Below are 72,089 nucleotides of genomic sequence, written 5' to 3'. Positions count from 1 at the left end.
AAACGAAATACAATGTAATAATTTGTAACTGTATACTCTACAGTAAAAATTTCCCTTTTTCCAGGGAAGGCTGTTGTCTTGCTGCACTTTTTGGCACAACTGATGAATGCTTGCTTTTTATTTTTAACACACAACACTTTTTCTCCTAACAGAAGCTTGACTTCTAAGAACACGATCAGGGTCAAGCTCAAGTTCAAACCAGGTGAGAGCTCAGCTCGACCACAAGAAATGTGTCCAATTAATCGTTAGCACTAAGCACTTTTCCATTTTCAGTTAAACGGTTACTTTTATGACAAAGTTGATTTTAATAAATGTGTTTAGTTTTAATAAAGCTTTTACACTTAAATAGACTCTGTGGTTTTTGGTCCTCCAGACTAGAGTGGATGAGCTAAAGGTTTTGGAATTTTTGCAAGCATGAGTGCCTCTGACACTTCTTGACTGTGACTCCGTACTCTTGCCCTGCGTAGGATAATCTAATGATCATTGGGGATCAATCATCTCTGTCACACTATCTAGTCAGTAAGGAGATTGGGGGTTCTTCAAAGTCTGATATCACTGAGGTATGTGGAAAGAAAGTCTACCTGCGCCTATTATAATTGATAAACAATGCACTATTTAGTGTTCATAGTTCGGTTTGTGCAGATTTGTCACTGCAACAGTAGTAGAATGGATTGTCCTCCTATCCAAAACAAAAGTAAAGTAGTATCTTATTCTTTCTTGGTGGTCATTCACCTTTTTATTGTTGGCAATTGTCAAAGCATAAACATTTAGAAGACTTGAAAAGACATTATGGACAATCCCAGAGGACTGCACTCAGTGCATAGAGCTATTGCTGACTAGAATGGGAGTCCAATGGAATTGCCAAATGTGCAATCTTAGTTAGCTACACACACAGACTAATAAGAATAATCTAGTAATACCACAGGGAGTCATAGTCGAGGCAGAATAAGAATTTAGATCCAGTCTACAAGAAGATCAAAGACGATTTAGAAAAAATCGAATGAGGAACGCTAGGAAAAAATAGGTACTCTTTATTAAAATTAAAACTTACTGGGGCCAGCAAAGGAGCCCTCGCCTGCCCGATCCTGGCCTGCATCCTCCTGAACAGCACCCTCCTCCTGTGTCCTCTTGCCCTTGGGGGGAGCTGATGTACAACATGAAAGAAAGAAAGACCAGAAAACATGGATGAGATTTGTCAACCAAATCAAACATTTCAAAAGAACTATAACAAAATATTTTTGAGAAATAGCAAATAGATAGACAACTATTCCACGGGATATATTGACCTATCTCATGTGGTATACTACGTTATTCGTATTGCCTGATTTGCGGACCGTTGACTTTCAAAGTTCCTATGTAACTCAATAAACAGACTACTAAAAAGGTTTGCCTAGGCCTGGCAGGCAGCAGTCCGCAGCACGCAAAGTGACAGACAAAGTCCATCCTGCTTGCAGATCAGTGAATACTCAAACTATCAATCCACCGACCACCACCACTATTTCTTCTTATAGCCATGTGTCTAAAGGAAGGACTGGACTTCAGTCTGTTGGGGCTGATTTAGAAGTCCCTTGCGGCTCATTTTCCTCCATTGTTGCGTGACTTTTGTGACGTAGCGGCAGAACAAAAGTCGCCATGGTGCGACGTATATATTAAAAAAAACGCATATGGGAGATGCATCACGTTGTAAAGCCCTGCACCATCAGGGGGCGTTCCGGCGCAAGGGAGGGCGTTCCTGCGCAGGAACGAATCCTAAAAGTGGGTGAGGGAAATCTACAAGATGTCAATCAGTCACTTTTAGGACAATGATGCGTGACTCAAACCCTGCGCCTGCTTGAAGCCGACGTACGGCTTGATGCAGCATTGCGGAGATAGGGCCCCCCAGAGCATTGCTGGAGCTGCGCCATTGTTGGCACGCAACTCCAGCAATGCGTCGCCTTTACGCCACAGATGCGTAAGGCTTCTGTGAAGTTTTGGGCCAATGTGTGGTGGTGGCATGGCGCACAATTACTGCCGCATCCCTGCTACTTTGCAGGGATGCGCCGGTAATTGAAAATATGACCCTTAGTGTCTAGCATTACGCAGTTCTTTACACTACACTCATACATAATTTCTCAGGCCAATGAAATGAACACAAAATACAAAACAAATAGGCATAGTAGCAAGCAAGGCTACTGAGAAGGAGAGCAGTGCACCTGAAATGCATAGAAGATTTTGAAATATAATTTACCTAATGTAATCGGCAGCATTATTGCTCTTGGTAAAGAACAAAGATTTGCAAATAACAGAGCCGGATAAAACAGATTAGTGATGAAATAGCTAGAAATGGCTACTACTACTCACCAAGCCCGGGGACCTCTACGCCGAGCGCGTCCAGCAAGTCCCGTTCCCGGTCCATGACATCCGTCCAGCGGTGGGTGGCCTGGTTATAGGTGCGCCGGACCCCAGAGAGCTTAAACATGGCCCGGCACACCTTCTCCCACCGCTTCCGGCGCTCCCGGATGCCATAGCCGGTTGCGATCTTGCCGCCTCCCAGGATCGTCTTGGGGAGGCGGCGCTGGACGTGGAAGATGAGTGCGGCCACCTCCTCCGTGCTAAAGATCTCCCGTGGCATCACTTGCTCCCCCCTCAAACGCCCGCACGGGAGCCGGGCACAGGGTGCGGGACCCTTCCCCTTCTCAGGGTGCTTCCCGGCTCCCTTTACCATGGTCTGGGCAGAAATGAGTTAAATAATAAAGAAGAAATAGAATAGGGAAGAAGAAAATAAAAGAGTTTAAAAAAGTAGTTTAAAATTAACAAAAAGTAGCAGAAAACACAAAAATATAGAGCTAGAAAAATAGAGGGATAGATAATAAGTAAAATAGATCAAATAAACTTCAAAAAAAGCAAAGGATGGCAGAGATTCAGAGAGGATACAGAAAGCATGCCCAGAACCATAGCAATGAATGAGAAACAAAATGGCCGCGCCCATTCACGACCGCGTGGGTAAGTTCGCCCGAGATTTTCCTCGCGATCACGCGCGATATTGTACTAGCGAGCAGCACACTTTGCGAGATTACACATAGCGGCCAGAAACGGAATTACGTCACGCAAACAAGATGGCCGCGCCCGTGTACGACCACTAGGGTAACTTCGCAAACGTATAGCTACAAGCGCCTTGCGAACACGCAAAAAATCACGCGAACATACACGCCGCAAAAAAAAATTGTATTCGCACGCATTCGCGGCTTCCGAAATCGATCTCGCACGGATTTGCGCCCCGCAAATCGCGCGAAATTGCAGAAAAACGATTTTTGCTAAACTGAAAGCAATCAGCAGGTGCAAAAGTTCAAACTTAACATTAGTAACCATTCACTCTAGTGCTTCCTGAGGGGCCCCTCCAGAGTTCAGTTGCCTATTTGCAACTATTCCATGACCCTGCTATGACCCAAACAGCAGGCTCATAGAATAGCTACAAGTAGACCATAAAGGTCCTGTGAAAAAAAATTGCACTGCAACAGAAAGCAAATTACAGATAAGGAAGGAAGCAGGTGCCAGCCAGACTGGAAGTTTCAAAATTACTGACACATTAATCACCCCCAAATTAATTCATGGCAGTTGAAGAAGGGCAGGTGTGCTTGCTTTAACTGCAACAGAAAGCAAATTACAGATAAGGAAGGAAGCAGGTGCCAGCCAGACCAGAATTTTCAAAATCACTGACACATTAATCAACCCAAAATTAATTCATGGCAGTTGAAGCAGGGCAGGTGTGCTTGCTTTTTTTCACCCCCATAATCTACAGTGATAAACAAACCTAATGGGTGGCAGTGAGGATGTACCAGAGGGTGGCATGGGTGTACCAGAGGGTGGCAGTGGTGAAACAGAGGGTGCTGTGAACCTGTGATCATAAACCAGACGTAGAAACAACATAGTTGCGGCCGTTGCGAGCCGAAAAGTAAGTTCGCAATTGCGAAATGGTCCACAAATCCTCGCGAACGCTCGACAACACAAAAAACGTAAAAATCCGCAAATCCGCGAGAGTTCGCGGATCTTGCGTATTGCGAATCCGTAAATATGCAAATTCGCGTACGCGAGATCCGCTAGATCCGCCCATGCTTAGAAGAAACAAAGCAATGCGTCACGCTACCATCATGTACTGTGCAATGAAGAAATAATGCACTGTGCCACGTTATAATCAGATATTGTGCAATGAAGAAATAATGCAATGCACCATGTTACAGGTTATCTGCAAGAGAAAATAACGCAGTGTGTAGCACACCAAGCATGTAGTTCATCAGGCACAAATGATATCAGGCGTCATACAACAGTTCGATAGTTCGTTAGCAGCAATAATGCAAAGTGTAATACGACAGTTTAGGTGCCCCCAGTATGGATTAATGATGACACTGCTTCTCACTCCGGCCCCAATACTGCAACTCCTTGGGTCAGCACGGGCCAAAATCCAAGCCGAAGCAACATGCCTGCGCAGCTGACAGAAGCGAGAGGCCGAAAGAGTGTCCCTCCGGGCCTGCACCCCACCCAAGGTGGTGATCCACGTTACCTGGGGGGGCGTGACCTCACTCTCCCCTCCGACTTCTCTGACTTGGGCATTGATCCAGAACTCCATCATGGGGTGCGGCAAGCTCAGGCCGGCGGCTCAGCTCCTCCGGGGCTGCTGTCCGGGCTGCTGCTGTTGCACTCCGAGGGCCCAATAACCTAGCCCTCCTTCTGGCAGTTTTAGTGAACACCGAAACCCGCCGTCAGCACTGTGGAGACTTTACTTCAAATTCGGTGCACACCCTACCCAGGCACTCCTCACCAGCGCCTCTGCTTGCACCTCAACACGCACCATGCGCGTCCGGGACTCGCCTCTTCTCTGGTGCTCACGATGTCCAGGCACTCTTCACCAAAGCCCTGGCTGCACCACGACACGCACTCTGCACGTCCAAGTCTCACCTCTTCTCCCGTTACACACGATGACCAGGCGTTCCTCACCAACACCCTGGCTGCACCACAACATGCACTCTGCGCGTCTGAGTCTCACCTCTTCTCCTGGTGCAAACGATGACCAGGCACTCCTCACCAATGCCCTGGCCTGCACCACGACACGCACCCTGCTCTTCCAATACTCAGCTTACTCCTGCATGCCCACGATCACAAGGCACAACTTCAGAGTGTCTCAAGCTTCCCGTGCACACAACGACCAGGCACTCCTCACCAACGCCTAGGCCTGCACCACGACACGCACCCTGCTCTTCCGATACTCAGCTTACTCCTGCATGCCCACGATCACAAGGCACAACTTCCGAGTGTCTCAAGCTGCAAAAGCACGTGCACACCGCGTTGCCTGAAACAGGGAGCCAGCTCTCCTCGGACCCTTGCGGTTACAAGACACAGCACAAAGCACAGTCTTCTTCAAGCAGGGGGACCCAGCGCCTCCAAGCACAGTCCCAACACCCTCCCAACAGCAAACTGCAGACCAGCCCCAGATCACGAAGCAAGGATTGGTCTTTCCACAGCAGTCTCTTCAGTTGCTCCTTCTTTAGCAGAGGTTCCTCTTGACCACAGAATGGGTCCAAGCCTTTTCAGTCTCAATCCATTTCTGTTTCATTCCAATGTTCAGGGGTTTAAGCTCTCATAGTTCTACCCCTTACTGTGTTTGAAGTTCATTTGTGCTCAGGGGTCCCTGGCCCCTCCCTAAATCAGTTCTGGGTGTCTCCCTCCCAGTGTCACCTCTCCCTGGGTCAAGACCTCTCCCAGCTCCTCTTACCTTTCAGAACCAGAAAGACAATCCACATTTCAGCAGAAACATACAGAAATGCTTAAAGCATAAAACTCAGACACTTTCTAAAAGAGTGGTTTCTGAACGCAGTGACAAATCGACCTTCACAGAAAGATGTGTTATGATACTGTGAGTTCATACATACTAAACTAAACCTCTCCATTATAAACTGACAGGAAACTAGGCTAACAAACACAATACCCAGTCTCTGTCCTATGGGCAGGATGGCCTTTCAGCAGTGAAAAACGAAACGGAGTGTTTTTCACTGTCAGGACATAACACACCTTAGTATGGGGCATATTCTCAAGGACTTATCGCCGTGTTAGCGGCACTTCATCGCAGCCAAAGTTGCGATAAATATATCGCCCCATTCACAAGCTGGTGCTAACAGCCCATATCACCAGTTTACCTGCGATAGCAGCCCTAAAAAACATTGCCACAGATGAGCCCGGCAACTAACGCTAATGATATGCAGAGTAGGCGTTCCCGTGCAAAAAGCTGTGACAACATCACATCACAACATTCTCAACAACCAGCCAGATCTGCGATGAGATCACAAAACAGGCAATAAGGCATGTTAGCAGCAGGATTTTAACACCTGCTCCTACCTGGTGTAAAGTCGGACGACAACCTGCACCATAAAAGGGAGCCCAGCCCAGAGCCTCACCTGAAAAACAACAGATGCCTTGGAGACAACAATCATGCAGCTTGGACACCTAAGAGGGCCCCAACAATTGCAGCATGAATGCCACATCACATTTAAAAAATGCAAGCAGTAGTCAGACTAACATTAGGTATGAAAGCTCCTTTGTCTCAATCCACAAGGCGGAAGGATATCTGAACCTCCGACCTTCATCTTTAATGCGGCTGGCACCCCCTGAGTGAGATACCATACCAGATTTTAACGACTCCCACACCACAAACTGCGCTAATGAAAGACCAACGTGTCCACACCTCACACAAAGTTGTCTCTGCCTGAGGTACAACCCCGAGTGGGACGGGTATGCCCAGACGTGTGTCCCTTGCTCTCCATGCCACTGGAATCAAGCTATCCTGACTGATGAGGGCTGAAAGCCCGAAACCGGTCCTAGGATGCTTGTTTCCAGTCCAGGGAGGACCTGGCCTGGCAGTACGGGCAGGACTGTTCCCATTGGGTGCAGGGTCAAGACTGATTTGCATATGGCTGGGTCCAAACTGGAATGGCATGGTGAGCAAAAAAACAATGGATTTAGGCCCAGATCTCTGTACTGGGGTAAATGTATGACATTGTTCTGCATTCTGTCCATCAATTGTTCTTTTTGCATTTGTCACCCAGAGTGGGACGGGTACGCCCAGACGTGGGTCCCTGCTCTCCATGCCACTCGAATCAAGCTATCCTGGCTGATGAGGGCCGAAAGCCCGAAACCGGTCCTAGGATGCTTGTTTCCTGTCCAGGGAGGACCTGGCCTGGCAGTTTGGGCTGGACTGTTCCCATTGGGAGCAGGGTCAAGACTGATTTGCATATGGCTGGGTCCAAACTGGAATGGCATGGTGAGCAAAAAAACTATGGATTTAGGCCCAGACTGGTGTGAATGTATGACATTGTTCTGCATTCTGTCCATCAATTGTTCGTTTTGCACCTCCCTGAGGTGCACCTGCATGGGATGCCCTTGTACCATAAGTAAAAAAACAACCCATACGCCCAAACAATGCACAGACATACGACTTAATGCTCCGAGCTGTGGCATATCATCCACATAACTGCCGCCGGTCTGAGGAGTGCCGGTGCTATGAGCCCAACAAACACATTGGCTGGCCATCCCAGGCACATGCACAATCCCTGTCACGTGGAACTGTACCGTACACGAATGCTGCATCTGTTGGGATCACTGCCACTGGCAGTGTTGCGCATCAGTTACCGTCTGAGTTTCCCTCTTACGTACGTCACCTGCATCGAGCACTGGTTCCACTGTCGATCATGCACATTCGAGTGGCTCATGGAGGTCTGCCTATCCAACACAATGGTAGCTGAATTGGATTATGACTTGTGTGTACGCCCCCTCTTGGCCTATGAACAGGAGTGTGACCGTGATGTCCGCGCATGGGATGCCTTGATATTTGGCATATGTGCTGGAAGTAGTATGACAAATCTTGTGCCTCAATGAGCATTGTCCGTACAAAGGGAGGGACTGACTGCCGCATGTACATTGGGGGTGAGTCCCTATTGACAGCTCCACCTCTGTCAGCCAGACATTGTGGTTGGGATAGTTGCTAGTAGACCTGTGCTCTTGCGTGTCTTCAGCAATGTGAGTATGGTGTCCAACTTCTTACCATGTGGATCAATGTGATCCATCATTACAGGCTGTGTCCACACAGATGTGTGTGTGTAGGTATGCAAAGAGATGTTCTGTTGCCACATGTGATGGGGACACTACTTCAGGCATGCTACCGATTTTTATAGTTCTACAAACAGCCCTATTTAATACATGGGTGTGGGGCTGTGTTGGGGGGTTGCGAGATTGTTGTTCATGTGCAATGAGCCCAGAGCTAGTTCACACCTTCACACTCATCTAATTTGCTATGTGGGTCAGGGTCAAACATGCGCATTGATGTCATTTACCAAGGTGTACCTTGAAGTACAATCAATGTCCCTACATTCATCCATACTTTTATACTTGACACATCTGTGTGATTTCGAATGTTTCATTCACATTCTGTGGAGTGCCGGAGCTGGAGCAGTACATGGCCATGCCAAGACCACATTACCTGGTTGCCCAGTGGTGGGCCAACCAGAGCCCTTGGGGGAATGAAAAGTTAATCGGAAGAGGAAGAGTTCAGTCTGCAGCCAGATTGCTGTGTCACTGGTAACCAGAGCAGATATGGCAGTCCATGTCGGGCACCCGTTGAAGGTCGCAGAGTGTTTTGGGGGACAGTGGGAGGTATTGTTCCAGGGCATGATGCATAGGGCTGTACCAGGCAGGGATAGGCCATATGGCGGGGATGGATGCTACTACCTCCTTCCTCACACAGTCATTGCCATCCATATCAAACTCCTCTTACTCCTACGAATTTCGTAGCTTGGGCTGCATCGCATTTTGCGATACAGGGCGCGCTACAAAATTCATTTTATTAATTAAATTGTTTACTTACCTCCAATTATCCATACTCCAGTTTTTTGCATCCCCACCCTGCCCCTCCCCCGCCCCGCCTTTCGCCCACCGCAGCTCCCTCCATGGGCCGCGCCTGCTGATTAGACAGTTCTTGGATCCGGGTAATGGCCCCAGCGATGTCAGCCAAGGATTGTTGGACAGCATGGGGCAGACAGTGGGTGTCCGTTAGGGACTGTAAGTGTCCCTGATGGGACTCAGACACCCACGTATGGCATCTAGTTTGGCTGCCATGAGGTCAAACCCCACCCGCAGCTGACCAGCCATCTTCTCCTGGCACCCTAACACACGGCATTGGAATGTTATGTGTTGGTTGTGGGGATCCTGAGAGACAGCCGTGGAGGTGTGTGCTTCCTGCTGTGCTGTCTGTGCAGGGGGTGGGGTCACCTCGATGCAGCGGGGCTGACCTGCTCCTGGAGGTGGGGTGCAGAGGCTGTCTATGATCCGTTGGAGTGTGTCGGAGTAGATGACCAGGAGGACCTCTTCACCCTCACTGAAGATATGTCTGGTCTGCTCTGCAGGAGTTGTTGATTGTCCATCTGCAATGTAAAGGGGAGATGCAGGTTAACAGTGTGTCCCATGTATGTTTATGCATTGTACATGTTTCCAGACAGACAGCATGACAATGTACATTGTGACTGATTCGGAGAACCTGGCTATTTGATGGGAGGTAGTGGACATTTCGACTACATGACGGCTATGCGGTTGTACTCGTACATTGTCATCTAACGGTTTCATGCAATGCCAGATGTGATTGCCCTGTTTCTACACACAAGCTGCACCATTTGTGTCCTCTGTCCTGTGGTGTAAGTGTTGCACTTTGTACCACATTGTCGTCAATGTTGATGTGCTGTGATTTCTATGTGTGTGTGCTGCTTCATGGGAGAATCGCCCCTGCAGTTCTGATGTAGCGGCCCCTTATCCCTTTGTGGCAGTGTGCCTTTGACTTGTGTGTTTTTCGTGTGCTGAGGTGTGGACGACTTGGATCATTTGTGCTCTCGGACGGTTTTTGTACTCTTGTGCATTGTTTGTCTGCAGATGTGTTGTTGATGTCAGGGGTTGTATGTGGATGTGTCAGAGTGTGACCTGCTACTTTGAGGTTGTGATCCACACCTGGCCACCTCAGAGTTATGTCGTGCATCATGTTATGTATTTTGGCTGCAGCCAAGCTATTGGTCATGCAGTGCCACTTGCATTGTCAGTGTGGCTCACAGAGCCGCAGCTTTGCTGGATTCAGCACATGTGCATGGGTAGGTTGTGGGATTGGTGATATGGAGGGGGGTTCTTTTGTGCACATAGTGGATGGGGACCTACTTGGTGTTTGTATGTGTGCTGCAGTGTGCCAAGTGTATCAGGTACTTGTTCCACAATAATTGTGGGTGTGCAGTGTGCTACACATGATTGTCCATGTGTGCCATTGTGCCTATCTCCCTCCCCCCGAGCACTGGTCGTTACTCACCCTGTTTCTGTTGAGTCATGTCATATCGAACTGTGTCTGGGCTCCAGACTCCTTGCACCGTCTCTACACTGATGACTGTGGCCACCATTTCCTCCATTTCATCCAGCTCCTCCTGTGGTGCAGGACTCCCACCTCCAGTCGCCTTTGCTGTCTTCCTGTTGGCAGCTAGTTTCTGTTTGGTTTGGCTTGGCACATCATACCAGCGCCTCTTGACCTCCTCCATTGACCTCCTTGATACTCCGACTGCATTCACGTTGTTAGCTATGGACTGTCATATTTCCATTTGTGTTGCCAATAACGCAGTGTAGGTGACGAACAGTTGTTGGTAGTGTTCTGTCACCTCCGTGACGATGTTGTCGTCTTCCTGCGGACTAAACTCCGTCTTCCTCTTCCTCTTCTCCTTGTCCTTCTCCGAACAAGGGGTTCCTGGTTGGTCCTCCGTGGGGCGTGTGGGGTTTGGGCTGTCCTCTGCACTCGGTTCGGGTGCATCCATGGTGCTACGCAGTTTGATTTGGTTTTGGTGTGGTTTTATTGTTGCTTTTATAGTACATTTCCCCACATGACGCGTGGGAATTGCAGGCCTGTCACTGGTTGTCGATGATTTTTGTATCGCGATTTGGGGCATCGCAACTTTTTTCGCATTCGTCTTTCGCATTTTTTCGGCATCGTGTTGATTTTTCTGCAGGCATTTGGTGCGGTATCCTGCTACTATCGCATGGTGCCGCTGGGTCAGGAATACAACATTAACATAGTGTTATTTTGTTGCGATAGACTGCGATGTACAATGTTGCATTAAGCTAATTTTGCGATGATTATCACACGTTCTTGAGAATATCCCCCTATATGTCCTGCCTTTTACCTACACTGAACCCTGCACAGGGATTACCCGGGACCTACCACAGGGGAGCCCAATGTGTATGCAAAAGGCAAAGTCAGGCCTGACAAGTAGTTGCACTTGTCAGGACAACATGCTAACTTAGCAAACTGCGCACAGGCCCTAAACTGCAGGCCTGAGTTCCCTTCTCCGCGCGCATTTGCATTACTAGCCCTGACACACAGAGTGCACATCACCAGGGACTACCAATCATGGCCAACCAATTACCATTACATTTTACATAGGGAACACTTGTACTTTGACACTGATCAGCAGTGGCAAAGTACACAAAGCATCTAAATTGGCAACTCTATGTCAGGAAAACAGTCTAGGGGGGAAGCAAAAAGTTTAGGGAACTTTAGGCAAAAAGTCCAAGTCCTTCAAGTACCATGTACTCTGGTCTTATAGGTAAATTAAATATGCCAGGATGCATTAAGTATTACCTACTTAATTCATACTGTACTCATTTGTATCTCTCATGTATGACATGTTTGGTTTTACTTGCTTTTTCTAGAATTTAAAACATTAAAAGTCTTTGGAAAAATATTAAATAAGCAAACCAAGGATTAACCAACTGTACACATTTTCAGGGGTCAGAGTACATATACTGGGCGCTGGACAGCAGCACCGTAGTGTTCAAAGTCAGTCAACCAGCACTAAATCAAGCAAAAAGTTGTAGTAAAAAGTGGGGATGATCCTGCCAAAAGGGCATTTTCCTCACAGCCCTAATGACAAATTATGGTAGCTGAAAAAAGGTTTTCACAAAATGGCCCATAAAGAATTAATCTACCCAGCTGCATGTCTAGGCTGTACTGAATAGTAGAGATTGATTCTAAGCTTCAAGATTCATTTTCTGTAGAATTGCTGGTAGCCAACCTTGTGGGCCACATCCCAATATCAAAATGTGTCATCTAAAAGGATTCCACTGACAATAATGTTGATGTAGCATTGAAGAGAGTAGGCTCAGATCCCCTTCTGGCACTGAGGGAAGGGGTTTCTGGAGCCTACAGTGCACAATCCTTGATTTCTGACTTGAAGGCACTGTTCAAACCTGCAAGAAAGTATAGAAATGTTCTGAAATCTTGTAAGGAACGGATCATCAGAATGTAGTATTATCAGACATTTCCTTTGAAGTGGTCTTTGCTTCTGGTCTGGAATGAGGGGGGCTCCAGTAGCTGTTAAAAGGAATCTTCCCTTGAAGAACAAGTATAACGATTATTCGCAAAGCTGTTGCCCTATGTTCGCCATTTGACCCCATTTGCCTTGACCTTGGTTCTGGACTAGAAAAGAAGTTACATGGTATTTTTTTTAATAGAAGGAGCACTCTTCATCATTTAGATAGCATCAACAATCATCTTTTTGTCACCATGCCATTCAAATGTCATTAATGTCCTTTAACTGGCATCTCAGAAAAACAAATTCGTTTTTTTTAAAGAACTCTCACCCACCAAATTAGTTGGTGGCATGCTTTATCATCGAGTTCCCACCTAAGGTGCATCTTAGGTGTGCTCCGACGCCTGATTACAGAAGAACTGATTTATTTTTTGTGATGTGGTGAACTAATGCATTTTCTGAGACATTAGTTAAATGACATGAATGACAGTTAAATGGTAGCAAGCTCTTTCTTTTTGTTGGATACATTAAATATGGGTAGAAGGACAGACTTTCCTGTCTCTTCTCACTCTCTCTTTTGTTTAGAGTCATATTTTTGTCAGCCATCCAGAAGAGAAATGATCCCACTACCGCAGACATAAGGAGAGAAGTTCCTTGGGCCATTAGAATAAAAAAAGTCAATCTCACTCAAGCAACAACAAAGATCCTGACTATACTGGATCCTGTGTTTGACCTCCTATTCTATCGAAGGTCACATCCATCACTTCCAGGAGTATGAAAAAAATCTATTTCAGATTCAAGGGTGCTCCAGATAGAGAAGGTTGGCGGATCAACTTGTAATCTGTATCTCTGAATTCAGGAGTTTATCTGATGCCTTTTCCAAGGTGTCCAGCAAAGAGGGAAGCCCTCTCTGAATGTCTACAGTTGTTTCTAGAGAAGAAGCCAGTGATTCTAGTCCTATCTTCATATAGGGATTATGAGTCAATCATTGTGCTGCTACCCAGCTGATAAGGGGTGTCAGGTTTTTACCAGCTTAAAAATGGTGAATCGCTGCTTCAATTTGGGAAAAAGTTGAAGACACAATTTTTAAAAGCTATACATCACAATGCAATTACCCGAAACGTCTCCTCCCAGAAACCAGCTATCTCTCGTATCACTCATTGACAATATGCTTGCCTTTGACTCTAAATCTCTCTGTTGCCTTTTGGGTAAGTACAGGTACATCTCTCTGGTTCCTTTTTGCTAGGTACACTCTGTACAAATAACACATACATACCTGGCTCCATTTGCATGTTGGAAAAGGTTATCAGTTTGTTTAGGGCTCAGTTCACATTTAACCTGTAGACATTCCTTTTTACATTCGACAAACATAGCCTATATTCCAAAATACTTATATATCAAGTTAATACAACAGAACCCATTTGCAATGCCCTTTTTTCTAGTCACTCTTTCCAGCAACTCAAACAACGCTTCACTTTAAACATCAATAGTTGACGATTTTGTCATTCTAGGTCACGTTCACAGTAAAGCATCACTTAACATGCCTGATGCTAGTGATTAACTCTAACGAAAGCCCTCGCCTTGGTTATTGCATCTGGGTTGTGCCCTTGATTCCCATGGAGAGACTGTCTCTCTTAATCTTGCGTATCCAAGTGAGTCATGGGCATGCGACAGATTACTACAATGGAGGGCCTGTTTCTCTGCAAACTCACAGCATTGACTCTGCCTCCATTCCTGATGCCCATGCAAACAGCGGACTCTGCTCCATGGGCCTGATTTGGAGTGCAGTGGTATTGGGAAACGCTCAGTTTCTGGGGGAAAATGTAAAATCAGAATCCACCAGCGGAATTTCTTACACCATCCTATGCCTATAGGGAAGAAAAATCCACCAGTCGTTTTAGTATTTTCAGATAGTAAACAGAAGATTTTCCATTATCACTCAAGTTAATGATTCTCATTCATGTTCCCATCCAAGCAAAGTTTTAATTAATTCATCTTATTGACAGTAGCTTCCTACTCAATTCCTTTGAGTTCCCACAAGAAGGCAGAACGGAAATGGCAGCGATTGCTTTGTAGGTGGTGCTGACAAGGAGTGGCTGCAGGACTCTATACCCTGGAATGAAGCCCAATCTCTTCCCTTCTTTGTCACATTCCCTAGTTGAGAATGAGAGGTTGGAATGCAGAGGAGCAGGACTCCACACTGGTATTCATGGAAAGCAGATCCTTTATTCATAAAGGGGGTGTGCACTCTGGAAATGTGAAATTGCTGTATAATTCCTGATTCCTGCCATGTGAAAATGTATTTTTTTACATTATTTCACGATTGACAGAAAAATTACAGATCTGAAAAGAGTAATTGCTCAGAACCCCTGGCACTATTTCCAGACTGTGAAGCTGCTGATGAGTCTACACCTAACTGATCACTGGGAGTGGGCAAAGCACCGGTTATCATGCCTAAAGTCGATAAAGGATTGATTGGGGAAGAATTAAGCTCGGACTCACTGTAAGGAGTGCAAAAGGCCGCTTTATTTGGGAGCAGGTTGGGCTACCAATGACATAAACCTTCTTCTTCGCCGTACATGCTAATTATGTCCTTACAATGACATTATACTGCTTAACTATCCCGTCCACCCTCACCTAAAAAAAATCCAACTCCCCCCTCCGAAACATACCCCCATTGTCCCCAAGCCTTTAACATTTGTAAATTCCAGGTTTCCCATACTGTGTTCTGGACCATAAAGCCACCAGCTTATCTCAAACTGTTTTGTCAAAAATACCAGGCCTCCCCATTCCTGGTCTAAGCCGACCTTCCAGTTCCTTTCTTTTTCATTCTCCCCCTACATGTGACATGGTTCTCTTGCCCCAAACTCTCCTTAGAGCCCACAAACCGCTTGCTCCCAGCAACAACCCTATAAATCCCCAAAACTGTTATGCCTTACACAAGGGCAGCTGATCGGCTTGGCGAGCAACATGGGGAAAGTGACGCCTGTGCTCTGACCTGTGCAACGATGCAAAGCATGATGGTCGAGTGGCCGCTGCGTCATCACGTCTGTGCTCCTTCTTCCTTCGTCCCAACGTTACCTGGGCCTGGGCAAAGAGGACGTTCCCGGCTCTCCGCCCAAGACCCATCTTCGAAAAAGAATTACACTCAGACTCGCTGTGAGGTGCGCAAATGGCCACTTTAACTCGGAGCAAGTTAAGCTACTAATAACACAAACCTTCAGACTCTTATTATGCCCTCACAATGAACTAACTTTCCCTTCCCTTAACAATTCGAATCTCTCTTTTTACATAACGTTTAAGATTAATACATTTCCGTTTTCCCATTTTGTTTTGCTGCCTATTGACAATTCATGCCTGTCTCAAACCTTTCTTTTCAACAATATCAGGCCTGACCACTCCATGACCAATGCCCACCTTACAGTTCCTTTCTCCTTTATTCTCCCCTATCACCACCAGCTCTAGTGCTGGTGACGCCCAGGTGCGACAATGTTTGTTGGGCCCTCAAGTGACCACAACCGTCACGGATTCCCTCATTACCCCCCTTTGACAGTGCCCCTCAAGTCCCCATAACCACTCTGTCTCAGATGCATTTCATTAGTTTTATAGCGCCACTCATACCAGTATAGGGTGTCAGAGCACTTTATATCACACACACATTCCACAGAAACAGTCAATCATAGGTGTGTAAATCAGTGTAAATGAAATGTTACATAAGACAGAGTTCTACAAGGTGTAGGAGTCACATATCATCCATACTCGTAGGCAGTATAGTTTAGGAGTCCTTTGTCAGGAAAAGCACAATCTCAGAATTTGAAACATAACAGCATGGTTGGGGGTCTCAAAAATCATAAGAATGAATTTCTACCCAAATAAACCCTTCTTGCAACTTTAGGACAATGGAAGACATTTAAAAAAAATCATAGCAATATAATCTATCCCTTGTAGTTTGCATGCATCTCTTTGATGACTGTTAATAGCTCACTGTTCTATATTTGGATTTTAACTTATAAACTGCAAGCACCAAATTGATCTCTCTGACAAAAACTATAATCCAGCGCCCTGTTTAATTACATGCAATTTGTGATCTGCGTAGTGCATGTTCTTTGCAGCAGGCTTATCAACCCTCGGTGCTATCCTACACCGATCTCTCTCAAGGTAGAACATTAATTACCAGAGCTACATTGACATTTTTATTGTTGTCTAATAAATTGCTGGACGCCAGAAACTGGCAGCAGCAGGTGGTTTTAAAATATAATATACTTGCATACATGGCGCTCCCACCTGAAGTCAGTAACCAGTGTGGTGGAACTAGTCGCACCACCCTAGAACCGGCCATGATCACCACCTCCAAATATAACCAGTCTCCCATATACAATGTCTGGTCACTTGAGCACTTTCATGCCATGAGCCTTGAAAAAACCCTAAACCTCCCTGTTTACCTCTTATCTTGCTCTGTCTATAGCAGCTAGTTTCCTTGCTTCCTGCCAAAGCTTTCTGGGCATCAACTATGTCCAAAATAGCACAGTCTCTTCCCAACCGTCAGTCACCTCCTCCAACTCCCTCTTTATCCTTTTTATCAGTTGCAAACCGTTTCTTCAACCAAATCATTCCCTCCCCCCCAGGTGGTTCAAATGGCATCGAGCCTGGTCCATTTATCCATTAGCTCCCATAATGTTGGCATCAACTTCTCCCATTGCTTTCACCATTGGCTCTAACACCACACCGTCACCTCAATAAAATCAAGTCTCAGTTGAAGCCCAGACATTTGCCTCTAAACTTGCATTCTTGCCCACTTTACAATGGAGGTGCCACACACCCAGTCCTCCTTATGTCTGCTACTATTACTGTCCCTGATGAAGAAATCAGTCATATCAATGCTCTGACCATCCTTGGCTTTTGTGGACAAACATATCTCCACACACCATTACTCTTCCATCTCTTCAACGTTTTCAATTCCCTTCCTTCAAGCCTTTCCTAAACCCTTCCTTGTCCATGCTTCCTGGAAGAGTGTGTACCAAACTGTTTACCGTCCCATCCCTGCACTTCAGTCACCTGCCCCACTGATACCTTCCTGCCAACCACATGCAAAAAAATAAAGATCTGCCCGCACCCCTCTGTTTCTGACACCTCAGTCATTTTGCATTGCCATGCCTGGGCATAGAGCCTTACCCTTGATGCTCTCTGCTTCACCATGCAATCTGCTGCCCTTTGATCCATTTTGATCTTTCTTACCCCTATCCACATCACCCCTTCTTTCATCAACACATTTTCACTCAGCAACTCCTCATAGCTGTTCAGCTCCATCACCTCTGACACACTAAACGCAAAAAAACTTCAGTAGAAATCTCACCCTGTACAAATGAAACTCCCATGTGGACGTGCACACAGCTCTCACCTGTGCTACTATGCTCTCCAGTATGGCCATCGAAATCAGAATCCACAAATCGCTTCTCCTCCCCTTTTCTTATTCCATCCTTCCAGTATCCTCCATACCAGTTCCACTTTACCAGGCTTGTTGCCCCAATAACTTTTCTCATAGAATGCGATAACTGCTAGTTTTCTGATTATCGCCACTGGGAATAGGGCTTTATCACTTTAGCTCATCATAAACCTCACAAATGATCATTCCTCACCCTTAAACCCCTTCCTTGTCATGTTTCCCGGTCCTTTACTCCAAAAACTACTTTCAAGCTTACCGGTGTGACTTCTTTTTCAAGGCTGCCAGCCACTCTTTAGTTACCGGCTGGTCACTGTTCTAGTGTTTCTTGTACCGGCCACTTCCAGAGAGCTGGCTTACATTATCACCCTACACCCATCCATCACAGGTGTCACTGGACATGTGACCCTGTCAATAACAGGTGCCAGATACACCTGCCCAGGACCAGTTCTAGTTACCAACTCGTTGTGACTATGTGTTCATTCCTAGTGCATGGGGGCCTAGGGCCCGACACATTACGCACTCCACCATCAGCTACAAAGTCCTTATTCACCAAAGCCCCATACTTTGGGCAGCCCTGCCATCGCTGCATCTTGCACCTACTGAATCAAACCACAGCGAACGAAACAGTGCATCAGCCACCTGATTTTCAAGGCCGGGAATGTGTTGTGCCCTAAACATAATGTTCTATTGTGAACACCACGTGGCCAGTTCTCTCAGCAATCAAAGCACATGTACATCCTTTGAGTAGTGCCTGTTAAACAAGTGCACTGTCCCCAGGTTGTCCACCCTGAATGTCACCTTTCTGTCCTGCAACTCCTCGCTCCGAAACATCACTGCCAACACCAATGGAAAACATTCCAGACATTCAAATCTGTACTTCCTCTGCTTCCATGCTGCTGGCCATGCTTCTGTGCATCACCTCCCTTCCAGTATAGTCCACAGTTCCCTGCCCTGGACCCACTGGAAAGAATTCCCAGGGTCAATGTCACTGAGTCTCATGTTGCCAAACTGCACTCCATTGCAGTCACTCATAAATCGCACCCATACCACCAGGTCTCTTAATTCTGTTAGTGAATAAAATTTGGTGATGGGGCTTAGCCACTCGCCTCATGGAGAATGCTAGCTGCCCGCACACTGCTCTCCCATGGGCCACCACTCTGCAAGCAAAATTCAAATGTCAAGATAATTGCTGAAGAATCCTCAGCTCACATTTATTATTGCTAATGGGTACATCCTTTAGCTGTCTTAAGTTCTGCAATTTGTCAGCTGACAAGCGTGACACCATCACCACTGAATCCAGCGCTCTCACCAAAAATGTCCCCTGTCTGCTAACAATAGCTCACTCACCTCAGGGTCTCTGCCCTATCTTATCTGAGGGCCTGCTGTCTCCCTTGGTAACAGTACTCCTGGGGTCAGTGACACTGTCACAGGAGCAAATATGCAACAGAACTTCCCCTCTGCGAGGGGAGCTACATGCCAAGACTGAAGCTCTTACACCCACAGACACTGCACTTTTTGGCCTCTGCTGTGAATGACAGGAATATTATGTGAAAAATATTGGCAAGTCAATATTGAGGAACAGAATATAGAACGTAAGAATATTATTATTTAATCTTTATATAGTTTTCGAAAATATTGTTGTATATAATAATGTTTACGTTATTACTGTTGTATTAAATATTGTTTTTGTATTTATTTGATATATATTCATTATTATACAAATGTTAGATGTTTGTTATTATTGTAATAATTATTTTAATGTGCTCAATTGGTAAGTTATAATTTAGTAGAAGGTTATTGCATCTGTTTCAATGAGACATTGTTTAAATGATAAATAATTGTTTTGTTCTTTATTTACATTTTTTATGTTAATCAAATGTATAATTGGAAATTAATTATGTAAATTAAATTATTGGTTAGTTGCCATTTTAGTTAAGTGAATTTTGTGATTGTGATGTTGCTAATTTAGCTAATTACTAATTAGCTGTTGCGGTTGTTGGAATGGTAAGGAATAGAGTGAGTAATTACTTCATTTATAAATGTTTGTTTTATTATAATAAATACATTTTTAATGTTGAGTAAATAATGACTTTATAACGAATTATGTAAATTATGTAATTGATTAATTATCATGTTTATAATGAAGTGTGTTTTGTTGTTTTAATGTGTAATTTTAATTTTCTAAAGTTTAATTACCAATTTATAGTTCCTCTGGGGCCCCTTGGTTTTGTTGGGGACTTTGCATTTTAATTTAAATAATTATAAATTAAATTATGTTATTAAAACCTAAGTATTTTAATCAATTCCCAAGTTTTAATACACTTCCCCACCCATTACCCATGGATCCCCATGCATCCCAGTCCTTAAAAAATATTTTGCATATTTAAAAAATATATGCATTTCAATTTTAATAATCTTAAATTACATTATATTTGATCATTATTTATCCCATGGCATGTTAAAAAATACTAATAATTCACTTCCACGTGCATTATCCTTCGATCCCTTACTTCCCACCAATAAAAAATATTTTACATATTTTAAAAGGATATGCATTTTAATTAAATATTTATTTAAATAATTTATACCTGGCTGTTTTATTTAATACCTGAGTTTTAATACTCTACCCCTCTCATTGCTCCTAGATCTTTTACAGCATACCCCAGAAAATGATTGTGCATATTTTAAGTAAAACTAATTAAAATAATTATAAATTAAATTAAACGCATTGATATCCATGTTTTTTAATTAACACCTCAGTATTAATTCACTTGGTCCCTTACATCCAGTCTCTAAAAATATTTTTCATATTTTAAACAAACATACAGTTTAATTGAAAAGTATTCATTAATTAAATTAAAGTATTTATACCCAGGTATTTAAATTAATACCTTAGTATTAATACAATTTCCCACCCATTACACCTAGATGCCTTATGCTCCCTGGAAATTATTTTGAATATTTCAAACAAATATGCCTAAATAAAATATTACATTGAACAAACATTTAGATTCCCAAAAACTGAGTGAAAATTAATTTACTCCAAAATATAACTCAAAAACACAATATCTGCGTAGTAAAAACATTTATGGTAAAGACATGCATGATACCATGCCATGCGTGGTAAAGGCTTTGTTGTAAAGGTAGTTTCTTGTAAAGACTGTTTCCAGTGCAGGGACTGTGTTTTTGATTAGGCTCAGCAGCAGGCTTTAGCATGCTATTGCTGAAGTCAAGCAATGTTATTGTGTACACAAACACTTTAAATCCATCATGAACTAATACAAAACTTTCACAATATGATTTTATAACTCGATAGAAATGTCATGTTCATATATCAACAGACAGATACCACAGGTCCGAGATTAGAAATCATGATAACTGGTGATATTTACAACACAATGGCCTTCTTGCTAGTTTCTTCTCTTCTTTATTGGAGCCTTCCTTTTTTTTTTTTCTCAATGCGATTTTCTATAGCGCGAACTTTACCCGAAGGTGTCAGAGCGCTTTACATAACACCCAGTTGCAAAACATAAGGACTTAGAATTACATGCGTTACATAAAAGATACAAACAGAAAAAATTGCAAATGTACAAGATGTAAAGTCACACAAGGAGGAGATACAAACAGAAAGGAATATTGCAAATGTACAAGTAGTAAAGTCACTCAAGGAAGAGATACGAATGGATATACTCTGAGTCACATAGGAATGGTAGATAGTACAAAGGTCTACTGCATATACTAGTGATTAGAGTTATCTCTATATACATAGGGAAGGGATACAAATGGATATACTCTAAGAGTCACATAAGAATGGTAGAGAGTACAAAGGTCTACTGCATATACTACTAGTGACATCCAGCAACCCTCCTGCCCATATTTTTTTATTACCAGTAAGTGTGCGCCTAATGAATTGGTGAATTCCATAAATTAGAACTTCTTGTTTGCCACCCTGTAGACTACTGTCATTCATTTCGTCCCCATTCTTAACAGGCTCTGACTGTGGCATTGTGCCTCATACATCTGCCGATGGTCTCCCAGCTTTCTCTGCTGTCACCAATAAAAGCTCCTGACCAGTTACTGTCTTGCTGCTCTCTATGTTACTTTGTTGTTGCGTGCCTGTTGCATTCTTTTCTTCTGTGTCCCCACTTTCTTCAGGTCATTTCTCCTTAACTTTGCCTTTCAGATATCTATCCGACAAGAACGTGTGGCATTTATCTAGCGAGTCAGTGGCCTCCTTCTCATTTACAGTAACTTTGCTAGCAAGTTTCTGTGTCTTCCACTACTTGCCACCCTCCCAGACCTTGCCTCTCCTCAACATATCTTCCAGAATCCCTCATTATGACATTTTGGGGCATATTTACAAGTTACGTGGCGGAGCGTGGCGTTAACCTTCTTGGCTTATCGCCTCACTCTGTCACTTTAGAAACGCAGGGCTGCACCATGTTCACAAGAATATGGTGCAGCCCTGCATTTCTTCCTGCGCTGGGGCTAAATTTAGCAGCCTAGCGCCAATGCAGGCACCCTTGCGCCATAGTGCAAGGGTGCCTGTATTGAGAGGATGATTTTTCATGTTCAATAAGGTCCCGATTCCTGCACATAAACAATCTTTTAAATGCGTTTTGTAACTTCTATGTATGCTGCTTAATGCAGCACACCTAGAAGTTGCAAAACTGCATTTTTTTTAATGATTGTTTACGTACAGGAAGGGGGGACTTCCTGTACATAAACAATTTTTGCGTTTTGCTGCATCCATGTATGCTGTACAACGCATTGCCCTCCCCTTTCACGCTAAGAACAGCGTGAAAGGGGGCCTTATTTACAAGGTAGCGTTAAGCCACATTAAGTGGCTTAACGCTGCCTTGTAAATAAGGCGAAGCCTCTATCGCCATCACAACATCACAAAAAGTGGCTATACTGGCTTGTAAATATGTCCCTATGTGTGAACCTCTCTCTCTCCTGTGTTCTCAAAGGGCCAGCTTGTACTCCTTTAAGCCAATGTTCCAGTCAATACACCTATTTTCTCCTTAACTCCCCTTCCCAGGTCATTCAGTACTTCATTTTTCCTTCTCAAGCCCTAGCTTACACCTCCCTTGTCCTGTTCCCCCACCTTAGGGGGAGGTGCCAAAAAAACTATTCCCTATTTGTCCCCTCCTGTGATCAGACTTGCAAGCCGGGTCGTTGCTAACCCCTTTGCTAAAGCTGCCCCTACATGCTTGCCGCCTGGACTGTTTTGCATCATGAGACGTTCAGTAATAAAACTGGTAATGCTTGCACAATCATATCACTTGCAAGACCTTTTTGCCCTTTATCACCAACAGATCTCTCTCTAGTGTGGCCAACATGCACACCGCACAAGGTGCACACACCTTAATTGTTTTATGCCGCTGTCCCTTGAAGCAAGCAAGGAACTTGGCACCTTTCTCCTCCATTTGGGTGTCACAAGACGGGCACAATTAGGGGCTCTTGACAGCTATGGCCAGGGACCTCTCCAGAATTTCTGAGGCCCCGGGCAACATATATGTTTTGGGACCTCCTGTTTGTAACAACTTAAATTTTATAACCCCTTTTTAACTCATTGAAGTCCTGAACAATATGGAATTATACGGTAAAGGGCAGATTTACAAGAAAGTGCTGCTGCGTGGCACCGCAAGCCCTTTGACTGCGCCATACTGAGGCACTTTCAAAGTACAGGAATGCGACATATTTACAATAATATGTCTCATTCCTGTGCTCTCCCCTGCGCTGGCACACAAACAGCTGCCATGCGCCGGCGCTGACACTCTTGCACCAAGGTGCAAGGATGCCTGCGTCATGGGGAGATCGTTTTTGTGCAGGAAAGAGGCACCTTCCCGCACAAAAAAAATCACTACAGGCATTTTTTCTCTTTCAACATTGGAATATTTCTCCTTGTTGCGCCTCGCTATGCCACTCCTAGGGTGGCGTAGCATTCTAACGCATTTCCAGGTTTACGATTCCTCGGTTTATTTTATTTATTTATTTTCAAAGTTTTATATAGCACGAACAAGATCTTCGCAGATATCAGAGCGCTTTACATAGAGGGGTACATGAGGGAACATATTCAACAAATAAATCAGTAGATCACACAGTACAGATATGTGGCTACAGAGCCCATCACGTGAGTAATAAGACAACTCATACAAATAAGTAAATGGGTCAAACAAGTAGTACAGATCGGTGCAGGGTGTTAACAGAGTTCGAGATAATAGTTCAAGTGTATTTAGCCATGAGGATAGCTTTTACTTCTTTTTTAAAGAGTGTAGTGGAAGAGATAAGCCTGGTTTCGGGAGGGAGTGAGTTCCAAATCCTAGGCGCCATTCCTGAGAAGGAGCGCTTGTATGTTTTTTCCTTCCGGAATCTTCGAGGTTTCAGCAGAAGATTGTTTGTGCCTCTCGTGTTTCTAATTCCCCCAGAGATTGTCAGTTTCTGAGCGAGGTAGCCGGGTGAGTTTAGGTGTACCGCCTTGTGTGTCATGCAGGCGATTTTCAGATGTATTCTGGCTTCAAAAGGCAGCCAATTCAGGGATTTCAGGTCAGGGGTAATATGGGAGTGCTTTTTTGACCCCGTGATGAGTCTCGCTGCAGCATTCAATGAAGCTTTTAGTGGTGCGGTTGTAGTTAGGGGGAGTCTGCAGAGGGCGGTGCTGCCGTATTCAATTCGTGGGATGACTAGCGCTTGTACTGCGGTTTGGAAGTCATTGGCTGGGAGGTAGGGTTTAAGTTTCCTCAGAGTATTGATCTGGAAGTTCGCTCCCTTTGTTGCCTTGCTGATATGTTGCTGCATGTTGAGATTGGTGTCGAGTGTTATGCCTAAAGATTTTGCTGAGTCCACGATGGTGGGTTGGACATTGAGTGCGGTTAGGAGTTTAAGCCAAATTTGAGTGGTGAATATCTTCGCTGGAGGTGAGATCAGAAGGAACTGTTTTCAGGGCATTGAGTTTGAGGTGATTATCGGCAAGCCAGGATTGGGTGCATCTGATCGTTGAGTTCAGGAGCAAGATGTCATTGGGGGATTGTAGTTTGAGGTAAAGTTGGGTGTCATCGGCGTACATGTGAAAGTGTACATTGGATGCTTGTAGCAAGGTGGTGAGAGGTTCCATGACTAGGTTGAACAAAGTTGGGGATAGAGAGGATCCTTGGGGGACGCCTAGCGTTACCGGTATTGGCGAGGACATCAGGTTGTTACTCTTGAATTTCTGCGACCTGTTGTGAAGAAAGGAAGTGAACCACTTGAGAACAGTTCCAGATAAACCCATTCTTGTGTTTAGTAGTTCTAGAAGATTATCATGTTTAACGGTGTCGAATGCTGAAGAGAGATCAAGAAGGATGAGGAGGCAGGTGTCGTTTTGGTCTAGCATTTGAAGTGCGTCGTCAATTATGTGAGTCATAGCAGTTTCTGTGCTGTGTCTTGCTCGGAAGCCTGACTGGTGAGGGTTGAGGAGATCAAATTGCTCAATGTGTTTAGTCAATTGTAGTTGTGCGCATTTTTCCAGCAGTTTGGCGAGAGTGGGAATATTGGTGATGGGACGGTAATTGTTGAGATCAGAGGGGTCGGCTGTAGGTTTCTTTAGTAGAGGTGTGACCTGACCAACTTTGAGGGAGTCAGGTATGCTTCCTTGTTGGAGAGAGCTGTTGATAATTTTAGTCCAGAGAGGGAGAAGCAAAGGGGTGAAGTCTTTTACTGCGGAGGCAGGGAGGGGGGCCGTGAGGTGATTGGATGGTTTCAGGGTGCTGAGCAGTTTGCCAATTTCTTCTTCCGAGTATGTGCCGAAGGTTGACCATGTAGCATTGTTTTTTGGTTCAGTGGGTGCTAGGCATTGGGGTTTGGAGTAGAGGCTTGCGTCAATGAGGAGATCGCTTTTTATTTTGTCAGTTTTTTGGATAAAGAAAGCAGCGACGTCTTCACAGGAGGGTGCCTCACGCCTAGTGCTGAGTGGTTGGGGTTGCTCCTTGGATTGTGAATTGATTAGCTCAAATAGTTTTCTCGGGCGGTTTTTTGCTTGGTCGAGTTGGAGGCTGAAGAAGTCTGATTTTGAGCGTTTTATTTTCCTGAAGTAGGCGTTTCTCTTTTTCTTCAGATCTTTTAGGTGCATTGCAGAGGGAGCTGATCTCCAGGTATGCTCTGCCATTCGCATGTCTCGTCTGTCCTCATTGAGACTCCCGTTGTACCATGGTTTGGAGATTTTAGTAGAGACTCTTTTCAGCTCCATAGGTGCAGCCTCATTAATTATAGAGGTCATAGCGTTGAGATAGTGGTCAGTCAGAGTTTGGACGTCCGTAGCGCCTGTCGATGGGAGTAGGAGATTGCAACTGTTAGGGGGCAAAGAGCCTGGGTTGAGCTTTTTCGAGTCTCTTTTCCAGACTTTGGGCTTGGGGAGTTGAGCCGGGTTAACTTTGACTTTTTCATTGATAAAGAATGTGACAATATGATGATCTGACCAGTCACAGGGTTGGATGGACTCGAGTTGGATAGAGTCCTCTTTGGAGATGATCAGGTCGAGGGTAGAACCTTTCTCGTGGGTCGGGCTGTTGCATATTTGGGTGAGGTTAAGGGCATCGAGGAAATTTTTAAGACTATTTACCACTGCGTCGTTGCGATCGTTCCAGTGGAGGTTGAAGTCCCCAAGGTATATTTGGGTGAGTTGCCGTCCGGAATTGGTTGAGATCAAATCCATGATTTGTTGGGAAAAGGTGAAGTTGTCCCTGGGTGGGTGGTAAATGCTGTGAAGAGAGCATATCGGTTTGCCCTCACTGATGATGTCGAGGCAGATGTATTCCCAGGATGTTGGGGATGGTAGGGAGGTGGAATTGACTTTCTGAACAGAGAGGTTGTTCCTGTAGATGCATGCGATTCCACCACCTATTTTGCCTGTTCTGTCGAGCCTGATAATGTGGTAGTTGGGAGGAACCAAGATGTCCATTATAGGTGTCGAAGATTCAGTTAGCCAGGTTTCAGTCAGGATGATTAGGTCAAGGTCCCGTGATAAGAGGAGGTCAGCAATGGCGGCAGAATGTTTCTTGGCTGATCTGCAGTTGAGAAGAGTGCATTTGAGACGGGGTGTGTTGAGGGTGGTAGATGGTTCTAGAGAGAGAGGGACTTTTCTAAGGTTATTGGGGATGGAGAATCTGCTGTTTAGTGTGGGTGGTCTAAGGGGATTTGAGTGTATCGTGGGAATGTTGAGGTGTGGGGTGGTTGTGTGAATTTGGAGGGCTGGGTCATAGGAGCGGAGAAGGGTGTGTGTGTCGAGGTCAGAAGAAGAGTTGTGGGTGCGACGAGGGCGGTTGTTGCGATTACGAGCTGGGATTGAGGTCAGATTGGGGGATAGCTGAGTGAGAGAGTTAGTCGGAAGGGTGGGGGACAAATTGGGCAGGGAGGTGTAGTTGAGTGAGGCGTTGCAGGGGCGATGCGGGGGACGAGGGCAGTTACTGCGCCTATGAGCAGGGATTGACGCCCGGTGTGGGGCATGTTGAGTGAGGGAGTCTCGTAAATCTGGAAATGTGTCAGGTTCCATGGATGTTGCGTGGGAACACCCACAGCAACACCCATGAAACGCGCCTTTCACGCAAAGTATTGCATGTAAAGGGGCCGTATTTACAAAGACAGGAAAAGTCATGCAGGGTGGCTTTTCCTGTCCTTGTACGGATTGGTGTCACTGCATCGCGGTTTTTTACAACGCATTCCGTTACATCGGAATTTTTACAACGCAGGATCCATTACATCGGATGCCATTACAACGCATGGCATTACATAGCAGATGCTATTACAACGCATGGCATTACATCGTAAGTATAGGTAAGTATAAAAAATGTAATTAAGTTAATTTAATTAATTTAATTGAATTAATTGAATTAAAATGCATTTTAAAATAGTAATTAATTTTATTTAATAAATTTTAATCTATTTATTTAAATTAATTTTAATAAAAATTGTAATTAATTTTATTTAATTAATATAATGAAATTAATTTAATTTAAATATTTTTTTAATTGTAATTAAATTAAATTAATTAAAATAATGTATTTAATTTAATTATTTTAATTAAGAAATGTAATTAATATAATATAATTAATTTAATTTAACCTAAAAACACCCCTGTACCCCAAAACCCAAACCCTGACCTGAAACCTAAAAACACCCCTGTACCCCAAAACCCAAACCCTACCCTGAAACCAAAAAACACCCCTGTACCCCAAAACCCAAACCCTACCCTGAAACCAAAAAACACCCCTGTACCCCAAAACCCAAACCCTACCCTGAAACCTAAAAACACCCCTGTACCCCAAAACCCAAAGCCTGCCCTGAAACCTAAAAACACCCCTGTACCCCAAAACCCAAACCCTACCCTGAAACCTAAAAACACCCCTGTACCCCAAAACCCAAACCCTACCCTGAAACCTAAAAACACCCCTGTACACCTGTACTTATTTTAAAAATTACTTTAATTAATATAATTAATAATAAATTAATAATATTAAAAAACATAAATAAATATATTTAATTATAATTAATATTAATAAAATTAAAAAAATTAAATACTTACCTATACTTACGATGTAATGCCATGCGTTGTAATAGCATCTGCTATGTAATGCCATGCGTTGTAATGGCATCCGATGTAATGGATCCTGCGTTGTAAAAGTTCCGTTGTAAAAGACTCCCGTTGTAAAAGTTGCGATGTAACGGTGCATCACCCCTTGTACATATGGGCCAGAGTAAATCTGCCCCTAAACATTCAGAAACGAGGACACACGAAAGCAGCCGAAAGTACACGCTGCCTGGTGTCCACCAGCTAAATAGTACCAATAATAAGCACGAACAAGCATTGATAACGTCATTTCTTTTAGCATTTGGATTTATATTTTTTTAGTTGCAACAACAAAATTGGGGCATGGCAGTCTTGCTGCGCCACTCGCAGATCGTGCCAGTATTTCAGAGGCACCTACAGGTCTCTTTTGCTCAGCATTCGCGTGATTTTCCTATTGGCCAGTTTTCTCCGTTTCTACTGGTCGTGCAGCTTTGCCCTGGATGTTTTTCTGTCATGCAACCCGCACAACAAACATCCCTCAGCACCACGGGCCGCCCCTCCCGCGTTCTTGATAATACCTCCGTGCCATCAGGCTTGTAAGCTGCCTTTGAACGCATGGCAGAAACCCGTGTCGTTTCCTAGCGAGCCACAATTCCCGCAGTGCCTTCCCTTCATTTGAAATTCATGTCTTTGAAGGCAAGCAAATGATTCCAAGAAAACTGGAGCGCTGGACCTTAAATAACCCTTATTCTCTCCCCCCTCAGGTCCCACCAGTACCCTGGAGCATTGTGGCTACTGTACTGTGAACAAGTGCGCATACCTGCTGAAAAAACAAAGAAAATAGACATCAGTTTTCGATGAGGAGTGACACAGTGCAAGCGGAGAGTTTCACTGTTCCAAATACCATTGAAAATCGTTCTCGATTTAGAATGCTAATAAACCAGCCTCTTTTAAAAGACCACAGTATAGCAAGCCACAAATGCAGACTGGACGCACATGGAGTGAGGAAAGACGAGCGGGAGGACAGGTGAGGCCTTGAGTGATCAGAAGGCACGCAGGGGCCTGGCCAGTTTAACATGTGAGAATGTGGGAGGTCAAACATTAAACCCTATATTGTGTGATCGTCTGCAAATCACGTTTCTTCCCTGTGTCTTTAGTTCTGTTTATCTGTCACCACTGAAAGCCCCTAGGATGCTCACTCCTGCATCCATTTCTATGCGAATATTCCAGAGTTATTGCATGTTTGTCTTGTTTATCGTATTAACAACTAGCTATGTTGTTCTGTAAATCCTACTCACTAATTTTATGCAGTTTTGGGCGCATAGTCCTAAACCCCGCATTTTTTTACAACACGGGTTGTCCTTCCAGATATAAGAAATTTGAAGAGCATTTTTTTACAAAACGAAAATAATGCAATTTGAACGAGTGGACCCAAGCGTGGACAGTGACACCAACATACAACCTGGCTAACCGTTATAGGAGCTTCTTTTCTCCCCACCTCCACCAATGTTCAGACTTAATAGGCCAGAGCACGGGGAATGAGAGAAGCAGTAGCTTTTCTTGGCAAATAGAGGATGTAGTGGTAAGCTTTACGTTGATCCATATATATATATATATATATATATAGATTTTTTAATACATAATAAGTCAAAATAAAAATATCAATACAGATGGAAGTTTTTTCAACTTCTTTTTAGGGATACTATTTTTAAATTCAATAAATATATTATAAATAATTAAATACTTCACACACCTTGAAGTTAATGTGCTGTAAACATTTTGTTTTATTAATTCTACACTTACGTTTTTGACTACCTGTTGTGTTCTGTGCATAACAGCGTATTATAAATAATATATACAATCATATAATCATTTTTTCAGGATGTTGTACCATTCTAGTAAGTAATTAACCCTTTTTTTAATCCCTGGCCATTGTGTAGCATGAGTCACTTGCACTTGAGTGCACACTTTCATTTATTCCTCACATATTGTTTGCTAGTTGCAACAGTGTGTATTATGTGTTATACAAACAGGTAACCTAAGACGTTTCTGATCCTGTGGCCTCCTGTTCTCAGGTGAATAGAACCACTATGACCTATAATGTAAATAAATAACACTCCTTCACGCAACTAAATCCCTTGTTATTCCTCTCCCAGATGTCCCTCCAGTATTTGATTGTCCTGAAGAGAACCCAATAATTCACACGTTTGAAACGTAGTTGATAGCTTAGCTCCTGAATTGAAGGAAGCATACATACTTTATGTTTACATAGGCTGATCATAAGTGTGTTGTAGAACACATATTTGAAATTGCGGTCCTGGTTAAAACTTACAACTACTCACTTCTGTGTGTTTCTGCACATAGGAAAACTTTTCACAATTGTTGTTTTATTTATGATTGTCTGTGTATGCATCTTGTTATTTATTCTTTGTCAATAATATATACATGTTAAGCCTGATTGAAAGTAAATCATTATTTGGGCCATAGTGTGGTGTCTGTATTTGTATTGACCTAACATTATAATTACATAAATGAATCCCAGGTGAACCATTGTTCTGTTTGAATATTACTAAACCAGTGGCGTCAAGCTGAGCCAGCGAAGCTGGTCTAGGCTCACTATTGGCATGGTGCAGATATGACCTCTCACCAACTTTGTGGTTAAGCAGCATACAGTGCTGCAATGTCAGCAGACCCTAGACTGCCACTGAAGCTCACTGTTGTACCGGACGTTTCCCTGTTCTCTGACATTTCTGTTCCTGGCCTGTGAGCTCCTTCCTGTAGGAAAGTGCCCCTTTTTGCATGGTTACACCCTAATTTTTGCCTGACACTTGATGCACTTTGACTGATGTGACCTGGGTCCCTGCCAATCAGGTTCCCAGGGTCTGTGTTCTTTCCCCAAAACAGTGCCTTTGAACCCACAATTGACACATCCCTGGCCATAGGTAAGCCCCTTGCAATTGGTACAATGTGTACCAAGGACCCTGTGTCAAGGGAAGGCCTCTAAGGTCTGCAGCACCTGTAATGCCTTTAGAGGCACCTTACCACCCTGCAATTGCAGGCTGCATGTTTTGGTGCAGAGAAAAGAAGAGTCAAGAAGGCACTCATCCCTGTGTGCCATGCCTATACTCCACTGTCTGGGGCCTAGGTAAGTCACCCCTCCATCAAGCTGCACTAGACCACAGATGCGGGTACAGTTGCATGAGCACTGTATCCCCTACAGTGTCTACGTTCATTCTTAGACATTGTAAGTGCAGTAAAACCATAAAGAATATATGGTCTGGGAGTTTGTCACTACAAACTCCACAGAGCTATAATGTCTTCACTTAACCCTAGGAAGTTTGGTAGCAAACTTCTCAGCACATTAAACCCACACTGATGCCAGTGTGGGATTTAATGTAAAATGTACTCAGTGGGCATCTTAGAGATGCTCCCTGAAAAACGGCCAACCCTGGCGTGGCCTGCTCATAGGCAGCCTCTGACCGAAGGCCCCCCAGCTCCATTTGCTAGCGTTGGGTTCCTGTACTCTGCAACTCGTGCCTTAGTGTGGTTGGTGGTGCAATTTGAGTGCCTTAGTGAACCTTGGGAAACCTTGTTTCTAACCTTCAAAAGCTATTCTCGCAGGTCATTTACTTACCTGCAAACCGATAAACTTATTTTCTCCATTAGGAACCAATGTAATGATTTTGTTCCAAAAATGTTGTGTTGGACTGACTTTTATATTGAAAACAAAGTAACTTTGCTTTAAACCCAAACCTGTCATACTCACATGTATTTTGTAAGACCCAGTGAGTGATATCTCAGCATATCACCCCAAATACTCAAAGTACTTGAAAAGTAATCTAAAAGTAATCAAAAATAATTTCTATCTATGTATTCTAACCGGTTTTAAATATCAAATACAAACTGGTAACGATTACAATTCCATTCACAATTGTATTTCCTTGTAAAGTTGTGTATTTGAAAGTATATTTTACTCACCTGTGCCAAGTTTTGCTTGGTTCTAGAAATAAAATATAAGTATACCTTTTTTATACTTAGCTAATTGGTCTGGATTCTGTCCTTGAGTGTGTGCCATCAGTCTTGATTAAGTGAATGCAATAAATGCTTAACACAGCCTCCTGATAATCCTAATTATTCGACCACACGACAGAGAGCTGTTAGTGATTATCTAATTTAGCCTCTGCTATACCTCTGGGGATCCCCTGGACTCTGTACACACTATAACTTACTTTAATATACTATATACAGAGCCAGCTTCCTACACTTCCCCCATTAACAACCTCCGGAACTGGCCAAAGAGCAGAACTGTACGCTTTGTTGCCAAAAACTGGATGAGCTGCCCTGAGCCGATGCGACCACCCCATCAGTTTACATTGCTCCACCAAGGTGTGAGTGCTGTGTGAGCCAAGATACTGCACCATCAGAAGTACTGTGCAGTGTGGTGGCTGGTGGTGGACAAGGTAAGGGAGTGATATAGTTGGGCAATGGCTGCTCTGTGAGCAAAGTCTATAGGGAGGAAATGGATGTGCACAGTAAAATTGACCAACTTGAAAAGCCATATATTAAACAGACGGGTTGGCTTCCTCTCAATGTCAGACTATCCTCCTCCCATAGAGTTACTGCTCGGTCTTTCCTCAGTAAGTCAGTTCACTCTTTGAGTCCAATATACTAGGCTCCAGGTTAACTAAGGGTGGTATTAGTCTCCCCCCAACTTGTATTATAGCCCTCTATATGCCTTATAAGCCTGCCCCGATGTGTTAGATCCACAACTAATAGCTAAACCTTCCCCACCAGAATGTCCATTTACTAAGTGATCAATTATTCCTCCCAAAGAAAGTTACCTCCCATGTGAAAGACACATTTTCAAATCAACGTTTCTTATCACCCCTCAGTGTAATACCTCATCCTTTCAAGGCCAAGTCCTTTTGGCTTTACCACTGATTGTTTTTTTGTAAACTTATGCAGCATGCTAAAAGATTTAAAAATAATATATATTAAAAAAAATTAAATAAAGGAGTAGCCACCCGCCCAAACACATCATCTGTGCTTCTGAAGAGCACTCTTATTCAGAGTTGTGCATGTATGATCAGGTAATATGCTGTCACTCACAGTGCAGGACAGCCAATGGATGAAATGGGCTGAACCATTGCCACGTGTTGTATGGTGTGGTGGATGGAAGCAAAATTTGAATGGCACTTAAACAGACCAATGGATGAAGTGGGCTGACTGAAGGATCCTTTATATATTAATATCTGTAGGTATTGTTACTTTGTAGCTTTTGAAAACCAGATGATGAGACAGCTATAGGCCAAACACAGAAAGTAGCCATGTTGCTTTCTGTACTTTAACTGCTTTGCTGATTTTTCACGGAATCTTCCTAAACTCTACCTCATATTGGGTGTATTGGAGAATATTGGCCTGTCACACCCACTATACTAACTGATAATGGGATATATAGTGGAAACTTTCCCTACCGCTTCTCATACTCTACATAACATGATGACGTTAGGGGGAACATTGCCATGCTTTTTCCCTCCTGTTATGGCATTATAGTCCACTGCTGAGGGGTATATTAGTTTAAACGCTGTAAAACTCAGTTATAGGCCCGAGCCGCAGTCATGGGCCTATAATGAGGTTGAGTGTGTTTATCAACTGATATAGCCTGAGGCAGAAGGGCTATAATGCTGTTATACCATTTCACCCTTGGTTGTGGAATGTTCAAAATTAACAATGAAGAAATAAAAAGAAACTTTGAAATGTTGGCTCAGAAGGCTTGCGCCTGTCATTAGTAGCTGTCAACACTCCAATGTTCTGATGCCTGATCAGTGTATCAATAGGAGACACATTCTGCTCCTTTACAATCGGACTTGAGGTGTGTGCGGTGCAGCCCCTCCTGTGCCTCACATGATTTTGGGAGGTGTAACATGATTTGGGGAGGTGTAAGGACATTCGTTTGCAGTAATCACCCTCGCCACCTTCAACCAACAGCAAGCTCACAAGTACACCATGATATAAATAACAATGATTGCAATCCTAACAAAAAACCTTACTGTTGACAACGTGCGTTTTAATGCATTAACTTGGCATAACAATAATGAACCTGGCTGTTCATTTCATAAAGCTCCTTGCGTTAGCATGTGGGCCTACCATCTGCGCCTCTGAATAATGAACTAGCATGTGAGCATCTCCCACACACAGGCACCCAGCCACTCGCTTGGCAAGTAACTGCTGAAGGAAACTGTCCTTACAGTTCAACACAGCCTCCTCCTCTGAGACAGCACAGCCGCACGATTCAAGAGACCCAGAGGGGGCTGGCTGCAGTAAAGTCACTGTGCACGCCAGTCATGGGTTTCCACAGGGATTTTATAGATATACTGCTACGTTTCCCCTCTGAGCAGTTGTTCAACAGAATGAAACATACATCAATAAAGATGTAAATTACTTGAAGAAAAAAAACGTATATTTCTACAAAAAACAAGCTGCTGTCATCTGGCTTCTAAGGAGCACTAGCTGCCCACAGAAGGAAGATCCGTTTTCAGTCTCCTTAACCCTTAACTGCCTTAGCTACCTGCTAGAATACTCTCCGCATCTGGTGCATGGCGTAGGGTGTGCAGTATGAGCATGCTGTATGTGCAGACACCAAAACTGAGAAAACAGATACTACAAACAATTTTCTCTGAGTGTGCAGAGCTGCAGTCACCATTCTGATAATTCCCAGGTGGACTGCAGGCTAGACAGTGGCGGCTGGCAAAATAAAAACAAAAACTTACCTGATTACCGCGCCTCTCCTCTGCTGTCCCTCTGTCGTCTCTCCAGCCAGAACAGGTAAGCAAGAAGCACCCGGCTCCCAGGCTCCCATGAGCTATTCACAATGCTGCCTGCAATGCAGCGTTGTGATAGGTCTGAGCGTCATGGATCAGCGCTCAGCCAGGGAATGGGGTAAGGGGCATGTTCTCAATGCAGGCTGTAATGCAGCCTGCATTGACAACAGGGAAAGTGTGCATAAATGTTTGGCTGGCCCAAGAGGGCTGGCCAAACATTCATGCGCAAGTTGGGAGTCCAAACCACTCCTCCCCTGCCTTGCTCTGTAAGCAGAGCAGCCCTGCCCGCCCACAAAGCTGCCGCAGCAGGGAAACATAAAATGATAATAGCAACAAGTTATTATTTTATGTTTTCTTTATTTCACTGCTGCAAGCGGATGGGCAATGCTCCTCCGCCTTAACAGAGGAGTCGCCACTGAGGCTATAGGGCTCCCATTACCCAACCATGTCCGCTGGCTCCATTCTACCTACGTGTCGGATTCAGAGACCTAGTTTGTATGTTGGTCACTGATCAAATTCTTCCAGTGCAGACCAAGGAAGAAAGAAAAATTTCTTTCTAGTGTCCCCTCACTCACCGGGGTTTCCCCACGGTGACATGCTTCATCATTGGGGCCATCCCAGTTCTCTACGAAAAGGGGCGTGCTGCGACTAGCGAACTACGCAGGAGCACTTTAATCGTGAAAAGACTATGTGTGGTGCGAAAGTGAGATAGTGGCAGAGTGGGTGTAAGTGATTATTAAAAATACCGTGCTAGTGGGCCTCAACTATTTTATTTAGCTCCTAGATTGGTATATTAAAAGGGGTTAGACACTGCAATTTAACCTTTAGTTAGGGCTAAATCAGTGTGTGGTCAACATGTTTCAAGCTCCCCAGGCTTTTCGTCAGGACCATACAAGGACCAGCCCTGTATTTACCACTCCTATGTATCCCTGATGTGGTGTGTAAACTATTAAAATTATTAAACTCTGTTAACTATAAAACATGCGTATTATACATACGATTGTACGTTTTCGTTGTTCCTGTAAAAAGAACACATGATTAGTGACAGGGTTAACCCTCCACAACGGGAGGGTATCACACATTCAATTCACGCCTTGTTTTCGGGTTATGAGTGTCCCGTATGCACCATACTGGTGCGTGCAGGCTTTCCAGTCCAGTGCATGCATGAATAAATTGGTGGTTGTGTATTCACACACAAAAACAACACAGGACTTAATGTGACTATAGACATGACACACAAAACATAAAGGTATTCGTGGCCAAAAAGCATATTTACATATAGCGGTGCTTAGGAGCACTTCATGGTCTTAGGTGGGGGGCAGGATCACCTCATGGAAACATTGCTGTTGATTTCAAGGTAAAAGATAGCGTATTTCAATTCAGGTCCGTACTGTTTGAAGCTCGAAAAAATGTCGGGATAAAGGAACCTTTTCCCAACTGTTCGGGCATAGTACTTACTTCCTTAATGGTGAAACCGCACTGTGTTACCTACTTGTTCCCCTCCGGACCGCATCTTAGAGCTGGTTCCGCGAGGACTGTTTTTACGGAGACCGCATTTCCGGGTTAGTTGTTTAGAAACTAGACCGCGTCTCGATAGCGGCCATCTTGAGTGTATGCCGAGACCGTGGACAATAAAGATGTTGACAATGTCGGTGTGATTACCGAACGTTGTTCTGCGACGGTCTCACACGGTACTTCATGTTTTGTTTATGTTTATAGTTAAACACAGAAGACACCACTTGCTCGGTTTCGAGTTTGGGGACATTTTTAGAACGCACCAAAATATCTGAATGATCTTTTGTATTCGGAACTTTCATTACAACAATGTTTTCTTTAGGTTTCAGATATTGTATAAAATATGAAGAGGTTATATTTAGCATAGACCCATCAATAGATACATGTTACAGAACTCTCCATTTTGTGGTAATGTTCCTAGGCAGACATAGACTGGTTGTGGGTCATTTTTGATATGATGTTGAGTCATGAGGCAGGTACTTATCAGGACATCACAGGTTTTACTTAGTTCCAACTACTCACAGTTAGTCACCAAAAGCACCCCAAGGAATGTCATCATTCAATCCATGGGTGTCCGTATGTAATTTGAAAACCCATCTTTGTTCCCGCTCATGTAATATCTTCTCAAGATTTTCTTTGTTTTTTACACTCTCCAACACTACCATTGTCAGGTCAATGGGTGTGTGGTTGTGCTCGATAAAGTGACTTGTCATCCTGGTGGTGGCTCGTTTGCAGCGGATTGTGCTTCTATGTTCTACGATGCGCGTGCTCACCTTCCTGGTTGTCATGCCTACATAGTGCAAATTGCAGGTGCATGTAATCAGGTAGACAACTCCACTGGTATTGCAATTTGTAAAATTCCGTAATTCCCATTTCGTGTTGCTGTTAAAAATGACCGATTTTGTTACTGACGTCAAATGACAAACACTGCAATTATTGCAGGGATAATGCCCACTGGGTAGTGGTTGCGATCTCACAGTGGAGATGACAGGTGCAGGTCGAGTGTGTATCAAGTAGTCTTTCAGATTTTTTCTTTTTTTTCCCCGGCGGTGACTGAACATGGGAGTTGGTATGTTTAATCCACCACTATTGATCATTGGCCAATGTTTTTTGACTATCTTAGATATCTTGTCTGATACTTGATTGAAAGTCGTGATGCAGATTGGTCTTTTATTTTCTGTTTGTGCTTTTTCCTTTGGTTCCAATAAGGCATCTCTGTCATTGTTACTTGCACGTTTCTTCGCATCCTTTACCAGCTTCTTTGGATACTTCCTTGATTGCAGTTTTTTGCTTAGATCTTAGACCGCTTGTGCAAGGTAATCTTGTTTGTTACTGCAATTTCTCCGCAGTCTTAAAAATTGACCAAAGGGTAGATTTTGTCTGAGGTGTCGTGGATGGAAACTATCATAGACTAGCAAACAATTTCGAGCTGTTTCCTTGAAATGAGTAGTTGTGGTCAAGGCCCCCGAATCAGCCCAAATATTCAAATCTAAGAACACCAAATGTGATCTGCTCATTGAACTGGTGAACTTCAAGAATCTGTCTTGTTCATTGAGCCAGGTCCGGAAGGATTCCGCTTCTTCTTCTGTTCCGTCCCAAATTACAAAGACATCATCTATATAACGCTTCCATGTCGATATATGATGTCTGTATGGATTGATATCATTTAGGATCTTGTTGTTCTCCAGATGATGGACATACAACCCAGCTACGCTCGGCGCAAATGTGCTGCCCATGCTGGTCCCGTGTTGTTGTTTGTATAGCGTATCCTCAAATCTGAAAAAATTCTCAGAGAGTGCCAACTGGCAGCACTCCATCACCACGTGTCGAGGGGTATGATACTGCCACACGTTCTCAAAAAGGACCTCCTCCAAAATTTGTAACGTCTCCCTATGTGGAAGACTCGTATATAAACTCTCCACATCCAGACTGATCAGGATGCTGGATGTGGGGTCAAAGATCAAATCCTTTAGTAAGCATAGAACATCCTTAGTATCCTTAAGGTATTTATCTGTGCCTTGTACTAGCGGTCTCAGGAAAGCATCCGCAAACTTTGAAAGCGGCTCCAAAACTGATCCGATCCCCGAGACTATCGGTCTACCCCGAGGGTTCTCAAGTCTCTTATGAATTTTAGGGATTGTATAGAAATAGGGGGTTGTTGGTTTTTTGTTAACCAAAAAATCTGCTTCCTTTTTGCTTAGCCAATCATTGGCAAGAGATTCCGCGATGAGGTATGCGATGGAAATTCTTAAACGTTCTGTAGGGTCTTCCTTCAGGATGATGTAGTTTCCTGTGTCCGCCAGGAGGCGTAAACATTCTTTCCTGTAATCCGTAGTGTTTTGTAGTACGATCGCCCCGCCCTTATTGGCTGGTTTGATTATGATCGAGTCATTCTTAGAAAGTTCCTGGATTGCCGTCAATTCTGCCTTACTCGTATTGTGAAAAACTTTTACAGTACGCGGATCCAAATCTTGTACTTCCCTCATTACTGCTTTTTCAAAAGCCAGTAATTCAACTGGTAAGTTATATGATGGTGGAACAAAAGTTGATTTCTAAGTCCAGTGTCACTCCTAGTAGGTTCTTTTGGTTGGCTGTCCTGAAAGAAAACCTGAAGTTTCAGTTTTCTGAGAAACTCTTTCAACTCACACCAAAGTTTAAATTTGTCTGTGAAGGGGGTAGGTACAAAACCTAGACCTTTGTTGAGAACTTGTGTTTGTATTTCAGAAAGATTTAAAGAGGATAAATTGACAACTAGATCGGATTGCTGGTCGTTGCTTGTTCCGGCGGGCCTTTGCTGCGTGTGTGGCATCCTGTTGTCGCCACTGGTTCTGCCCATTGCACACTCTGGTTCGATTTGCTTCTTGCCCGTTGTGTGGATCGGCCGCTGCCTAAAAAAGGTCTCCCTTGATTTCCTTGATTGCCACCCCAGTTCTGATAGTTTGGTTGGTGGTGCATAGGGTGGCCGTAGAAAAAGGGGGGTGGAGGTGGGCCATAAGTATAGGGATCCTGATATATTGGCCACATGGAGGCTGGATTTCCTCGATAATTCCCTGTATTTCCCCTTCCTCTTCTAGGTATTCTGTTGGGGGTGGTGTTGTAATTACCTCCCTGTATTTCCCCTTCCTCTTCTAGGTCTTCTGTTGGGTGTGGTGTTGTAATTACCTTTTGTAGGCAGAGGCCGATCCACACAACGGGCAAGAAGCAAATCGAACCAGGGTGTGCAATGGGCAGAACCAGTGGTGACAACAGGATGCCACACACGCAGCAAAGGCCCGCCGGAACAAGCAACGACCAGCAATCCGATCTAGTTGTCAATTTATCCTCTTTAAATCTTTCTGAAATACAAACACAAGTTCTCAACAAAGGTCTAGGTTTTGTACCTACCCCCCTCACAGACAAATTTAAACTTTGCTGTGAGTTGAAAGAGTTTCTCAGAAAACTGAAACTTCAGGTTTTCTTTCAGGACAGCCAACCAAAAGAACCTACTAGGAGTGACACTGGACTTAAAAAGAAATCAACTTTTGTTCCACCATCAAATAACTTACCAGTTGAATTACTGGCTTTTGAAAAAGCAGTAATGAGGGAAGTACAAGATTTGGATCCGCGTACTGTAAAAGTTTTTCACAATACGAGTAAGGCAGAATTGACGGCAATCCAGGAACTTTCTAAGAATGACTCGATCATAATCAAACCAGCCGATAAGGGCGGGGCGATCGTACTACAAAACACTACAGATTACAGGAAAGAATGTTTACGCCTCCTGGCGGACACACGAAACTACATCATCCTGAAGGAAGACCCTACAGAACGTTTAAGAATTTCCATCGCATACTTCATCGAGGAATCTCTTGCCAATGATTGGCTAAGCAAAAAGGAAGCAGATTTTTTGGTTAACAAAAAACCAACAACCCCCTATTTCTATACAATCCCTAAAATTCATAAGAGACTTGAGAACCCTCCAGGTAGACCGATAGTCTCGGGGATCGGATCAGTTTTGGAGCCGCTTTCAAAGTTTGCGGATGCTTTCCTGAGACCGCTAGTACAAGGCACAGATACATACCTTAAGGATACTAAGGATGTTCTATGCTTACTAAAGGATTTGATCTTTGACCCCACATCCAGCATCCTGATCAGTCTGGATGTGGAGAGTTTATATACGAGTCTTCCACATAGGGAGACGTTACAAATTTTGGAGGAGGTCCTTTTTGAGAACGTGTGGCAGTATCATACCCCTCGACACGTGGTGATGGAGTGCTGCCAGTTGGCACTCTCTGAGAATTTTTTCAGATTTGAGGATACGCTATACAAACAACAACACGGGACCAGCATGGGCAGCACATTTGCGCCGAGCGTAGCTGGGTTGTATGTCCATCATCTGGAGAACAACAATATCCTAAATGATATCCATCCATACAGACATCATATATCCACATGGAAGCGTTATATAGATGATGTCTTTGTAATTTGGGACGGAACAGAAAAAGAAGCGGAATCCTTCCGGACCTGGCTCAATGAACAAGACAGATTCTTGAAGTTCACCAGTTCAATGAGCAGATCACATTTGGTGTTCTTAGATTTGAATATTTGGGTTGATTCGGGGGCCTTGACCACAACTACTCATTTCAAGGAAACAGCTCGAAATTGTTTGCTAGCCTATGATAGTTTCCATCCACAACACCTCAGACAAAATCTACCCTTTGGTCAATTTTTAAGACTACGGAGAAATTGCAGTAACAAACAAGATTACCTTGCACAAGCGGAAGATCTAAGCAAAAAACTGCAATCAAGGAAGTATCCAAAGAAGCTGGTAAAGGATGCGAAGAAACGTGCAAGTAACAATGACAGAGATGCCTTATTGGAACCAAAGGAAAAATCACAAACAGAAAATAAAAGACCAATCTGCATCACGACTTTCAATCAAGTATCAGACAAGATATCTAAGATAGTCAAAAAACATTGGCCAATGATCAATAGTGGTGGATTAAACATACCAACCCCCATGTTCAGTCACCGCCGGTGAAAAAATCTGAAAGACTACTTGGTACACACTCGACCTGCACCTGTCATCACCACTGTGAGATCACAACCACTACCCAGTGGGCATTATCCCTGCAATAATTGCAGTGTTTGTCATTTGACGTCAGTAACAAAATCGGTCATTTTTAACAACAACACGAAATGGGTTTTACGGAATTTTACAAATTGCAATACCAGTGGAGTGGTCTACCTGATTACATGCACCTGCAATTTACACTATGTAGGCATGACAACCAGGAAGGTGAGCACGCGCATCGTAGAACATAGAAGCACAATCCGCTGCAAACGAGCCACCACCAGGATGACAAGTCACTTTATCGAGCACAACCACACACCCAATGACCTGACATGGGTAGTGTTGGAGAGTGTAAAAAACAAAGAAAATCTTGAGAAGATATTACATGAGCGGGAACAAAGATGGGTTTTCAAATTACATACGGACACCCATGGATTGAATGATGACATTCCTTGGGGTGCATTTGGTGACTAACTGTGAGTAGTTGGAACTAAGTAAAACCTGTGATGTCCTGATAAGTACCTGCCTCATGACTCAATATCATATCATAAATGACCCACAACCAGTCTATGTCTGCCTAGGAACATTACCACAAAATGGAGAGTTCTGTAACATGTATCTATTGATGGGTCTATGGTAGATATAACCTCTTCATATTTTATACAATATCTGAAACCTAAAGAAAACATTGTTGTAATGAAAGTTCCGAATACAAAAGATCATTCAGATATTTTGGTGCGTTCTAAAAATGTCCCCAAACTCGAAACCGAGCAAGTGGTGTCTTTTGTGTTTAACTATAAACATAAACAAAACATGAAGTACCGTGTGAGACCGTCGCAGAACACCGTTCGGTAATCACACCGACATTGTCAACATCTTTATTGTCCACGGTCTCGGCATACACTCAAGATGGCCGCTATCGAGACACGGTCTAGTTTCTAAACAACTAACCCGGAAATGCGGTCTCCGTAAAAACATTCCTCGCGGAACCAGCTCTAAGATGCGGTCCGGAGGGGAACGAGTAGGTAACGCAGTGCGGTTTCACCATTAAGGAAGTAAGTACTATGCCCGAACAGTTGGGAAAAGGTTCCTTTATCCCGACATTTTTTCGAGCTTCAAACAGTACAAACCTGAATTGAAATACGCTATCTTTTACCTTGAAATCAACAGCAATGTTTCCATGAGGTGATCCTGCCCCCCACCTAAGACCATGAAGTGCTACTAAGCACCGCTATATGTAAATATGCTTTTTGGCCACGAATACCTTTATGTTTTGTGTGTCATGTCTATAGTCACATTAAGTCCTGTGTTGTTTTTGTGTGTGAATTCACAACCACCAATTTATTCATGCATGCACTGGACTGGAAAGCCTGCACGCACCAGTATGGTGCATACGGGACACTCATAACCCGAAAACAAGGCGTGAATTGAATGTGTGATACCTTCCCGTTGTGGAGGGTTAACCCTGTCACTAATCATGTGTTCTTTTTACAGGAACAACGAAAAAGTACAATCGTATGTATAATACGCATGTTTTATAGTTAACAGCGTTTAATAATTTTAATAGTTTACACACCACATCAGGGATACATAGGAGTGGTAAATACAGGGCTGGTCCCTGTATGGTCCTGACGAAAAGCCTGGGGAGCTTGAAACATGTTGACCACACACTGATTTAGCCCTAACTAAAGGTTAAATTGCAGTGTCTAACCCCTTTTAATATACCAATCTAGGAGCTAAATAAAATTGTTGAGGCCCACTAGCACGGTATTTTTAATATTCACTCACACCCACTCTGCCACTATCTCACTTTCGTACCACACATAGTCTTTTCACGATTAAAGTGCTCCTGCGTAGTTCGCTAGTCGCAGCACGCCCCTTTTCGTAGAGAACTGGGATGGCCCCAATGATGAAGCATGTCACCGTGGGGAAACCCCGGTGAGTGAGGGGACACTAGAAAGAAATTTTTCTTTCTTCCTTTGTCTGCACTGGAAGAATTTGATCAGTGACCAACATACAAACTAGGTCTCTGAATCCGACACTTTGGATTCTTACTTTTTCTGCTACGTTGATGAGGAGGCTGACCTAGTTTAGTTTATCCTCCTTCTCCCTCCAACCTTCTACTTTTCCATTCTACCTACGGCCTTCTACAGTGTGGGGACAGTTTGAAAATGATCACCAAGTTGGGACCCGGGAAGGGGCAGGAGCCACCCATGTAACTCAAAGGTATGGGAAGGGGAAATAGTGTGCAGCGATGTTGGGGAATGCTATACCGCGTCATCACGCGCTCTGGCGTGATGGAAATTAGTTTTTTCCTGCCTGCAAAGGGCAAAGGATGGATCGCTATGTGGCTCTCTCAGACAGAAATGTCCAGCACGTAATTGCAATCTTCATGGTGAAGCAGTTTAATTTTGATTCCATCTTAAAATATTGTAGGAGTGCATCATAATCATGAGTAGTCAGCACTCAAAATATTCTGTGTGAATAACGTTACTAATAGGAGATGAAGTACAGTGCATTTAAAGGGCTCCACATGTAACATGTATGATGTTAGAAATTGTGTGTTTAAGAAACGTGACTAATAGAGGAGTTTGAAGTACTTATTCATCAATACTACAAAGAAAATCTAAGTTCCTGACGTGATTTATTTAAGACTAATGAGACTAAATGTGCAGCTAATGTTTAGTGTTTCATGTGTAACACAACATTATATTCACCTGAATGTATTTATATAAATATTTCTTACTAGTCTTTTGCATTATTCATATGTTAAGAAACTTCATTTGTTATGCATTTACAATTGTGCATGTATCTGTAACCCAGTGTACTGTTCATTGTTAAATTGACTTAACTTTGAGGCCTCATGTGTAATTTCAGTCCACATTCACGTTGCTGTCTAACATTTGATTTGTGTATAACCTTCAATGTGGAATGCTTTCGTTCCTTTTTTGTTTCCACTGTAGATGCGGACAAAGCCTAATTAGTTGGCATAGAAGGTTTTGTTTTCATTAGATAGCAAGGTATGAGAAGACGAAGTTTTGCAAGGAGAAACACAGTATCAAGCAAGGAGGCAAGTTCTCATGGAGGAGGAGAAGAATGGCCAAGGATGAATGAAGTTGCAACTTATCATTGTTGGAAAGGTGGTGCAAGTATCCAATTTGTGCCGGAATCATGTAACTGTGCTGGAAATAATCATGTGGGATTGTAACTTAGTGAGGGGCAAGAGAGACATCGGAGGACGTCATGGGGATGACAGATCTCTGCTTCTGCTTTAAATGACTTCATGCTACTTGACCCTTGTTTGCAGTCTCTTCTACTAAAGACTCTAAAGGCTGACACCTCTCCAATTGTCATCTTTATGCAATGCCTTTAATTTAGGGTTGTCCCTTTTAAGGCAGGATAGGGAAAGTTTAATTTTGGTGAAAATGCATGATGCCTCTACTGTACCTATAGATCCAGTTACACATACCCCTTTCACACCAATGGAAGTTAATACTGAAATGCCGAATGCTACTAACCAGACTGTTCACAATGCTCCAGATACGTTAACTGTTCCAGTAACTTTAGGTCCTGTAGTCCCTTTATACCAGTCTCATAGGGGAGGAAGTCAGGTACACACTTTAGCTGCCCCTAATGGGATAAATGGTTCGACCTCTACTCCTGTTGATTTGAGATTGAGGCCATCTGCACAGACACCGTTAGTCCCAACACTAGCTGATATTTTTAGTTGAATGAATGCTGGTTCAAATGTACATTCTACACAACTTAATTCTTTTACAGAGAGGTCGAGGCAAGCTCAACCTTTCTACATACCTGAGAATGAAGTAGCAACTCCTCGAGTACATCAGAGTGCCACAGGAAAAGCTCTTCACTTGGGAACACCAGATTCTGATGTGTCTCTTTTACATTCAACCCCTGGCGCAGAGAAAGAGTATTGTCATGGGGGTTTGTTTCTATATATGTCAAAAGAACAACAAGGTCCCACTACTCAGGAAATTGATGATTGGCTTAGAGGTATTGACACTTCCGTCAATGGAAAAGGTGTATGAAATAATGGAGCAAATGCTTCGGAATTGAATAAAGCTAGATTCCTTGATGTAGCAAGACACAAGGTAGAGTTGGAGGAAATGATTATAGGGACAGTAAGCCCAGACAGAATAGTTGCTTACCAGGATGACAAGTTACTATTTATCTGCAAAGACATAATCAGACGTGCACGCAGCAATTACTGTAAAGGACTGGATGACGTGGTGCATTCTGTGTCTGAGCACGTTGGTGAAGCTGCAACTTCGCCTCAATAGGAGCATTGGCAGGACCTTAGTGCCAGTGACGGATCTTGGTGAAGCAGCATGTACTCAAATCATGCTTTGAGCCTCATTGGTGTGTGCTGTTCCAAGTGATTCTGGTAGCCACAACTCCTGAACTGGGAGCATGTCGCATGAATTCACAAAGTCCCATCCCCCCTTGAAGATACAGTACCTGTTTCGGATGTACCGGTGGTTACATAGAGACAACCGACTCAGATTAGCCAAGTTGTGGGGGCACACAAGCTACTGGGATTCTATGCATTGGTTCGGAGGGGGGTCCAAGAGAGTCAGCTTTTGTAGGCACCAAAGGGTGACAAGAGAAAAAGATTACTAGGTGAGATTTTGACCCTGTCAAAGAGATTAGTTCACCTGAAACGCAAGTGGTACGTGGAGACTCCTTGCCAAAAGACCAGAAAGATTGAGACGCATATTGACAGAGAGAAAATCACAAAGAACAATTGCAGGAGTCTTTAGTCAGACTTGTCAAAGCGACAGAGCTAGAGAAGGGCCATCAGTGAGAAGAAGAGCTAGAATACCAAGTCAAAGATACACTAGACCTTAATGGACTTACTTGGCATTAAATGACTGGGAGATAGCCTATCATGCCTTTTGCTACAACAATCCAAGCTTGCATGAGATGCTTTGAGAAAATGCTATGTTCTTGTTGATAGAATAGCTTAAAAATTAAGATGTGCTAAAGAGCTTGAGTCAATTTGTGTTGGAAATATTCAACAGCAAACAAGAAATGTACTATTGCTGAGAAATTCATTCACAAGGTTATAAGAAATTTGAACTGTGCCATAAAAGAGAATTTGTTGAAAAGCTTTGCCAGAAATGGTTTTGAACTTTGCTTATGCTGCAACGCTAATAAAATATCTCATCCAAATTTCATTGGCAGCTGCGAGGTCTGATTTCACAGAAGTTATGGATTCAAATGCGATATCTTCGAAACGCAAATGTATATGTGTGTGTATACTTGCTATTTTTCCACCACTTTTTTTGTACATGATGAAACCTAAATCTACTTCTGTGCCTGGAATTCTTTCATCTAACTAAAACAGTTTAAGTAGTTCAGATGAGAAACTGTTACATGGAGATATGTCTACTGTTGATTTTTCAATTATTGTACTTACAAAACTATTATATGAATATGGGGACACTATGGATACTTGTGCACGCAACTGACTACATCAATATCTGAAGGAGTGATCTATCACAACCTTCCTATGACCTATGACATTTCCTGTAGTGTACTAACTAGTTTATTTTATGGTAAAGGACAATTTCTCTATTATTACTCTAATTATGACCTAATCTTTGTTGAAATACCTGTGAGAAAGCATTTAAATGCTGTGTCTGATCCCAAAACAGAAGAAATGATGGGAGAATGTTTTAAGCCTACACAGAGCTTAGAAACAGCCTATGCACATCAACATATCTGAAGATGTATCTTACACAAAGTAGAAAGGGAAATTGTAGAATCAGTAGAAGATAGACGTAGAGAAATTATGAACAAACCTGCAAACCATTCTATAAAATTCCATCTTGGGTGCTTAAAGAACCAGAGTTTAAGGCAATGGGAAAGCTATGTATATTGCAACGTAGAACTGAAGGAAATGTTAACTCTGTTGGTTCCAGCAAATGTGACCGTACAATTCAAGTCTTGGGGAATTGGGGTTTGGTCCTGGGAGGTTTAGACCCAGTGTTCCCTGGAATGTATTACATTTGCGGGGTGAAAAGCCTTTTACAGACTGCCATAACATTGTATGGATCTTGTTACATGGGAATATTCTTGCCAAATATTTATCATGTGGGTCAATCTGATGAAATCAATGACGTGATGCACAAAAGACTTAAAAGAAGTTCAAGTTTTAGTGAAGTGGTGGGAGACATTTTTGGGGCTATAATACCATCTGTTGGAGTGATACTTTATTCTCACAAGACCCTGAAGCTTTCTACATTTATAGACAAGTTATCTACTGATACTGCTGGTGGATTCCTGGCAATAGACACTGAAAAGATTGCTATGGAATCTATGGTTCTTCAAAAACATCTTGCTTTCGACGTCCTTCTTGCAAAGGAAGGTGGAGCCTGTCAGATGTTAAAAGTTCAACATTGTTGCACTTGCATTCTAGACAAAAGTAAATACCCAAAAGGGTACTTTAAGAATATCACACATCTTGAAAGAAACTTGAAACATGTAAATGCTGATAGTGCCTGTGAAACTATAGGGAAAGGATTTTCCTCTATAGGTAGATGGTTCTCAGACTTAGGACATAGATTGCTGTGAACAATATTGAGAATCGCTATCTGTATAGTACCATTGATTATCATGATTAAGATCTATAGGCAGTTAAAAACAGAGAAAGAATCGAGAGGAATAAAAAGGAAGAAAGCTGAAATAAAATTAGTGCAGTGGTTCCCAATCTGTGCACCATGGCACCCTGGTGCGCCCTCCAAACTAGCCAGAGGCGCCCGCTTCATAGGTTTCAGAATTTCACATTCAAGTCATAAATTGCCGGTAACGTCTTAGAAATGTGAGTTATTTAGTAAAAGTATAAAACCACTTTGTCCACCAGATGGAAGCAGAGCATACAACATTTAGAGTGCAGAACAGAATGTTACTAATGGAGATGGGTTACTCGTATTTCCTGCTTTAGAAGCCAGCAACCAAGAGCTTCTGCATGGCAAGAGGTCACCAGTGGCCAACCTACAACCTCAGTGACAGTGGCCATGGTAGCAGGCTGCTATAGAACACAGGAGGGAAAAGCGATTTGTAATGCCGCTACCCTAGAATATACAGGGCCCATTTTAAATGTGTGTAGCTGGTGCCCAACTATCAAAGCACTGGATATAAGCAGCACCCTCCAGGCTCATACAGTTCCCAAAATACATTTGGAAGCGGAGGCAAAAGGTTTGGTCGTTTTTCCTGGAGTATTAGGGAATTACTCCAGAACTGAGGAAAACAGTGCTGTTTTGAAATTAAAAGAGAAAGAAGAAACACTAACTGCCCCACCATGGAGCAAATTTGCCTTGCTTCTGGAGAGCTGGAGTCTGGTGGTTCTGAGTGTCAGTAAAGGGAATCAACTGAAAGAGGGTGGAAGATAGTGACCACTGCTTAGCTTGACTACGATCTGCTCTGAGGTGCCATATATGCCCTTATTCCACCACACCTGCTGCTGCACCTGCATTTTCTAGACAAGCAGTGCTGAGCCCATCAGGGCCTATGTACCTTCTCACCAGCCTATTGATGTGTGATATTGAAAGGTTTCGTTCTGAATTTCATCATTGCATATGTGAAAATGTGCACCGAACTGACAAGAGGAAAAGTTGTGGTACTGTGTAGTCGTGTTTAGTGCAATTGTTCTGAAAACTTCAGATTATGATCTTTATATATGTACTAATGTAAATCATTTGAAACAATAATAATATTTTATGATTTGAAATCATTATTCACGTTAGTACTTTGCAAATGTGCCATACTTACATGTGATCCCTGAAATACAGCAAATAATAATAATCTGAATGCTTATAAACTGAAAGGTATTAAAAAACTGATTTCCTTTTATGAAATGTATTTTTCTTTTTTTTAATTTCTTTTTATTATTGTTCCACAGTATCTCGACAAAACAATTAATATAGACATTTATATGACTTCAAACATGCATATGCTCAGAAAACAATCCCCATATACCTAAACCAATTTTCCGATTCTTCACCCCTTTAACTGAATATATACTGAACTCTAAATTAAATAAATTATACATCTTTGCCCTCCAACGTTCAAAAGATGGGGGTTCAGATTGAAGCCATTCTGCCGCAATACACAGCCGCGCGACAGTCATGGCAATGAAAATCAGATATCGATGTTTGAATAAGGGGGTACCCTTCCCTAGTTGGGGCCCCAAACCCAAAAGCATAATTGCAGAGGTTATAACAATCGGCATCGCAATAATTCTACTTAAAAAAAATTCTATACTGACAATAAAGTTCGTCAAGTGACCACAACTCAAAAAGATATGTAACATATCTGCATTATCCCCCCCACATCGAAAACATATACCATCTTGCCCTGTTCCCCATTTAGAACATAAGAGCCGGCGTATACTACAAATTAAAGAACGTTTTATAACATTGCACTCGCAAATTAGCAGAAAGTAAAGTTTCCCTTGACCTTAAAATAGCATCTTTTAAGGATATGTTATCTACCCCCAAAATTGTAGACCATTTACCATCATGTTTCTCTAAATGGTCTTTTCTGTACGACAACAATAGCTGGTAAACCTCACAAATTTTAGCTTGTTGCTGAATAGCCGTAACTACTATATTAGAAACCAATGTAATTATTTTCCGAGTAATAAAGTCGCGAATTTGCAAGTACTTAAAAAATTGTGACTTAGACAAGTTGTACAATCTAGACATGTCCACAAAAGAAATTAGGGAGCTATCCGTATCAGCAAAATCCCCCACTTGGACAATGCCTTTTAACCGCCAGCCCAGAGCAACACCATCCCAAAAAATAGGGGGGAGAAGTCTTACAGCGTTGGTAGGGGTATACCAAGATAATTTCTCAACTCGGTATAACTTACGTATTCTTTTCCAAACATTAAAAGCCGATATCAACACCTTAAACCTTGTCCATTTAAAATGACTTCTGTCTATTTCTCTAAATAAACATTGTCGTGCCTCCGGTCCCAACAAAATCTGGAAAATTGAAGGGGCCTCCGCAGCATTACCTTTTTCTTCCCCGGTCAATAAAATCTGCATCTTTAACAAAAAACATGTATAAAAGTAAAAGGTAAAATCAGGAATTGCTAATCCCCCACGTTCAATTAGAAGAGTCAAGAATTGCATAGCCCTTCTCGGTTTGCCAGGTGCCCACAAAAATTTTTAACAAATGGACTGCAAATGTTGTAATTGGGTCGCGGTAAATTCTAATGGTACTGCTCTAAACAGATATAATACCTTGGCTAACATATTCCTCTTAATAATATTCCTTCTACCTATCAGTGTGAGGTGAAGTCGTGACCACTTATCTAATGATTCCTGAATTGACATCAGCTAATTCCTGCAAAGACGATCTGATTTTGATGCCCAAGTATATCACTTCTCTTTCAACTGGAGCATCATCCAAAGTTACTGTTTCAGAAATTAAAACGTGCATTTTAACTGTATTTAATTTGTAGACCGATACTTGGCCAAATACTGTAGCAATCCGCTCTATTTCTTGGAGTGCTGCATGGGGATCCGAAGTAGTGATTGCAATATCATCTTCATATGCAAATTCAGAGTATGGAATATTATGTATCATGAAGGGTTTAATCAAGGCATTGTTACCTAGCTGTTCAATAAATGGATTAATATATAATGCAAACAACAATGGTGACCAAGGGCACCACTGGCGAGTACCCCTTGTAATATTCACTGTCACTGATAATAATCCCATTGAGGCAATTTTAGCGACCGGTGAAGTGTACAAAACCTGAAGGGCAGTAACAAACCGTTGACCAAAACCCAAACGAAACATTAGTTCCCATAGGTATGCCAAGTTCACCTGGTCAAACGCCTTTTCTGCGTCCAATAGGATTAAACCCAAATCCCATTTTTTCCATCTGAGCGACATCGAACAGCGTCACTACCTTATTAATGTGTGTAATTATATTACGCTCTGTAATAAACCCATGTAGAGTCCGTGATACCAAAGAGCTGATGATTTTAGACACACGGGTAGCCAGTATCTTTGAATAGATTTACTATCACAATTCAATAATGAAATTGGCCTATACGACCCAACCAATTCAGGGTCTTTGCCATTTTTACTAAAAACAACTATAGTAGCCTCTGCCCAAGATTTAGGGGCACATCCCTTTTGTGCAGCCCTAAATGTGTTCAACATGTCAATTTTGTAGCTTTCTGCAAATATTTTGAACTCTCTGGCTCTCTTCCCATGTTTTGGCAGGTTGGGACATAATGGACTGATAGATTAACGAAAGAGAAATATCCTCTTCTGCAAGATGGTGTGTTTGTGTTTGTGTCTGGCCAGAAAATGCTGCAATGCCCCCCCACCCCCCTTCATCGACCAGTGTCAACTCTAGCCTCTCACGCACTGTGTCCAACTTCCCTTCACTGTCCTCTCCCGGCTCCTCCAACAGCAGGCTACTGTGATCACTACCCTCATTAACACTCATTTGTGCCGCATACTGACGCACAAGATCCTCACAGGATGGCATTGATTGATCGGAGAGTGAATAATAAACCCCCGACTCAGCATCGAGCATCTGCGTCTGGCCCCCCATTAATAAAGGGACCCTGCCATTACAATTTTCACTAGCCTCCACCCCCTCTACTTTAACCATGGAGGTTGAGTCCCCATTCTGTTCTTCCACAACCATATCTCTGGGAGGTACTGAGGCAGTTGCACCAGTGGAGTGAAAATCCAAACCAATTTCCCTGACTTCTGACGAAGCCACAACAGCAGGAGCAGGCAATTCATTCTGCACCGAATCCTCCTTGCCCATATTTGCAGTGGCGGGAGCATGATTATTAATCTGACCCAAACTATCAAAGACTCCGCTTATAGGGAGGGAGGCAGAAGGAGGGGCAGGTTGTTTCCCCCGTCATTTTTCTTTATTAACAGAAAATATTGCCAGAATTTTGCCCCTAGCAGAAGCACAGTCAAGAGCCATATAATTATCCCTAACTGTCTGCTTATCTGTAGCAGTTGAAACATTTGAAGCACCACCAGCTCTCCTCTCACCTCAGAACCGGCGTTCCCCGCTCCTGAGTTTGCTCCAGAGCTTGCCGCAGTTACAGTGCTTCCCGCGTCTTGGACGGTATCCTGCGCGTTGTCCTGTATGCGAGGTCTGCCTCGCCCTCCTTTTGGGGGCATAGTGATCAGATCACACCGACTCAACAGCAAGTTTTTACTCGCCCCGTGAGCGAACACAAAGTTCTCAGCGCGCTTGAACAGACCGCAGTCCACCCGACGTTGAAAGATCAGGATCCGCCCACACACACAGCCGTGTCGGAGAAATGCGAGTCCGAAGCACCCTGCGTCTACCGATTCTGCAGCGCCAAACAGCAACAAAGGAAGAAGGTAAATTCCAAGATTTCCCTAAAAGGTTCCGCTCGTGAAGGGCTTTTCCAATAATTGTATTCCTCCGGGTCTCAAAGCTGCAACATTGTAGCAAAAGATCCCAGAGTCGTAGCCGGCAAGAACGCTCAGCCTACACGTCCGCAGCAGCGGGCGCCATCTTGCCTTTCCGCTATGAAATTTATTTTTCTATTGTTTTATATTCTATACATTTTAAATTGATTTTCTTGTTGGCCTGCTTTCTTCCTTATTCTGTTCTGCCTTACGCTCCTAAGAAAGTTTAATAGATTTACATGTGAAGCAAGATTGTGTCTTACTAGGGGAGTTCTCACTTGCTTACAAGGACTATCTGCTACAATGTTGACACTTTGGGAACATTTGCTATGGAAAGCTGTCCTCTTGAACTCGTTCAGGTGCCCACTGCTAAAGGATCATTGTTTGGAAGTTCACATGTGCTGGATGATCTGACAAAGTATGTGCTTTGCTCCACCCTTTTCTATAATATGTGTCTTCTTTATGTCTCACAACAATCATCCTACATGAACTGACCAATGGACTAAGTGGTCTGGCACGATGAGGTGACCCAGGAGGTGTCACCCCCGGAAGTAGTAGAATATATTATACATTGACTTGGAGAGAAACAGAGGATTCGATTAGATTTTGAGGCGGATGACTTTGCTGATTTTGGCAGAACTCATTTTACTTTCCTGACTGTACACTGCCTTTGGGAACTTTGTGGATTTCACAAGCATTCTTTTGAGACTGACACATACCCTTTGTGCTTCATTCATGGACTCTTTCTCAATGAGACACTTCCTTGAGCTGAAATGGCTTGTGTCCTTGCTGAACTTTTCAGAGCTTTTTGTCACCTTATGGCAACCCTAAACTTATTAGAAAAAAATAACATTCCTTAGATCTTAAATGTTTGTTAAATGATGTATTACATTTAAAATCTGTGATAAAATTTTCTTTAACTGAATCTTAGGCTCTGAGTTTTTCATGACTCATCTCCTAAAAGTTGATTGTTCATTTATTGATTAATGAAAGAGAAGAATCAATATAGGGAGATCTCAAATCATCAGGTACTAATGTTATTGTTTTGTATTGCATTAACTGAATTATTGGTTTGCATGATTTAAGTTCATCTAAATTTATTTAGAAGATTTGGTCTAGTAGTTGTAATTATTTATTTATATAGTCTGGTGCTGAGAGTCATATACATAAACTTACTTGTTAATGTGTGAGTCGGTTTTCCAATTCCTGATCCTTGTTGGATATCCACATGTTAGATCCCTCATTTTCAACCCCCCAGTGGCACTATACAAGAGCTATTGGAAGATCAAGTGAGTGTCAAATGAAATTAAATATATGGTGAGAGTACAGAAACAAACTTGGGGCCCAAAACAAATTCCGCTGCAACGTCCATCACCATATATTCCAGTGCAGCACAACCCTGCCTTTTCCGCGGTGCTGTCCCCTGGACCTTTTCACAAGTGGAAGCAAGGAGAGTGCCTAACTATCTCAAACATGTTCCAAGGGGGTGCTATTATGTTCTTTGACACCTGGAAACACAAATTGTATTTAGATAAATATGAGTGCTTTAGGTATAGCCAATTGAGACTTTTGGTGATGTAACTTTTTATGAAGGCCTTGTCACCACACTTTTTATGTCATAGTCAAGATATAAAAGCAGAAGTGTTTATTCAATAATCATCTCACAGATCATAAGTGTCATCGGCGTCATCAGCTCTTGACCGTTCTCACAACTGATCGTCCAACTGTCAGCTGTCACATCGCTCACGATATGGCAACCACGCCTTGATGCCTTCGGGTTTTAGTTGCGCGTTATAAATTTTCTTTCATTCATTCATTCATTCAACGAGATCCTCACGAGCCATGACAATGCACTGCCAGACTCGCGCAGTACTTACTGCCCATACAAGGCAGGATACTACTTACGGAAGCAGCCAAACTTGAAACTACACAATTTGAGAAGTTCATTTCCACACCAAAAGGGTCAAAGGGTATTATCTCAACTATATACAAACTCCTTACGAGAGCAACACCCTTACACCATTCTACTAAATAGCAAAAAAGGGGGAAATTCTAGGAGAAGGGCTGGGGAGGATCAATGGAGACCTCTCTAGTGCAATATTACGGAAAGGCTCACAGCATCCTCAGGAGTGAGGCACATATATGGATGTTTTAAATTTTTACATCTGCCCGCGGAAGTGAAAGAAATATTATGCTTCCAAGATTGCCCTCTGTTGGAGGGGCTGTGACTTCCTGGAGACTTCTGACATGTTTGGTGTACTACTTCAATATTAAATCTTTTTGGAACTAAATCTTGGCTGCAATGAAAACAGTACTGGGCCATCCCATACACACTGATATTTCCTTTGTCCTGTAAGGAGGAAAATGCCTTAACAATGCAGAGTGAACTACGCGGGGCTGAACCACGCACATCTAAACCACAAATAAGCCTTAACCACGCATTTGCATGGTTAAGGCATATGCGCAGTCTAGTTGCTGCATATTCGCAGTCTAGTTGCTGCTGCTGCCGAACGGATAAGCAGGAAGAGGAAGGATCGGGACTATGCTGAGAGGTAAGTCGGGTTTTGAGGGGGTGGGGGTAGTTTGTAGGGGTTGTTGGGTCATTTTTAGGGCTGGGATGGGGTCAAGGTAGCTTACTGGGACTACGGAGGCCGGGGGTTTAAGGGCAGGGGAAGGAGGTGGGGGTAGATTATTTGGGTTGAGGTAATTTTTGGGGTGGGGTAGTTTTTAGGTCTGGGGTTGGGGAGTTTTTTATCTGACACCGCTGATGCTGGGCTATACTAAAGGACTCTTACAGTTGATCACTCCTCAAGTATGTCTTCTCGCAGCAACAGTATGCTACCATGGTGACACCCTTGACTTATCAATCCTGGTGGAACCTGCAAATTCCAATTATGGCACAGTCAAAAAAACTCAAAGAGAAATACAGTAAAGGATATCTCCAAAGATCCAAAAACACCAACCCCACACTCTACATAAAAAAACAAAATAACTCTACCACACTTAAAGCTATCCTAAAAAAGCTGAATGATGTCCATGGCATAGCATAAAGCACAAAGACAAATACAGACTTACTTCAAGTGGAGATTTCTGGGATCAGGAAAGATCTTAAAGAATTCAACCCTAGGATGTTGAATGCAGAGGCCAGAATCAGCATGAAAAAGGACTGCATAGTGGATCAATCTGAACATCTCTCAAATCTGACTCTCTTATTTCCTTCCTCAACAGCGAAATCACTGAGTTGGAGGACCGTGATCGCAAAAGGAACCTTACAAGTTTTTGTCCTTCTGGATAGAGCAGAGTACATGGCCCACTCCAGGATTGCTTTCCTCAAATCATGGAAACCATCAACTCTCTGCATCACCCTTTACATAAGAGCTTGAATGCACTGATAGGGTAAAAATCTTCAAACGCAAGATTACGATGACCCAGTGAGCTCTGATTTACAAACCGCTTCGTCACCAACATTCTGAATTCATATTGGCACACATGAGGAAAATGAAGTCTCTCTCATGGTGAGGCTCCAGAATGTCCAATCCTCAAGACTTTACCAGGGAAACGCTTACCAGAAGAAAGGGATTCAAGGCACTAAGTAAAACTATTTCAGACAGAGTGATTCAACACTCTTTTGCTAGTCCTTCAAAATTCAAGATTTTCCTCATAGGCCAAAACCATTTAGTCTCTTGGAGCCTGAAGATCTTAGCATGTTTTTGGACATTACAATTGATTCACATATGGACAACAGCCATGTCATCCCGGATAGCCCCAGTTCGAGCCCAGTGTTCACTCCACCATCTTGCTTGTGTCAACCAGTGGTGCAATGTTTAATCCCTAACCTAGTTGCGAATTTCCAGGATGGTCAGTCGTTCCGCTAACCTATGCTTGTCATGGCTGCCATTTGGTGGTAATTTTGCTCTTGTGGGTGTCAGCATTATAAATGATTGGCTCTACTATTGGCTGAGGAAGGAATAGGATTTACACTCATTTGTTACATGTTGGGTTGATGAAACCCCAAATGCGTCTTTACCACACATGCCTTTACCATGCATGCCTTTACCATGCAATTTTGTGGTAAACACATGTTTGGTGAATGGGCATGTGTGGTAAAGATCACACTCCTGCCTCTCTACCCTAAACCATAAAAACACCCTAAACGTAAAATCCCTACCTCCCACTACACCAGCCGAACAGCCCCTCCACCCGAAAACTGCCCCTATCCTGTCCCCAACCCTGAGCCCTACAACTCAGCCCCCTTAAAACCCTCCATCCCCAGCCCCCTCCCTGAGCCCTAAAACAAGCGGTCACCCCCAAAACCTAATCCCACCTACCCCCGCGCCAGCCGAACTGCTCCTCAGCCTTAAGACTGCCCCTTTCCTGTCGCCTGACTGAGCCCTTAAACTCCTGACCCTCCCAGCCCTGAAAACTACCCCGACCTCCGCCCCCAAAACTACCCCAACCCAAATAATCTACCCCCGCCTCCATCCCCTGCCCTTCACCCAAAAACTTCCAACTGTCCCCTCCACCTGAAAACTGTCCCTATTCTGTCCCCTGCCTTGAGCTTACAACTCACCTCCCTAAAAACGACTCTGACCCCAGCCCCCTCCCTGAGACCTAAAACAAGCCCCTACAGCTAAAACTTAACCCAAACTATACCCGCCCCAGCCCAACTACCCCCTCAACCTTAAAACTGCCACTTTCCTGTCCCCTGCCCTGAGTCCTAAAACTCACGACCCCAGCCCTATAAACTACCCAAACCCCCACCCCCAAAACTACCCCAACCCAAATAATCTACCCCCACCTCCGTCCCTTGCCCTGAGCCCTAAAACTCCCTACCCTTCGTCGTCCTTGTAAACTATCCTGACTCCATCCCAATCCAGAAAACTACCCAACAACCCCTAGAAACTGCCATCCACTCCCTCAAAACGCAACTTACCTCTCCGCCTCATCCCAATCCTTCCTCTACCTGCTTCCTGCTATTCTACCCTGCAGTAGCAGCAGCTAGACTCTTAACCCTGCATATCCGTGGTTTAGATGTGGGCGCTACTGCCTGCATGGTTCAGCCCAGCGTAGTTCACGCTGCGTGGTTAAGGCTGTTTCCCTTCTGTTTGTTGTCCACATTGATATTATGGTATACCCTATCACTGATGGTGGATCCTCTGGCAGAATTGTGTGCAAATATACATTCATGTAGACTGGCACTCCACCTTTTTAACCACAGCTGTGTGTAGCATTAACTGAGGTCGTCTGTGATCTGGTTTTCTCCTTAACGTTTCTCATACTTAATTTCTGCTATTGCTAGATTCTATAGGCCTGTCCCCGGGTGGAGGCTCAATTGTCCCTAATGGTCCCTGGTCTCTCCCATTTTACCTTTTACGTTGTGTCATCGAAGCCTATTTCCCTAATATAAGGGTATGTTTAACTTTGTATATTTATTATTTCTCCCATCCCCTCTCCTTCCACTCTATTATTTTTTCTTCTAATGAGCCTCGTGAAACCATCAGCTGTTTCTATTCCCCCCTTAGAGGGTGTTATCGCCACTGGACCTTACACCACATAAAGATCATCCACTTCATTGTTCTGCCAACAAAACATAATTGGCTACAAAGGGGCACTTGCTATGTGTAATGGTTGGATATCTGATCTATCTTTCTCTCTGGCAATCTCTCAGAAAAATAATGTGATCACCTTCATCTGAAAAAACTGTGGCCTCTCAGTTATTGCCTCATAACTAGATGATAATGGCAGATGGCTTATTACCCGCCCACAAAGAAATGACAGAGTCACAATAGATGATCCACAATTTTGGTATACATTATAGGCTAGATTGGTAATATTACCCTTAGAGCCAGCTTTATCTTGGGTGGGGCTTCAACCTACAGATGGATATCATCTTAGACATGCCGTCTTTAAATAAAGAACTCCGAAAACCCACAAAGCAATGCGAGCTCTCTGTTACACACATAGACTGGTGGATGCCTGGAGGCTCCATAACCCAACTGATAATGACTTCACGTTTATCCCCCTCCTCATAACAATTTTTGGAGAATTGATTACATTCTGGTCGACCCATCAGTCCTGCAGGATACTCTCTCCTCTATCAACCTATCATGGCCTCTGAACACGCCACCATTTCGATTTCACTACAGATAATCCCCATCTGGATTAAAGCCCTTGCATGGCATATGATCACACAGATTTTTGTAAAAGAATACGTTGTGAGTGACCTCTACAAAGAATTAAAATTATTCTTACAAGAAAACAGCACCTCTGTTTCCTCACCTGTCACACTCTGGGAAACTTGCAATCACCAGCCAGCAACCCCCTTGGGTGTAGCTACCGTGAGGCACTGTCTCTCTCTGTTCACTATATTTTTCACTAGTGAGAGCAGACCTGTCATGATGAGGTTACGTGAATTCTGAACCCGTTTCATAAAGGTCATGGTTTCGTTACGAATTTGATATTAGCGAACCGTAACTAGTTAGTACGGCAAGTATGAGTGTTTTCGTCATGTTAGACCGATGGATTCACTACGTATGTGGAGATTTCGTTCTGAACCATGGGTTCCATTTTGTGTATGGCAGCCATTTTGTGGTTGCCCTCACATAGGCCGATGACTGTGGCTGAACTAGTCTTTTTAAGGACATGTACACCTTAGCTCCAGTTCGTGCTGACTTCTGTTTGACCTGAGTGAACTGACCCTGTTGCCTGAAGCTGACCTTGTTAAACCAGTTCCTGCCCTTTAGCTGATCAAGATTAAGGATCAGAGCACAGGACGTCGTAAAGATTTACTGCACACAAATATGCCTTATCCTACTCTCACCTGTTTCTGCTCCTTTCTTTATGGTCTATTTACGATTGGGTTGTGCCCTTTTTTATTATGGGTTTGTTCGACCTGTCTAAAGAAGAATGTTGGGTTTGACCGATGATTGATCATGGGCTGGGCAACTGAAAAGTGGGTTTTACTGTCATGCGATACCTCTGGTGTGGATACATGTGAATGGACAGTTTGTAAATGTTAGGTATTTGTCTGGAATGTGATTTTTGGCATAAAAAGGGATGACTTGCTTTGTAAAATAGAGCAGTCTCCTGAGAACTCATACCGTGATGATTTCTAGGACTTCTGTTACTGGCTGTAGCCAATAAATTTGATCTTTGACGCCACCAAGAAGTATCCCGTGTCTCTGTATTCTAAGACAGGTGAACCCGAAGACTTTGGGCGTGCCCCTGGCGCCGCTGGGTTCTAAAACCCGGTTCTTCAGTTGGCGCTTCCAAAGTGGGGCGACTTCAGCGGTACCGGTCCAAGCCTGAAGATCGTGAGGAGCTTCGTGAGGAAATTCTGGAGGACGGCCACCACTTCATCGACCCCGGCATGTCGAACGTGGACTGAAGGTCTTTGCTGCGAGGCTTCCCGCTTTCCTGACGGCTACGAAGAACTGCTGCCCTGACTGTCGCCCTGTCTTGGACCCATTTGTGATGCTTTGTACGGCGAGATGATAGACGGGTCTTCTGGTGGCGTGACTGATACCTCAGTTAAGTATAAGTGGGTCGCTCCCAGTCCTTAGCTTTTGGTTCTTTGGTTCTTAGTTTGTTTGGTCCTTAGTTTTGATTTGAAAATTGCAATTTCCAACGCCGAGGGACTCGTATATTTGCGAGACTATCGTTGTAGATAATCCCTTGAAGTTTTAAGCTAGATTAGTGAGCGAAGTTGCCTGGTTTTAGCAAAATTGGGAGAATATTCTGTTGTGGTTGCAACAGGGATTCCCGATTGGAGGATTCATGTCCGATACCTCCAGTTGGAACTCCGACTTATGAGCTCTATTCTAAACACGGCGTGGGCCCCATTTCGTTTAATGAAGTATGGGTCCGTTACACTAGGAAAGATGGGGTTTTACGATGGCCCCAACATGGTAGTTTTGATACCGAGATTTTAGATAATTTAGAAACAAAATTATTTAGGAAGAAAGCCCGGCCGGCAATGTTTGACTCCTTTCGCCTTTGGCGTAAAGAAGCCAAACAGAGAGAAATCAAACAAGCTAAACGAGATAGGAAAGATAGGAATATGTCGGTACTACAAGCTGCTAGGCAGAATAGGGATGATGGAGAGGAGCGAGCGAGTGAAGTTTCAGATAGGCAGCGTTGTATGGCCATAGATAAATGTTATCCGGCCTTGCCGTCTCCTCCTCCAAAAGCGACTGAAGATCTTGAAAAAGATCCCTTGATGTCTCATTTACTGAGATTAGCACCTCCTTATGTGCAGGGTGCTACTGCACCTCTATTACCTCCGGTTGTTCCACCCTTTGTGGTTCAACCTCTTGCTGTTGTTCAGCCACCTGGTACTCCACAGATGGCTTTACCTCCTCCTGCGCAACCCGCTCTAGGGTCGCAAGCTTCACTACCAGCTTTGCCTCAAACTCCTTTGACTTCCGCTTCTGCATCTGAGACTCCTACTGTTCTTATTCCTACACCTTCTTTGCCTCAAAATACTTATTCTCCTGTTCTTATGTCTGCTTCTTCTCCTTCTGTTCGAAAACGAATGACAGAGACTGTTTCTAGTTTGTTGTCTCCATTGTTTGGGTCATTGAATATGACCCCTGTTTCGGAACATAGGCAGAGCCGTAGTCAGCTTCCTAGTTCCGAGAAACGGACAGTGTTGGATTTGTTGGCTCGTAGATGGATTTTGAATGCTTCAAGGTATAATTTGCCAGCGGTTATGGATGTTTTCTTTCAGTGGGAACCGCCTAAGCAAAGGTATGTTTTCGATGTGATGTGTACTTTCCAGCATCATGAATGGGAAGATAACGAGTTGGGTCCGATTCCGCAGGATGTGCTTGATGTTCAATCAGATTTTGCTAAAGGGATGATAGTGGACACTGATGTTACAGATGCTTTAGAGACGATATTGAATTTTAGATCTAGACTTCCGTCTCAGACGTTGTATGAACCTGATCCCTCTGTTAGGAGGAAAGTGAGACAGTATCCAATGAGAGAGGTTCCTCCACTTTGGAAAGAAGGAGACGCAACTGCTAATCCGCCTGTTTTGCCTCATTTTCAGCGAATATGGGTACATGTCCCTTGGAAGAGAGCCGAGGCCTTGGCTCTTAAGCAGACCTTACCTGATCCTCGTAAGAATCCTGCTGGTTACTACAAAGAGTTGTCTCAGACAGCAGATTTGTGTATAATGAATTTAGCCGACGTTGACATGTTGATGGGTAATGTAGTTCCGCAACCTTTGTGGGCGAAGATTCGTCATGAGAATCATGCAGCAGAGTTAGGTGATACCTGGGCGAATATTGTTGCTGCAGATGGTAGACAAGTAGGAGGTGCTAAACCTGAACCCTTAGTTGCAGAATTACCTGGTAGAATTATTACTTTGATGAAGACGATGATGCCTGCTTTACGAGTGAATTGGGATAAGTTAGCAACATGCAAGCAGAAGAAAGATGAGAGTGTGTGTGACTTCTTCACTAGGTTTGAAGAGACGTTTATTGATCACAGTGGTCAGGATATGAGTACGAAAGGTGGTCAAAGATTATTTGTGGACAAATTTGTCTTTAATTTGCTCACTGAACTTTCTAATAAGTTGAAAGATTCTGAAAGTTCTTGGGCTGTTTCATCGTCGGCCCAGATATTGGCGACTGCACAGTACTATGAGAATAGGGATAAGGACGAGAAAGAAAAAGCAGAGAAAAAGACAAAAGACTTAAAGACAAAGGTTCTTTTACAGCAGGCGTATTCGCCTCGCTCGAATCAGCAAGAGTCACAGCAACGCCCACAGTTTCAGCAACCTCCACAGTTTCAGAGACCGCAACAGAACGCTGGGTATTTTCCTCCAAGACCCCCCTTGGGTTTGAATCAGTGTACGTACTGTAGGGAGGAAGGTCATTATAAAAATGAGTGCCCTGTTTTACGACAACCCGCGAGTGGTATGCCAACCCCAAGAGGCCGTGGTGGTTTTCAGCAAGTGTCAAGAGGTAGAGGACGTGGTGCGTTTCCTCAGAACGAACGTTCCTTTCCCCCACAAAATTCTATGAATTGCTTTGATCAACAGAAAATTGCATCTGGTCAGTCGACTCAGTACTATGCTGATGACTATTATGTTGAGAGTGAGAATGCTGACTATAATGATTGCTAGGACAGCCATGGACAAAGAAAGGGAGTAGTGTCAGTTCCAGTAGATCAGAGTGGGCCTTATGTTGCAGTAGCCACATCGGGTGTGGTAGAGACTTTTCTTTTGGATACTGGTGCAGCGAAGAGTTCTATCATGCACTCTAAACTCCCTGGCGCACCTTTGTCTGGCTTAACTAATGTTTCAGTAGGATTCTCTGGCGCACCAGTTCGTAACCCAGTTTCTAGTCCCTTGTCTCTTTCTATAGGGCCTTGTGAGTTGGAAGCACCTCTCATTTTAACGACAGGTAGTGTTGAGAATTTGTTGGGTTTGGATTTGTTGAAAAGGTTGCATGCAACATTACGTTGTTCTCCTTCGGGAGTGCAGCTTACATTGGGTAAGAGAGTGATCTCTCCGATGTATTTGTCTAAAGATCGGCTTTCACCGGAATTGCGTTCTCTCCCTGATACTCTTTGGGCTACTGGTCCTAATGATGTGGGTCTTTTGGAGATTCCACCTTACGTTGTAACGCTTAAAGCGAATGTTAAATTGCCGCGCATCCCCCAATATAGGATTTCTAGCGATGGTGAAAGAGCACTTTTAGCGATCATCTATGATTTGATTGAGAAAGATGTGATTGAAGAAACGAGAGGTAATGTGTGTAACAGTCCCGTTTTGCCTGTCCTGAAGCGCACTGACTCTACTCAGCCACCTGTTTATAGGTATGTGATCGATCTTAGAGAGGTTAACAAAATTGTTGTGCCACAGTTTCCAGTTGTTCCGGATATTACTGCTTTGTTGACTTTGATTTCTGCTTCAGCTGCCTGGTTTTCAGTCATAGACTTGAAAAATGCTTTCTTCAGTATTCCAATTGCTGAGGAGAGTAGAGATATTTTTGGCTTCTCTTTAGGAGGCCGAAGCGTCCGGTTTAAGAGAGCTCCCCAAGGCTATTGCGAAAATCCTTCTATTTATAGCCAGGCTTTGAAGACTCAGCTTGATACTCTTGTGTTGCCTGCTGGTGCTGCTCTTATTCAGTATGTGGATGATCTGTTAGTGGCCGCTTATGATGAGAAAACTTGTAAAGAAGCTACTCTTTCTTTGTTGCGACATTTGTCGGACTTGCATCATAAAGTGTCACCTTCTAAGTTGCAGTATTGTTGCCAAGAAGTGACCTACTTAGGTCATCTCTTGTCAAAGGAGGGAAGAAGGTTGACCCCAGAACGAATTCAAGCAATTGCTCGAATGACTGTGCCAAGTACACAGAGAGAAGTGTGTGCTTTCTTGGGTATCACGTCGTATTGTAGACAGTGGATTCCGAACTTTTCTTTATTGGCAAAACCTCTATTGGCATTGACTTGTAAGGATATACCGAACCCTATTCCTTGGTCTGACGATTGTCAGAAAAGTTTTTCTGAGATGCGTGATGCGTTGTGTTCTGCTCCTGTGTTGGGTACTCCTAACTACAGTAAGCCTTTTACACTGTACGTCCACGAGAGAGAGGGTTGTGCATTGTCAGTTTTGACTCAACAATTTGATGATAAGCAGCGTCCATGTGCGTATTTCTCGTCAACTTTAGATCCGGTAGCTAGAGCGTTGCCGAGTTGCTTGAGAGCTACAGCGGCAGCAGCTGTTTCTATCCGACAGTCTGCTGGACTGGTGATGGATAATACATTGATTGTGATGGTTCCACATGCAGTGGATACCTTGTTAAATCACACTAAGACTCAGCACCTTACTAGTACGAGGTTGTCGGGTTATGAGTTGACACTTTTGGCTAGTCATGTGCATATCAAGCGATGCAATGTATTGAATCCAGCAACATTGTTGCCGACGTCTGTGGATACAGATGGTCAGGAACAGCATGATTGTTTTTTGAGGACGGAAGAGGAGACGAAGGGTAGGATTGACTTGAAAGATTCCCCTCTTCCGGATCCTGATGGTACGTTATGGGTTGATGGTTCATGCTACAAGCTTCCGAATGGTGATACGACTGCAGCATATGCCGTCATGACATTAAGCACAGTTGTTGAGACTGCACGAGTGAGCTATAATTCAGCACAAGCAGCGGAATTGATTGCATTAACGAGAGCGTGTGTTTTGTCTGAAGGAAAGAGAGTGAATGTGTATACCGATAGCCAGTACGCGTTTGGTGTTGCTCATAGTTTTGGAAGCTTGTGGAAAGAAAGGGGATTCTTGACAACCCATGGGACTAAGATTCAGCATGGGCAGTTGGTGAATGAGCTTCTCGAATCACTTACTTTGCCGAAGCAAGTTGCGATTGTGAAGTGTAGTGCTCATCGGAAGGTTACGGATGATGTTGGCCGTGGTAAAGCGTTTGCGGATGAAGTTGCGAAAGACACAGCAAGAAATCTGATGAGCCAAATGTATGTTGCAGGCCCTGCGAGATGGATTGGTGATGTTGGAATGTGCAAAGATACGATTGAGAGTGTGAAATCAATACAGGCTGAAGCTACTGAAAGTGAGAAGAATGTTTGGAGAGAAACTACGGGTAGATTGGATTCGAATGGCTGTTGGGTTGAATTGTCAGAACACCAAAGATGGATGTTGCCAGATGCGTATGTGCTTGCGGTGGTTACAATGGCACATGGTTTGTCTCACATTAGTGTGAAAGGGATTTGTAAGTTGTTGGCTCTAGTATGGCAGAATGCTGGAATTCCCAAATGTGCGGAGAATGTGGTCAAGAATTGCATGGTGTGTTTGATGTATAATCCTGGCAAGGGAACTCCAACTCCAGCTGGTCATTTTGCGCCTCCGACGTATCCGTTCGAGGTTTTGCAATTGGATTTCATCCACATGGAAAGGTGCAATAGTTTAAAGTACGTCCTTGTAGTTGTTTGTGCCTTTTCTAGATGGGTAGAAGCATACCCCCTAAAAGATAATACTGCCTCGTCCACTGCCAAAGTCCTGGTCAAAGAATATTTCCCTAGATTTGGATTGCCAAGGATAGTGTGGAGTGATAATGGAAGTTAATTCATGGGGAAGGTGATGAAAAGAGTGTGTGAAGGGTTGGGAATTCGTCAGAAGTTTCACGCTGCGAATCATCCCCAATCGGCTGGTTTAGTGGAATGCTATAATGGCACCCTAAAGCTGAAACTGGCCAAGATTCAAGCGAGCACTGGTCTCCAATGGCCCGATGCTTTACCGTTGGCACTTTTGTCAACTATAACTACAGTACATTCCCGAATAGGCCTTAGTCCCTATGAGGTAGTTTTTGGCCGTCCGGCAAATGTGTGGGGAGTGCCGAGGCCAACGAAGTTCAGTGACATCGATTATCCTATGCTAGTGGACTACTTGTATGACTTAACGACTAAATTATGTGTCTTGCATCAATAGGTTCATGATAAATTGCCGCCAGCTTCTGTGGATCCAGGTCACACCCTCAATCCAGGTGACTGGATTTTGGTGAAGAACTTTCAGCGAACCAAGAATGATCAGCCCCGCTGGACCGGCCCACACCAAGTCTTGTTGTCTACGAGGACCTCAGTGAAAGTTTTGGGGAAAAAGAACTGGATCCACAGCGTACATTGTATGAGAGCACCGTTGCCTCTGCCGTACGACCAGTGGGTCCGTGAAGGTATTGCAGATTCCGAGACTGAAAGGGTGCCGAAGTTTGCACCGTTTAGCGATGCTGAGTTGGTATGGAGAGGTTCCGAGAAAGAAGATGACGATGTTCTGCAAGAAGCTGTGCCTTTGTCTCTAAGATTGGACACTACTGAACCTGAACTATTATTCCAAAGTCAAACGAAGCCTGGAAAAGACCGTTATAATCTACAACCTAGGGACAATGAACTAATAAAGTGAATAATTTCTTTTTGATTTTTGGAACTGAACTCTCTCAGCCAAGACACTTTTTTGGTATATTTTTGTGAACCACCGTCCGGGTTCAGCTGTAGGGTCACGGTGTAAAGACTTGAGAGTGCAGCCGAAGACGCAAGGTCGACGGTTCTGGTTGGTCTAATGGAGTTCCCTGGGCTGACAGAAGCATTCTTTAGCAGAAGAAAACCAACCGCCGTGAACAGCATCGGTTAGAGGATGGAGTTTTTGAGATTGAGAGAACTGTTGAGAAAATGAACTTTAAGAAGAAACTGTGTAGAATTATGCATAGCAAATGTTTTCTGATCACATGTATTTTGATGTTTTTTAACATGTCGTTAGCTTTAGTGGGTTGGATTGTATATTCTCTTCAACTGATTTCTGCACCCATTTCCCAACCTACGACTTTACCGGCTACTACTTCTTTGCATTCCTTTCATGTCTTACCTGAACACGAACAGATTAGAAGGTCAGTATTTGTAAACAACTCGTTCATACAGTTACTGCATCAACATCAGTTGGTGGTGAACATCACTAATTGCTGGGTGTGCGCTCTTATGCCTCATACTACGGATAGAGGAGTTCCCTATTTGATTTTACCGTTTAGTCAGAATGGTTCTTTGTGGGCTTTTCAGACTATGTTCCTTTATGCCCTTGAGGTTTATCCTCCGCGTTCTGTAAGAGAAAACACGTGTAATCAAGCTTTGGTGAAAGGAGTTCTGAATATGAGTAGAGAGATCGCCACTTATAGAACTATTCCCAGAGATGAGCTAATGGCATATGTCGGTTGGAATGCAACTGGATACAGTATTAGTCTGAGTGAAAAGCAGAAACGAAAGAAGTCATCTCCGATTTGGATCGTGCCCCATCGTGGTCACTTTTGTCTGCAAGGTAATGGCAAGAATCCGAGAGCTCAGTTAGGGAAGAGTGTTTGTACTGAGACGTATGTTTTTGCGTCCCAGACTTCCCCACCGTTTTTAGCAGATAAGGGTACGTATTTTGTGTGCCACGACAGAGCATATACATGGTTGCCCCCTGATTTTTCGGGCACATGTTTTGTTGGTTACTTGTTGCCTCCTACGTATACTGCAGCGGCAGATTACCACAGAACTAGAGTAGTTAGAGGTGTCTTCAGTAAGGAAGATACATCAGGACAAGAATTGGGAGATTTTCTTAAGGGTTTCCTGCCAATTTGGGGACCTATGGTTAATAGTAGGAACATACGGCAATTGACGAGAGTGGTTGAGTCCACCATAGTTGAGACTGCCGGTGCCCTTAGTAATTTGACTGCTGAGCTCCAATCGGATCGTCTTATGACGTTGCAGAATCGAGTTGCGTTAGACGTCATACTTGCAGACAGAGGAGGGGTATGTAAATTGATTCAATCGAGCTGCTGCATTTTTATTCCAGACAATGCTCCTACAGTGTACCAGGCCATTTCCAAGCTACATAAGATCTCCGAGTCTGTACACATGGACGAAGGAGATTGGTCGTTGATGGGATGGTTTTGGGGATTGTTATCCACTTGGGGATGGAAGATCCTGATGAACATTGGGATGACTTTAGCGATTCTTTTCCTGTTCTGTCTTTGTGTGCAGTGCGCTCCTGCTATATGTGGCCTCTGTGCTACTACTTGTGCAAGGAGACCTGTCCCAAGAGAGGTACTAAGTAATAGAATTATGCTCCAACAACATCTTGATGATCTGATGAATATAGACCTGGACTCAGATTGATGTGAGTTTAGGTTATTGCCTATGTAAGGGCAAAAGAAGGGTCTGAGGTTCCGTGAATTCTGAACCCGTTTCATAAAGGTCATGGTTTCGTTACGAATTTGATATTAGCGAACCGTAACTAGTTAGTGCGGCAAGTATGAGTGTTTTCGTCATGTTAGACCGATGGATTCATCACGTATGTGGAGATTTCGTTCTGAACCATGGGTTCCATTTTGTGTATGGCAGCCATTTTGTAGTTGCCCTCACATAGGCCGATGACTGTGGCTGAACTAGTCTTTTTAAGGACATGTACACCTTAGCTCCAGTTCGTGCTGACTTCTGTTTGACTTGAGTGAACTGACCCTGTTGCCTGAAGCTGACCTTGTTAAACCAGTTCCTGCCCTTTAGCTGATCAAGATTAAGGATCAGAGCACAGGACGTCGTAAAGATTTACTGCACACAAATATGCCTTATCCTACTCTCACCTGTTTCTGCTCCTTTCTTTATGGTCTATTTACGATTGGGTTGTGCCCTTTTTTATTATGGGTTTGTTCGACCTGTCTAAAGAAGAATGTTGGGTTTGACCGATGATTGATCATGGGCTGGGCAACTGAAAAGTGGGTTTTACTGTCATACGATACCTCTGGTGTGGATACATGTGATTGGACAGTTTGTAAATGTTAGGTATTTGTCTGGAATGTGATTTTTGGCATAAAAAGGGATGACTTGCTTTGTAAAATTGAGCAGTCTCCTGAGAACTCATACCGGGATGATTTCTAGGACTTCTGTTACTGGCTGCAGCCAATAAATTTGATTTTTGACGCCACCAAGAAGTATCCCGTGTCTCTGTATTCTAAGACAGGTGAACCCGAAGAAGTCGGGCGTGCCCCTGGTGCCGCTGGGTTTAAAACCCGGTTCTTCAATGACGTTTTTAATTAGTGAAAGTGCACCTTGACCAATCATAGTAGTGTTAGTTAACACTCTAGGAGGACTAAGAGAAGAATTGTTACAAAATCCTGTGATTGTGTTGGTTAAGATAGGTGCAATTAAGGTGTGGCCTTATATTGATGAAATATTCATTAGACAAAATAGTGGCTGCAATTAACTCTGAATACATAATCATACAGACACTACAAAGACCAATCAACCTTGACAACATTAAAACAACTTAAGTACCAGTAAAATACATTCATTAGTAAGTGTGAACACAATGGGTTCATGCCCAAAAAGGTACAAAGCTGTGTTATCTGAGCAAGGCAGATAAGTCCTTGGCGGCCATTTTGAAATTTAAAAATAATTCCTCTATAATCTCAAACATTAAAGATACTTAAGGTGGAATAAAGACCAAAACATACAAAATGCTCGATGTGTTTAAGAAATTCTACTCTAAGCTATACACCCTTTCTGTAATCACTCCTAAAGATGTATGCCTAAACTTTCTCCAAAGCCTCCCAATGAACCATTTCTGCCTCTGAAAACCTAAGTCAAAATAAACGAATTGATATAAATACAATTCTGAATGCAATAAAACTCATTCCTTCTGGCAAAGCCTCAGAACCAGAATGTCTTCTTATTAGCTTTTGCAAAACCTTTGCAACCATGATCATTGACCCAATAGAATCAGTTCTGAACCACTTTGCTTATTCTGGGAATGTGTCCAGCACAGCCTCCGAGGCCACTTTTGTGGTTCTACCTAAAGAATGGAAGGACCATTCTGATCTTAAGAATTTCAGACCCATTTAACCCATTTAACTTTTCAGCATGAAATCTAATTTCACGCTAAAATACTTGCTACATGCCTTGCCCCTCTGATCACCAGATTAGTACATGTTACTCATACAGGCTTCCTCGAGGGTCAATTAGCCTGTGTCAACATCCGCTTGTTTTGGCGTATCACTGAGAAAACATCTGTACTGCACTTTCCTGCAGCGGCGGCCATGGCACCAGACTACGAGAAAGCCTTTGACAAGTCCTTATATATCAATCCCTCAGTTAGAGTTAGAATCAATGGAGCATTATCTGCCCCTATAACCCTGCAACAAGGCACAAGACAAGGCTGCTGCCCCCACACACCTCTGCTATTTCGTCTAGCCATAGACCCATTCCTGATAATGCTAAATGAAACTACAGAAATTGCTGGCATAAAATTTGGTGAATCAGTTTATAAAACAGCTGCGCATGCCGATGATATATTAATATTCACAGAGGCTATTCCCACTATTATAAATATTATCAATAAGTTTTCCAACTTTTCAGGCTACTCTTTGAACAGGGACAAATCTGAAGTCTTACCATTAAATATGCACTGTCACACCTCCTCCGTGGGGTATTCTGACTTTTTGTGGCAAGCCAAAAATATCAAATGTCTGGGCATTTGGTTTTGCAATTATCTATCCGAATCTATAACTCAAAACGAGTTTATGATGATTGAAATAATGAAGGACCATCTGTACGCAAGGTCTCAAAAACATATCTCATGGGGGCAGTAGAGTAGAAACCGTAAAAATTATGGTGAACCCACTAGTTAATTTCTTGGCTAATATGCTTCCTTTTCGCCTCTATCGGGACTTTTTCTCATCCATTGATAAATGTAACTCTGATTTCCTCTGGTCCAGGAAGAAAGCCAGAATAAACCTACAAAAGCAAAGGATTAGTTTCAAAAGGGAAGGGGTTTGTAATTTGCAGAATTGGTCTAACTACCAAACTGACTTCTAAGGTTCTCAGGACACACTTTGGCTTGAAAGCTTCTCAAAGCTTCAGCTTGGCTTGGTATTGAATGACAAAATAGCCTTCCCTTCCCATTAGTAGAATACTTGACTATGTCCCAGCACTCTTTTGTACACTCCAATAAGATTTTCAAAGATATGGCTGCAGCTCTACTAACACTAACAGAGCCCTTTCTTCTAACATTAATCAACCTTACTACATAGCTTCAAGGAATGACATAGAATGTCAGATTATATTATCTAACATTATAAAACATTGCATCTATATAAATGCAGAAGTGAATGGCCCGAAAATTGTGATCGTAAATATGGCAGACACACCTTTGAACCATTAAGTAAAGTTATTCAGGGCAAATTAATCCCCCTGGCTCTTTACTGAGAACAGGTCCTGGCAATGGATAGAAGGGTCTCATGGGAAGGCCTAGAAGGTAGGTCTTTGAAGTTGCTTCTTTATCTAACGAATAATGCGATTGTTCAAGCCGTAAGGCGGAAGCTGAGATTTGTAGCCGGGAGTGCTTTGGTGGACACCAGAG

Source organism: Lissotriton helveticus, chromosome 9, assembly GCF_964261635.1.
Source record: "Lissotriton helveticus chromosome 9, aLisHel1.1, whole genome shotgun sequence".
Lineage (NCBI taxonomy): Eukaryota > Metazoa > Chordata > Amphibia > Caudata > Salamandridae > Lissotriton > Lissotriton helveticus.
This window is presented reverse-complemented; position numbering follows the sequence as displayed.